Below are 62463 nucleotides of genomic sequence, written 5' to 3' on the forward strand. Positions count from 1 at the left end.
GTTTAGGGCCTCATTATGAATGGTTAAGGTTTGGGATAGAGTTTAAACAGAATGTTTAGGGCCTCAGTATGAATGGTTAAGGTTTGGGTGTAACGGCTTTCTTCCTGGGAAGGAGGACCAAAACACAGCGTGGTTGAAGTTCATGGTTCTTTAATAAGAGACACTTACATGAACAAACTGCAAAACAATAAACGTGGCAAAACCGAAACAGCCCCATCTGGTGCAGTAAACACAAAGACAGGAAACAACCACCCACAAAACCCAACACAAAACAGGCTACCTAAATATGGTTCCCAATCAGAGACAATGACTAACACCTGCATCTGATTGAGAACCATAACATAGAATGCCCACCCAGCTCACGTCCTGACCAATACTAAAACAAGGAAAGCACAAAATAACTATGGTCAGAACGTGACAGCCCCCCCCCCAAGGTGCGGACTCCGACACAAGCCAAACCTATAGGGGAGGGTCTGGGTGGGCATTGTGGGAGAAAGATGTACATATAGGGAGAAACATAATACTGTAACACAAGAGAAAGATGCACTCAGTGTATTTGCCATTCTGGTAAAATGCATTGTCTATTGTATAGGACAGGAGGCAGAGTAAGGCCATGAGAGCATAGGACAGCTGGACAAACCAAGGTCAGAGGGACATACAAAGGAGGGGGTCAGCCAAATGACCAACGGATGGACTATAGACATAGGGCATATATTTTTAGGACATGAACAGAAGAGACACATAGTCTACTAGTCCAAATAAGGACAAGCCAAACATAAGGGCCCATAGGATAAGATGGGCATGTATATTTTTGGGACATGAAGAGGTCCTGTCACCATTATAACTTGACTGAAAGCAGATATGGGCGTTATTGGACATGAACAAGCAGGAAGCACAGATTGGGAGATAATGGTGGCAGATGGACTGGGGAAGTAACTTCATTTGCATGTGAGATGGACTCATATGTTGTATGTGTATAAATCAGAGCCAGTGCTCTGGAAAAGGGTGTGTTCCGCGGACCATCTAGGCTTCTGATATGTTTGTATTAAAAGCCTATATTGAATTCACAAGTTCTTGTAAGTGTTAAATTTTGAAATGATTCTCCACAACATAATTTGGCGAGCTTTTTGCCAGGAGACCAAGGGATCGCAAAGATTGACGTTCCGGGCTGGTGATAGTTCCTTTGGACAATCTTGCAAGCAAATGTGGCCACACAACTATAAAAAGGTAAGCTTGTTCTTACGTAGTTGAAATGTTTGTACAGCTTCAGAGATCCTGTCTCAGCGAGAAGGGCGTCACGTAGGTCTCTCTTTAAAATTTACTAAAAACCCAGTAAATGTTGAAGAACTTTTGAAATCAATGAATTGCATGCATGTGTGATTTTGGGGGTCGTTAAAAATAGATATATAAACATATATGTGCAGGTGTAAGGACTAAGCGACTAGGGGCTGTGAACCTTGCGGGTGTCGGGCGTTTAGCGGAGGGGGCTTGCACTCGTTCTGATCGGTCGGTTCGAACAGACCCACGTGTTTGGGTTGGTTGAGGGGAGTTGTTCCGTCTGATTCTGCTCGACTGTCTCGGGATTTGTTTTGGGATGTGTGTACAACGCAGCCCAATCAACCTGAGCGGGTGACCTGTGTTGGGTGTGTGTGATTCAGACTGCCCCTCTCACCGAGCCATTCATTTGGGGACCTTGTGTGGTTTGACTAGGTGCGGTTGTTTGCGCTCTCTGGCTGAGCTGCCTGGCCTGGTGTGGGGCAGCTGCTGCCTTCTCATAGGGTCATAAATATATAAAAAAATAAGTAGAAAAGTCAACGAATACCACCCTTTAAGAAAAAGATTAGAAAGGGGTTGGGTGGTGTATTCACGGCTACCGCTCCTGTTGAAAAGAGGAGGACTGAACAGGTGAATAAATAGGAAGCAGAATAAATATAAAATAAAATATATCCCATTTAGCAGACGCTTTTGTCCAAAGCGACTTACAAGTCGGCTGGGGCCACTACTTTTACATATGGGTGGCCCCAGCGGGAATCGAACCCACGACGCTTGCCGTTGCAAGCGCCATGCTCTACCGACTGAGCCACACAGGACCATGTGAAGAAGAACTCTGACCCGATTTGGTTCAACTGCAGAATAAATCCTGCGGATAAAAACGCTCCGTCTAGCTAAACGGGGGTCTGTAAATCGGTAGGTCGCCACGATATTGCTCTAATACAAATAGAGGCCAGTATTGGGTGGGTGAAGAATGGTTATGAAGGGTATGGGTATGAAGACAGACTGACCCGGTTAGGCAGTAGTCTCGTCATATTGTGAAATATCCTGTAGGATAAACCCGGCTTATGTAGAGGAAGTGAATTAAGTCAGTAGGTAAGACACTATAGGTCGTTTTAGGTAAAACGAAGGGTATGCGTGAAAATCCTATTGGATAATACCGGCTTATGTAGAGGAAGTGAATCAAGTCAGTAGGTACAAAACTATAGGTAGTTTTAGGTAAAGCGAAGGGTATGCGTGAAAATCCTATTGGATAATACCGGCTTATGTAGAGGAAGTTAATTAAGTCAGTAGGTAAGAAACTATAGGTCGTTCTAGGTAAAACAGAAGGTGTGAAAAATAAACAAATGAATGACAATTCCATGTGAAGAATGAGCAGATTAGAAAAAAGAGGAAGAACAGGCTGTGTGTCTGTGACCAACTGATAGGAAGAGGAATGCGCAGGCCTCTCTGACAGTTAACTGGGTGTAATTTGAGAAAGAGAGTGCATTTAACATATTGGTGTTATCAATATCTGAGGGCAAGATACTGTCAGGCATAGGTAGGTGTATAGGTGGCAGGGAAGTCAGGCGCAGGAGAGTCAAAAGGAGTGTAAAATTGAGTATTTTAATAAAGTCCACGTAGTATGCTCCATCACACTAAAATGTACACATACAAACAAACATGGGTACGAGGACCCGACGCGCACCTATACAACATTAAACTACACTGACAATAGAATAATCTCTGACAAAGACATGAGGGGAAACAGGGGGTTAAATACACAACAGGTAATGAATGGGATTGAAAACAGGTGTGTGGGAAGACAAGACAAAACCAATGGAAAATGGATCAATGATGGCTAGAAGTCCGGTGACGTCGAACGCCGAGCAGCGCCCGAACAAGGAGAGGCAACGACTTCGGCAGAAGTCGTGACAGATACAGATAACCTGGGATCAGGAAGTAACTATGTGTTCTGGGCTAAAGCCTTTATTGCTCAGGAAGAGTAAGGGGATTTTCATTTAGACATTCTATACTGTCATTCTCTGAAACTGTTAAGACGCTTATAGAATAAAATCAATATATATGTAATACTATTGGCTTGCTGATTTAAAAGGTAACATTGTGAATGTTAACGAAATGTACATTTCTTTTCCAGAAAAAAAAAGGGTTACATTTTCTCTGGTCAAAATGTAATTGGAGACCGTGGTACTGAGGAAAGCAGTTAGAGATATTCGGCCACTTTAAAAGTCTTAGTATCTGGATAACTCTATAACTGGAGTTCTGGATAAGTGAGGACAGCTCCTGTGTGTTCTTGGCCTATGATTCACTAGTAACCAATACGCCTTATACCGGGAATGAATATGCGATAGTGGATTACTTTTGGAAGGGTTTTTTCAATTCAGTTTCAAATTGGGTATGCAGAAGGATGGAAATGTTTTTGAAAATGTATTTAAGTTGTTTCTAAAGAAAAGGGAGTGGAAACATTTTAATGGTGTCAAATGCCCTGAACCCTAAGAATTTCCCGTGAAGACTGATCAACTTCACTAGAAATTGTTGGAACAGGTGGGATTTAATTATAAAATGATTGAGAAACACCAGTCTCTATTGTGTAAGTGTACAATCACTTTGAAATTCTATTATTTCCTTGGGAAAATGATGAAGAGTTGTAATCTTAAATTGACTAGTTATTCAAATAGGTTTATTTTTTATTTAACGTGGGTTCATAGGAGAAATTATCAGTTCCCTTGTGTTATGGTCTTTGGGTAAATACACAAATGTGCTTTGTTCATTCTGCATATAAAAGGGAAATATATGTTAACAAGGGATGAGTTACTCCAAATGGTTTATTGGAGTGGGGGTCTCTGCGAGGGTTATGTTGATAACTACATCATCTGTAACTCGTCTGAGAGTAGAATAAGGGAGTTATCATGGAAGGTGACGTCAGAATGCTTTAATGCATGGGGGGGGATTATCACCACAACAAGTGTGTGTGAAACTCAAACCCACCCTACTGGCTGAATAGTGAGGGGTAACTGTGTCTGATGACCTGTGAACTGTATCTAAAATAGACATGCGGGAATGATATGTGCTGGGAGAAGAAAGACTAAAGGGGATTGGGGTAATGACCTTTTATCACCAGGCCACTCATGACAGAAAATCAGAGACAAAAGGGCGTATTGGAAAATAGATATTACTGGTACTAAAAGATTTTAGTATAAATGTTAATTATAAAAGGGATTATGTGTATTGAATTGAGAAGGTCAAATTTGAGTTAAAGTAAGCACTAAGGACTGTTATCCTGAATATTGGGTTGGACAATTTATAAACATTTAGTTCTGATTTAGATATAGGACTGTTTAAATTTACTAGGCCTTGGGAAGCTCTGGAAACTAATCCTGAGACAGGTTGATGGTCAGAATTTACAGAATATTAGATTAAAGGTTTTTGTTTATTTTGTTATACAATGTCATTGTAATTGGAATGATCAATTGGAATGATATAAGTAATTGAATAAAATGTATAGTCTGTTGTGCGATAACACCCAAGGATGAAGAAGAAAGAGACCAACATAACATGGGCATAGAACGAAACGGATGGACGTTTACCCCAGGTTTAATTACATTACAAATAGTGGTAATTTATTACAAATATGCAGTTATTATAATTTACTTTTCTATTTTTTCTTGTTTGGTCATTTTATTTTTGTTTTGAGGAAAATAAGTGTGTACATTGTTCCTGAGGAGGGACTGATATAAATTGACTAAAAATGATTTGAGAATGTTTAAATATGTATCAAACTATGGAAGGAAATTAGGAGTAGTGACTTATGTGTTATGGGTTAGGAAAACTGTAACTACATTGGGGGATCATACATGAAGGTTATGGTAACAAGGGGGGTGTTATTTCTAGAAACAATGTATATTAATAGACAAGATAACTCACAGAAAAGTGAAGGACAGTTGGTCTTGTAAAAATAAAGGGATATAAAATAGGGACAATTCTAAAGTAAATAGAACAATACACATACCTAGATTAAGGTAAAATAAATAAGGCATTTTGAACACTAGAGCAAAAGTTTAAGAAGCTTAGGACTTAGTTTTGTTAGGATTGGATATTCTTCCAACTGGAAGACACTTGACTGATTATATGTTATTCTTACAGCAGTTGCTGTAGGGACAATAATTTTGCTATCATTACAAATGTTTTTGTGGCAGGAGGCCAGGTATTTGAGACAGAATGTTTACATAGTGCTGTTATTTAAAAATTAAGATTTTGTGATTTTGCTATAAGAAGAAAGTCTGTTGTCAGAGAGAGAGAGAGACTAGATTCCACTGTAGACATACTGGGTTGAGTTTGGGGGTTACTTGTTTTATTTCTTAATGCATCATGTGAAAAAGGATAGATGTTTTTGTAGTTGTACTCTAAACAACATGTTGAAGGCTTGATGTGAAAGCAGATACAGTGTTGAATTACTTCAAGTAGAAATAATGTTGATTAAGGTTATGCACATGCTTATCAGTTGAAATAGAGCAGATTGGGAACTAAGTAAAAAATTACATGATTTGGGAACACCTCTCAGAACCTGGGGCCGAAAGGGGAAGACTGGGTGAAAGCACGAGGAAGCTTTTCAGGGCTTTCATTTTTGTGGAGTCCAGCAGAAAAGTATCCTAGAGGCATAGAGTCAGGTGAAGAGAGAGTGGGAATTGTCATGGTCTCAGATTTAAGTATTAATGAATATATTCATGCATAACACATAACATTGTCAATACTGTTATGTTTTGTCCTTTGCTTTCCAATTCTTATGTTTAGGAAACCAGATGGAGAAGGGTTCGCCAGCTTCAGCTGGAATGTCAGTTTGTTGTGTGATGAGTGATGGAAGTAAGAGAATGTATGGTGTAGTCATAGAACAGAGGCCATAAGTCTCTTAGTCTGAATGCCTCACAGAAAGAAGGCAGAAACCTGAACCAGGACGTGAGGTTCCATGTCTGATGATCCAAGGGGACCAGAAGGACCTCTCCCAGTGATACCAGGAGATCTAGACTCTACGAGGAGGCCGCAGCAACAAACACGGCTGTCCAAGTGAAAGGAAGCAAGATGTGGTACCATGGTACCATCTGAAGCACTGTACTTGAGTCCCAACAGAAAGAAGGACACAACCATATAGAGATGAGGATACGGAGGATGCTGATCCACCAGGAAGGAGCCCGGAAGGAGCAGGAACAGCGAAAGCAATCGAGACGCCAGGGAGGAGCCAAGAGAACAGCAGACCAAGTGAAAGCCAAAATACAACAGGTGCATTGCCTAATGCACCCAGAAGAAGACGAAGGAGAGACAACACTGGAGAGAGAACCTGCGAACAACCAGAATTCACAATTGTGGGGCCAGAGAGTCCAGGGATGGGAGGGAGTAACATGCCTGATAGTCCTGATGACATACCTGTTGTGACCTCTTTGACAGAAGCCCTCCACAGTGGGACCCCTACAGAATGGGAACATCTCTTCCCTAAAATTGACACCCTTCCAGATGGAAGCCCAGTCCGGCCTGAGGAGGGAGCCTCATGGGAAGAAAGAGGAGGAGGTGCCTCACAAGGAACAGAAGGAGAGACCCCACAAAGAGGAAAAGTCCAGCAAGCTGAAGAAAATGGGGATTTCCCCACAATTGACTTTTCAGCTCTTGAATGGTCTCCTTAACAGACACTTGAAGTTAGAACCACAGAAGAATAATGACATTGACATAACAGAAGTAACAGTGAACGCTAGTATAGCAACAACAGACTCACGCACAATCAAGATGTGGGGTGGAAACAGGAAGAGAAGAGAGGAACCAGTCAAACAATCTAGAAAGACTGACAAGGTTAGATTCTCTGTTCCACCTCAACACATAACTGAAACAGGAGAACAGAAGACAAAAGGATCAAACCCTTACCGGAGATTGCATTCGGTGGATGGACACATCATCAAATGAAGGGAGAAGTCATTTGGGACTCAAAAGGATGTGACCTGACGTTAACCAAAGAAGTAGACGAGTGGGTGCTCACCATGAATCAGATTGAAAAAGTTGAAGGTGAAGAATTAATAGTTGAAATAATGAGAAGATTGACCGAAGGGAGTAGCACCTCAGTCATTAGAATTGGTCCTACGCCAATACCTAAACAGGAAGAGCCTGTGGTAGCTAGAACAACAACAACAGTGGAAGCTGCTGTGAAGACCACAGTAGCTACCACTAAGATAACATCAACTGCTCTTACCAAGCAGTCCACTGTACCCACAAAGAAACCTGAAGCATCAGAACCAGGAGGGTTCTTTACTGACATTTGGAACTTTTTGACAAACTCTAATGATATACCTCAAGACAAAAACATTGTAAAAGCGACATATATCTCAGAATCAGAACCGCTCAAGGACACCACACAAGAAGAAGTAGTGAAGAATGAGTAGTACGAATTGGTTAAGTATAGAGCAAACACACATAGGATGGACAATTGTATTTTGTGTAGCAGATCACCTTTGTCTGATCTTTTGATAGTACCGGAACTTGCATCATTTGAAGAATGTGTTAAATGTAAAATGTTCAATGTATTCAGAGAAAATACTACATTCCTTTGTGTAACATAGAATATACATATTGTAAAAAGAATAGAAAGGGGGGAAAAAATAAACAATATTTAATGTTTCTACAGCTATGGAGATAATGGGATGGATGTGGGAAACACTATAGTTAATTGGAGATAATGGGATGGATGTGGGAAACACTATAGTTAATTGGAGATAATGGGATGGATGTGGGAAACACTATAGTTAATTGGAGATAATGGGATGGATGTGGGAAATACTATAGTTAATTGAATAAACTATTTGGGTGTTAGAAACTGCAGGAGTTTGTAAATTTGATAAAGTAATGATTGTGAAACACAAAGGTAAAATGTGGTAATATAACTCAAGTAACATTATATCTTGAAATGTTAAAGAATCAGGATTAATAGCTGATAGTTTCTGGATGTGTGGGCAAACTACATGCTCATTGCTTCTTCACAATATAACGATTATAAGTGTTTTATTCTTTACAGACTAGATCTTTTACTCCTCTCTATGTTTGTTTGGAGATGTTTGGTCTGATTGGGTTTTGTAAGTGTTTTATGTTTCAAATAGGATCTGGAGATGTTTGGTCCAGGTGATTTGTAAGCTTTATTTTTGATAATGTTTTTGTCAACTGTTGGTATTGGCCTCCACCCTATATGTCCTTTTAGTGAAGTTTTTGGTGCTAAATTAGTACCAGAGGAGGGATTTGCTGGAGCAAGATGTACATATAGGGAGAAAATTAATACTGTACCACAAGAGGAAGATACACTTAGAGTGCATTTGCCATTCTGGTAAAATGCATTGTCTATTGAATAGGACAGGAAACCAAAGTAAGGCCATGAGAGCATAGGACAGCTGGACATACCAAGGTCAGAGGGACATACAAAGGAGGGGGTCAGCCAAATGACCTATGGGTGGATGATAGACATAGGGCATATATTTCTAGGACATAGTCTACAAGTCCTAATAAGGACAGACATACCAAAGACCACACCAAGCTGAACATAAGGGGCCCATAGGATAAGATGGGCATGTATTATTTTTGGGACATGAAGAGGTCCTGTCACCATTATAACTTGACTGAAAGCAGATATGGGCGTTAATGGGCTGAACAAGCAGGATGCACATATTGGGATATAATGGTGGCAGATGGACTGAGGAAGTAACTTAATTTGCATGTGAGATGGACTCATATGTTGTATGTGTATAAATCAGAGCCAGTGCTCTGGAAAAGGGTGTGTTCCACAGACCATCTAGGCTTCTGATATGTTTGTATTAAAAGCCTATATTGAATTCACAAGTTCTTGGAAGAGTTATATTTTGTAACGATCCTCCACGACAACACACACACACACACACACACTGGACACACACACACAGACTGGACACACACACACACACACACACACTGGACACACACACACTGGACACACACACACACACACACTGGACACACACAAACACACACTGGACACACACACACACACTACACACACACACACACACACTGGACCCTCACACACACACTGGAAACACACACACATTGGAAACACACATACACACACACACACACACACTGGACACACACACACATACTCGACACACACACACACACACACACACACACACACACACACACACTGGACACACACACACTGGACACACACTCAACACACACACACTGGACACACACAAACACACACTGGACACACACACACAGACTGGACACACACACACACACACTGGACACACACACACACACACACACACACACACACACACACACACACACACACACACACACACACACACTGGACAGACACACACACACACACACACTCAACACATCACACACACACACACACACACACACACACACACACACACACTGGACACACACACACACATACACTGGATACACACACACACACACTCAACACACACACACACACACACTGGACACACACACAGACACACACTGGACACACACACACATACACTAGACACACACACACACACACACTGGCCACACACACACACACTGGACACACACACACTGGACACACACACACACACACACACACACACTGTACACACACACACACACTGGACACACACACACACACACACATCACACACAGACACACACACACTGGACACACACACACTGGACACACACACACACACTCAACACATCATCCTCACACACACACACACACTGTACACACACGCACACACACAACACATACTGGAGACACACACATATTGGACACACAGACAAACACACACACACACTGGACACACACACACACGCTGGACATTCAGTCACACACTAGACACACACACACACACACTGGACAGACACTACACAAACACACTCATCACACACACACACACACACTGGAAATCAACACACACACTGGACACACACACTGGAAACACACATACACATGCAGACACACACACACACACACACACACACACACACACACACACACACACACACATCCTCACACACACACACACACACACACACACACACACACACACACACACACACACACACATCCTCATCAACACACACACACACACACACACACACACACACACTCAACACACACACACACACACTGGACACACACACACTGGACACACACACACACACACATCAACACACACTGGACACACACACACACACACACACACACACACACACACACACTGGGGACACACACACACACACACACACACACACACACACTGGACACACACACACACACACACATACTGGAAATTCATACTTCAACACATCATCTTCATCATAACTCAGCACATCATCCTCATCAACACATCATCCTCATCAACACATCATCCTCATCATCACATCATCCTCATCATATCTCAACACATCATCCTCATCAACACATCATCCTCATCAACACATCATCCTCATCATATCTCAACACATCATCCTCATCAACACATCATCCTCATCATATCTCAACACATCATCCTCATCATCACATCATCCTCATCAACACATCATCCTCATCAACACATCATCCTCATCAACACATCATCCTCATCATAACTCAACACATCATCCTCATCAACACATCATCCTCATCAACACATCATCCTCATCAACACATCATCCTCATCATACCTCAACACATAATCCTCATCAACACATCATCCTCATCATAACTCAACACATCATCCTCATCATACCTCAACACATCATCCTCATCATATCTCAACACATCATCCTCATCATCACATCATCCTCATCAACACATCATCCTCATCATACCTCAACACATAATCCTCATCAACACATCATCCTCATCATAACTCAACACATCATCTTCATCATAACTCAACACATCATCCTCATCAACACATCATCCTCATCAACACATCATCCTCATCATCACATCATCCTCATCATATCTCAACACATCATCCTCATCAACACATCATCCTCATCAACACATCATCCTCATCATATCTCAACACATCATCCTCATCAACACATCATCCTCATCATATCTCAACACATCATCCTCATCATCACATCATCCTCATCAACACATCATCCTCATCAACACATCATCCTCATCAACACATCATCCTCATCATAACTCAACACATCATCCTCATCAACACATCATCCTCATCATACCTCAACACATAATCCTCATCAACACATCATCCTCATCATAACTCAACACATCGTCCTCATCATACCTCAACACATCATCCTCATCATATCTCAACACATCATCCTCATCATCACATCATCCTCATCAACACATCATCCTCATCAACACATCATCCTCATCATAACTCAACACATCATCCTCATCCTACCTCAACACATCATCCTCATCCTACCTCAACACATCATCCTCATCATACCTCAACACATCATCCTCATCAACACATCATCCTCATCAACACATCATCCTACCTCAACACATCATCCTCATCATACCTCAACACATCATCCTCATCAACACATCATCCTCATCAACACATCATCCTACCTCAACACATCATCCTCATCATACCTCAACACATCATCCTCATCATACATCAACACATCATCCTCATCAACACATCATCCTCATCAACACATCATCCTCATCAACACATCATCCTCATCATACCTCAACACATCATCCTCATCAACACATCATTCTCATCATACCTCAACACATCATCCTCATCATATCTCAACACATCATCCTCATCAACACATCATCCTCCTCAACACATCATCCTCATCATACCTCAACACATCATCCTCATCATATCTCAACACATCATCCTCCTCAACACATCATCCTCATCATACCTCAACACATCATCCTCATCAACACATCATCCTCATCATACCTCAACACATCATCCTCATCATACCTCAACACATCATCCTCATCAACACATCATCCTCATCATAACTCAACACATCATCCTCATCATATCTCAACACATCATCCTCATCAACACATCATCCTCATCATACCTCAACACATCATCCTCATCAACACATCATCCTCATCATATCTCAACACATCATCCTCATCATAACTCAACACATCATCCTCATCAACACATCATCCTCATCATACCTCAACACATCATCCTCATCAACACATCATCCTCATCATATCTCAACACATCATCCTCATCATATCTCAACACATCATCCTCATCATAACTTAACACATCATCCTCATCAACACATCATCCTCATCATACATCAACACATCATCCTCATCATATCTCAACACATCATCCTCATCAACACATCATCCTCATCATAGATCATCACATCATCTTCATCAAAACTCAACACATCATCTTCATCATATCTCAACACATCATCCTCATCAACACATCATCCTCATCATACCTCAACACATCATCCTCATCATACATCAACACATCAGCCTCATCAACACATCATCCTCATCAACACATCATCCTCATCATCCTCATCAACACATCATCCTCATCATACCTCAACACATCATCCTCATCAACACATCGTCCTCATCAACACATCATCCTCATCATACCTCAACACATCATCCTCATCAACACATCATCCTCATCATCCTCATCAACACATCATCCTCATCATACCTCAACACATCATCCTCATCAACACATCGTCCTCATCATATCTCAACACATCATCCTCATCATACCTCAACACATCATCCTCATCAACACATCATCCTCATCATCCTCATCAACACATCATCCTCATCATACCTCAACACATCATCCTCATCAACACATCGTCCTCATCAACACATCATCCTCATCAACACATCATCCTCATCATACCTAAACACATCATCCTCATCAACACATCATCCTCATCATACCTAAAAACATCATCCTCATCAACACATCATCCTCATCATACCCCAACACATCATCCTCATCAACACATCATCCTCATCATACCTAAAAACGTCATCCTCATCAACACATCATCATCATCATACCTCAACACATCATCCTCATCAACACATCATCCTCATCATAGATCATCACATCATCTTTATCACCAACATCATTGACATCATCATCATTGAATGTATAAACCTGTTCAGATGCAGTAATCAGTATATGATCATCGTCCTCTGACTTATCCTCTTCCTCCTCTTCCTCTTGTTGTAGTGGGTCTGCCATGCTTGGAGGAGTCAAAAATATATATAAAAATAATTGTGTATATAAAAATACATAAATAAATACATTATAATATTATAATTATATATAATTATAAAAATGCATTAATAATAAAAAATATAAATGCTTTTTTTAAACAGTTCATTTATAATATATTAACGTATCAATATATCCTAACTCACTGTTTCTTTTTCTCACTGTTCGGACTTTAGGGAAATGGGTTTCTGTTGCTTGTTGACTAAAACTGTTTTCCTGCAGAGTCATGGAATGCATATTTTCTTCCCCGTTGTCCTCTTCTTGGATAGACTCTGCTTGATCCCTGCAGGCACTGTATGAGTCTGAAACAATTTTATTAAAACATTTAAATTGTTTTTAACATAGTCTTTAAAAGTAATAACTATAATAATACAGGCCTACCGTATCCGTAAAGAGCCCTTCACTCCATTCATGTTGCTTCTTCGTCATCTATTACAATCACTTCTGTTGGGGTGTTGGTTCTTTACCCTCTATTACAATCACTTCTGTTGGGGTGTTGGTTCTTTACCCTCTATAACAATCACTTCTATTGGGATGTTTGTTCTTTATCTATTACAATCACTTCTGTTGGGGTGTTGGTTCTTTATCTATTACAATCACTTCTGTTGGGGTGTTGGTTCTTTACCCTCTATAACAATCACTTCTATTGGGATGTTTGTTCTTTATCTATTACAATCACTTCTGTTGGGGTGTTGGTTCTTTACCCTCTATAACAATCACTTCTATTGGGATGTTTGTTCTTTATCTATTACAATCACTTCTGTTGGGGTGTTGGTTCTTTACCCTCTATAACAATCACTTCTATTGGGATGTTTGTTCTTTATCTATTACAATCACTTCTGTTGGGGTGTTGGTTCTTTACCCTCTATAACAATCACTTCTATTGGGATGTTTGTTCTTTATCTATTACAATCACTTCTGTTGGGGTGTTGGTTCTTTACCCTCTATAACAATCACTTCTGTTGGGGTGTTGGTTCTTTACCCTCTATAACAATCACTTCTGTTGGGGTGTTGGTTCTTTATCCTCTACAACAATCACTTCTGTTGGGGTGTTGGTTCTTTATCTATAACAATCACTTCTGTTGGGGTGTTGTTTCTTTACCCTCTATAACAATCACTTTTGTTGGGGTGTTGGTTCTTTACCCTCTGTAACAATCACTTCTGTTGGGTTGTTGGTTCTTTATCCTCTATAACAATCACTTCTGTTGGGGTATTGGTTCTTTACCCTCTATAACAATCACTTCTGTTGGGGTGTTGATTCTTTATCCTTAACAATCACTTCTGTTGGGATGTTGGTTCTTTATCCTTTATAACAATCACTTCTGTTGGGGTGTTGGTTCTTTATCTATAACAATCACTTATGTTGGGGTGTTGGTTCTTTATCCTCTATAACAATCACTTCTGTTGGGATGTTGGTTCTTTATCCTCTACAACAATCACTTCTGTTGGGGTGTTGATTCTTTATCCTTAACAATCACTTCTGTTGGGGTGTTGGTTCTTTATCCTCTATAACAATCAGTTCTGTTGGGGTGTTGATTCTTTATCCTTAACAATCACTTCTGTTGGGATGTTGGTTTTTTATCCTCTATAACAATCACTTATGTTGGGGTGCTGGTTCTTTACCCTCTATAACAATCACTTCTGTTGGGATGTTGGTTCTTTATCCTCTATAACAATCACTTCTGTTGGGATGTTAGTTCTTTATCCTCTATAACAATCACTTCTGTTGGGGTGTTGGTTCTTTACACTCTATAACAATCACTTTTGTTGGGGTGTTGGTTCTTTACCCTCTGTAACAATCACTTCTGTTGGGGTGTTGGTTCTTTATCCTCTATAACAATCACTTCTGTTGAGACTTTCTTCTCATAGCAGGATCACTAAATCTTAATTTTTAAATAACAACCCTATGTAAACATTCTGTTATGTAAACATTCTGTCTCAAATACCTGGCCTCTTGCCACACAAATATTCATAATGATAGCCAAATTATGGTCCCTACAGCACCTGCTGTACGAATAATCAGCCAAGTGTCTTCCAGTTGGAAGAACATCCAATCCTAACAACTAAGTCCTAAGCTTCTCAAACTTTTGCTCTAGTGTTCAAAATGCCACTACTTATTACTTTTACCATAATCTAGGTGTGTGTAATGTTCTATTTACTTTTAGAATTATCCCTATATTTTTACAAGACCAACTGTCCTTCCTTATCTGTTAAATATCCCGTGGGTCACATCCTATCCTAAAACACCATTTACCCATCCCCCCTTTGTTACCTGGCTCTGCCCAGGTAACAACCTTGCCTACTCTTAAACAATGACTTAGGTAAGATTAGTAAATTATCCTTAAGTCTGACATCATCATGTAGGAGCCCCTTTCATTTTCCACATGTCCAATTCTCCCTTGGGCATCCATTTATGTCAATCCTGTACCAATACTCTGTCAAGTTTCTTATCTACTTTAAGAACTATCTGTGCTACTTATATATTTTCTTAAATATATATTTTTACCGATAACCCTTTTCTCTCATATCTCTCAAATACCACTAAGCTTCTAACTGTTTAACTTTATCTAAAATCATTGATTTTAGGAAAAACATGTCTATGTGTGGCACTCTCTCAAGTCCTTACATAGTGGACCATACAACCTGTATAGATGGTCCATATTATCAGATGTTAAATGAGTTTAACATAGGGGACCATACAACCTGTATAGATGGTATATTATCAGATGTTAAATAAGTTTAACATAGTGGACTATACAACCTGTATAGATGGTATATTATCAGATGTTAAATGAGTTTAACATAGTGGACCATACAACCTGTATAGGTGGTATATTATCAGATGTTAAATGAGTTTAACATAGTGGACCATACAACCTGTATAGATGGTATATTATCAGATGTTAAATGAGTTTAACATAGTGGATTTTAGGAAAAACATGTCTATGTGTGGCACTCTCTCAAGTCCTTACTTAGTAAAGGGTTTGAATACTTATGGAAGTGGGATATCTAAATATTTTTTTCATGTTTTATTTGCACACATAAAATACACCGTTTTTGCTTTGTAATTCTGGTTTATTGTGTGTAGAAGAGGGAATTAAAAAAAAATCAATTTTAGAACAAGGCTGTAATGTGACAATATGTGGAAAAAGTCAAGGGGTCTGAATACTTTCTGAATTTCCGGTTTAACACTTCCATCAAGTGGTGCTTGTCCAAACTGCACCCCTGTTAAGATATATAGTGCCTTGCGAAAGTATTCGGCCCCCTTGAACTTTGCGGCCTTTTGCCACATTTCAGGCTACAAACATAAAGATATAAAACTGTATTTTTTTGTGAAGAATCAACAACAAGTGGGACACAATCATGAAGTGGAACGACATTTATTGGATATTTCAAACTTTTTTAACAAATCAAAAACTGAAATATTGGGCGTGCAAAATTATTCAGCCCCCTTAAGTTAATACTTTGTAGCGCCACCTTTTGCTGCGATTACAGCTGTAAGTCGCTTGGGGTAAGTCGCTTGGGGTATATCAGTTTTGCACATCGAGAGACTGAATTTTTTTCCCATTCCTCCTTGCAAAACAGCTCTAGCTCAGTGAGGTTGGATGGAGAGCATTTGTGAGCAGTTTTCAGTTCTTTCCACAGATTCTCGATTGGATTCAGGTCTGGAGTTTGACTTGGCCATTCTAACACCTGGATATGTTTATTTTTGAACCATTCCATTGTAGATTTTGCGTTATTTTTTGGATCATTGTCTTGTTGGAAGACAAATCTCCGTCCCAGTCTCAGGTCTTTTGCAGACTCCATCAGGTTTTCTTCCAGAATGGTCCTGTATTTGGCTCCATCCATCTTCCCATCAATTTTAACCATCTTCCCTGTCCCTGCTGAAGAAAAGCAGGCCCAAACCATGATGCTGCCACCACCATGTTTGACAGTGGAGATGGTATGTTCAGGGTGATGAGCTGTGTTGCTTTTACGCCAAACATAACGTTGTTGCCAAAAGTTCAATTTTGGTTTCATCTGACCAGAGCACCTTCTTCCACATGTTTGGTGTGTCTCCCAAGTGGCTTGTGGCAAACTTTAAACGACACTTTTTATGGATATCTTTAAGAAATGGCTTTCTTTTTGCCACTCTTCCATAAAGGCCAGATTTGTGCAATATACGACTGATTGTTGTACAATGGACAGAGTCTCCCACCTCAGCTGTAGATCTCTGCAGTTCATCCAGATTGATCATGGGCCTCTTGGCTGTATCTCTAATCAGTCTTCTCCTTGTATGAGCTGAAAGTTTAGAGGGACGGCCAGGTCTTGGTAGATTTGCAGTGGTCTGATACTCCTTCCATTTCAATATTATCGCTTGCACAGTGCTCCTTAGGATGTTTAAAGCTTGGGAAATCTTTTTGTATCCAAATCTGGCTTTAAACTTCTTCACAACAGTATCTCGGACCTGCCTGGTGTGTTCCTTGTTCTTCATGATGCTCTCTGTGCTTTTAACGGACCTCTGAGACTATCACAGTGCAGGTGCATTTATACGGAGACTTGATTACACACAGGTGGATTGTATTTATCATCATTAGTCATTTAGGTAAACATTGGATCATTCAGAGATCCTCACTGAACTTCTGGAGAGAGTTTGCTGCACTGAAAGTAAAGGGGCTGAATAATTTTGAACGGACAATTTTTCAGTTTTTGATTTGTTAAAAAAGTTTGAAATATCCAATAAATGTCGTTCCACTTCATGATTGTGTCCCATTTGTTGTTTTGTTGTTCATTCTTCACAAAAAAATACAGTTTTATATCTTTATGTTTGAAGACTGAAATGTGGCAAAAGGTCGCAAAGTTCAAGGGGGCCAAATACTTTCGCAAGGCACTGTATGTAGCCTGTTTTGTGTTAGGTTTTGTGGGTGGTTGTTTCCTTTCTTTGTGTTTACTGTTTCGGTTTTGCCACGTTTATTGTTTTACAGTTTGTTCATGTTAAGTGTCTCTTATTAAAGAACCATGAACTTCAACCTTCTATGTCACGCTGTGTTTTGGTCCTCCTTCACAGGAAGAAAGCCGTTACACCCAAACCTTAACCATTCATAATGAGGCCCTAAACATTCTGTTATAACTCTATCCCAAACCTTAACCATTCATAATGAGGCCCTAAACATTCTGTTATAACTCTATCCCAAACCTTAACCATTCATAATGAGGCCCTAAACATTCTGTTATAACTCTATCCCAAACCTTAACCATTCATAATGAGGCCCTAATCTTAATGTTATAACTCTATCCCAAACCTTAACCATTCGTAATGAGGCCCTAAACATTCTGTTATAACTCTATCCCAAACCTTAACCATTCATAATGAGGCCCTAATCTTAATGTTATAACTCTATCCCAAACCTTAACCATTCATAATGAGGCCCTAAACTTTCTGTTAAAACTCTATCCCAAACCTTAACCATTCATACTGAGGCCCTAAACATTCTGTTATAACTCTATCCCAAACCTTAACCATTCATAATGAGGCCCTAAACATTCTGTTATAACTCTATCCCAAACCTTAACCATTCATAATGAGGCCCTAAACATTCTGTTATAACTCTATCCCAAACCTTAACCATTCATAATGAGGCCCTAAACATTCTGTTATAACTCTATCCCAAACCTTAACCATTCATAATGAGGCCCTAAACATTCTGTTATAACTCTATCCCAAACCTTAACCATTCATAATGAGGCCCTAAACATTCTGTTATAACTCTATCCCAAACCTTAACCATTCATAATGAGGCCCTAAACATTCTGTTATAACTCTATCCCAAACCTTAACCATTCATAATGAGGCCCTAAACATTCTGTTTAAACTCTATCCCAAACCTTAACCATTCATAATGAGGCCCTAAACATTCTGTTATAACTCTATCCCAAACCTTAACCATTCATAATGAGGCCCTAAACATTCTGTTATAACTCTATCCCAAACCTTAACCATTCATAATGAGGCCCTAAACATTCTGTTATAACTCTATCCCAAACCTTAACCATTCATAATGAGGCCCTAAACATTCTGTTATAACTCTATCCCAAACCTTAACCATTCATAATGAGGCCCTAAACATTCTGTTATAACTCTATCCCAAACCTTAACCATTCATAATGAGGCCATAAACATTCTGTTATAACTCTATCCCAAACCTTAACCATTCATAATGAGGGGCTAAACTTAATGTTTAAACTCTATCCCAAACCTTAACCATTCATACTGAGGGGCTAATCTTAATGTTTAAACTCTATCCCAAACCTTAACCATTCATAATGAGGCCCTAAACATTCTGTTAAAACTCTATCCCAAACCTTAACCATTCATAATGAGGCCCTAAACTTTATATTTTAACTATTTTTCCATCGCTAATGGCCCGTCTCAGCCCTTTAACCTCTTGAAACTCTGGGGGCTCTATTTCATCTTTGGATGAAAAACGTTCCCGTTTTAAACAAGATATTTTGCCACAAAAAGATGCTCGACTATGTATATAATTGATAGCTTTGGAAAGAAAACACTCTGGATTTTCCAGAACTGCAAAGATATTGTCTGTGGGTGCCCTAGAACGGGAGCTACAGGCAAAACCAAGATGAAACGGCAACCAGGAAATCAGCAGGATTTTTGAGGCTCTGTTTTCCTTTGTCTCCTTATATGGCTGTGAATGCGAGAGGAATGAGCTTGCCCTATCTATCGTTTCCCCAAGTTCTCTGCAGCATTGTGACGTATTTGTAGGCATATCATTGGAAGATTGACCATAAGAGACTACATTTTCCAGGTGTCCGCCCGGTGTCCTCCGTCGAAATTGGTGCGTCATTTTCAGCTGCTGGTATTTTTCCATGCGCTTCTGAGGGGAAAGCAGGCTTCCACGAACTGCATATCAATGAAGAGATATGTGAAAAAACACCTTGAGGATTGATTCTAAACAACGTTTGCCATGTTTCGGTCGATATTATGGAGTTAATTCGGAAAAAGTTTGACGTTTTGGTGACTGAATTTTTGGTTCGTTTCGGTAGCCAAATGTGATGTACAAAACGGAGCGATTTCTCCTACACAAAGATTCTTTCAGGAAAAACTGAACATTTGCTATGTAACTGAGAGTCTCCTCTTTGAAAACATCCGAAGCTCTTCAAAGGTAAATTATTTTATTTGGTTGTTTTATTTGGTATTTGGTTATCTGGTTTTTGTGAAAATGTTGCGTGCTAAATGCTACGCAAAATGCTAAGCTAGCTTGCAATAATCTTACACAAATGATTGATTTGCTATGGTTCAAAAGCATATTTTGAAAATCTGAGATGACAGTGTTGTTAAGAAAAGGCTAAGCTTGAGGGCAGGCGCATTATTTTCATTTTATTTGCGATTTTCAGAAATCGTTAACGTTGCGTTATGCTAATGAGCCTGAGGCTTTATTCACGATCCCGGATCCGGGATGGGGAGTATCAAGAGGTTTTAACACATTGTGTTAACACAGGCTGGGCCAACTATCATCACAATACATTGTGTTAACACAGGCTGGGCCAACTATCATCACAATACATTGTGTTAACACAGGCTGGGCCAACTATCATCACAATACATTGTGTTAACACAGGCTGGGCCAACTATCATCACAACACATTGTGTTAACACAGGCTTGGCCAACTATCATCACAACACATTGTGTTAACATAGGCTTGGCCAACTATCATCACAACACATTGTGTTAACACAGGCTTGGCCAACTATCATCACAACACATTGTGTTAACATAGGCTTGGCCAACTATCATCACAACACATTGTGTTAACACAGGCTGGGCCAACTATCATCACAACACATTGTGTTAACACAGGCTTAGCCAACTATCATCACAACACATTGTGTTAACACAGGCATGACCAACTACAGTGGGGCAAAAAAGTATTTAGTCAGCCACCAATAGTGCAAGTTCTCCCACTTAAAAAGATGAGAGAGGCATGTAATTTTCATCATAGGTACACTTCAACTATGACAGACAAAATGAGGGAAAAAAATCCAGAAAATCACATTAATTAATTTATTTGCAAATTATGGTGGAAAATAATAATTTGGTCAATAACAAAAGTTTACACAGCAACTCGTATCTCTCAGAGAGTCACTATTCCACTGAGACCTAATTGAAACACAAAGCAGGAAATGGAATCAGAGCTGTGTGTGTCATCCTTATTGAAAGTCCTGTTAACTCTCTCACAAAAACACACATGTAAAAACGCTTGCACTCACACACACACACACACACACACACACACACACACACACACACACACACACACACACACACACACACACACACCCCTCTAGCTCAATCTAGCCATCTCTGGTCACTGTCAGCATCTAGTTAATGAGAAGGGAACTAAAATCAATATACACCTTGGGAGGAATTCCTGATTACCTAGCCCTCCTGTCTGTCTGTCTGTGTGTCTGTCTGTCTGTCTGTCTGTCTGTCTGTCTGTCTGTCTGTCTGTCTGTCTGTCTGTCTGCCTGCCTGCCTGTCTGTCTGTCTGTCTGTCTGTCTGTCTGTCTGTCTGTCTGTCTGTCTGTCTGTCTGTCTGTCTGTCATTGTGTGTGTGTGTGTGTGTGTCTGTCTGTCTGTCATTGTGTGTGTGTCTGTCATTGTGTGTGTGTCTGTCATTGTGTGTGTGTGTCCATCTTCCTCAGTGGGGAAAGAGAGAAATGAAGAAGTACATTTAAAGACGAACGTCGTCCTGAATCATTTCTGCTGACTAATCTCTCCCTCCTTCTCTCTCTCTCTCCTCTCCTCTCCCTCCACAGCAACAGTAATCTCTCCCTCCCTCTCTCTCTCTTGCTCTCCCTCCACAGCAACAGTAATCTCTCCCTCCCTCTCTCTCTCCTCTCCTCTCCCTCCACAGCAACAGTAATCTCTCCCTCCCTCTCTCTCTCCTCTCCTCTCCCTCCACAGCAACAGTAATCTCTCCCTCCCTCTCTCTCTCCTCTCCTCTCCCTCCACAGCAACAGTAATCTCTCCCTCCCTCTCTCTCTCCTCTCCTCTCCCTCCACAGCAACAGTAATCTCTCAGAGAGTCACTGATGTCACCCAGCCCATCAGGGCTCAAAGGCACCCAATTACCAAACATAAAGCAACTTCCACACATCCTCTCTCTCTTTCCCTCTGTTCTGAGTCTCTCCACTCCCTCTGTTCTGACTCTCTCCCCTCTCTCTCTCTCTTTCTCTCTGTTCTGAGTCTCTCCACTCCCTCTGTTCTGACTCTCCCCCTCTCTCTCTCTCTTTCCCTCTGTTCTGACTCTCTACCCTCCCTCTCTCTCTCTTTCCCTCTGTTCTGACTCTCTACCCTCCCTCTCTCTCTTTCCCTCTGTTCTGACTCTCTCCCCTCCCTCTCTCTCTTTTTCCATCTGTTCTGACTCTCCCCCTCCCTCTGTTCTGACTCTCTCCCCTCCCTCTCTCTCTCTTTCCATCTGTTCTGACTCTCACCCCTCCCTCTGTTCTGACTCTCTACCCTCCCTCTCTCTCTTTCCCTCTGTTCTGACTCTCTCTCTTTCACTCTGTTCTGACTCTCTACCCTCCCTCTCTCTCTCTCTTTCCCTCTGTTCTGACTCTCTACCCTCCTCTACCCTCCCTCTCTCTCTTTCCCTCTGTTCTGACTCTCTACCCTCCCTCTCTCTCTCTTGTCCTCTGTTCTGACTCTCTACTCTCCCTCTGTGATATCTACGTTTTTTTTAAATAAAAATGTTCACACATAAAGTGAACCGTTTTTGCTTTGTAATCGTGGGTTATTGTGTGTAGATTGATGAGGGGAAAAACACATTTAATCAATTTTAGAATAAGGCTGTAAACGTGACAAAATGTGTAAAAAGGGGTCTGAATACTTTCTGAATGTTTCTGCATATCAGTATATTAGAGAGAGAGAGAAGAGAGGGCAGAGAGCATTAGAGAGAGAGAGAGAGAGAGAGGGGGGGAGAGAGGGAGAGAGCGGAGAGCAGGCTGAGAGAGCAGTGAGAAGAGAGAGAGAGCAGAGAGAACAGAGAGAAGAGAGAGAGCAGAGAACAGAGAGAAGAGAGAGCAGAGAAAGCAGAGGGAGAGAGAGAGCAGAGAGAAGAGAGAGAGCAGAGAGCAGAGAGAAAAGAGAGCAGAGAAAGCAGAGGGAGAGAGAGAGAGCAGAGAGAACAGAGAGAAGAGAGAGCAGAGAACAGAGAGCAGAGAAAGCAGAGGGAGAGAGAGAGAGCAGAGAGAACAGAGAGAAGAGAGAGAGCAGAGAACAGAGAGCAGAGAACAGAGAGAGAGCAGACAGAGCAGAGGGAGAGAGAGAGCAGAGGGAGAGAGAGAGCAGAGGGAGAGAGAGAGCAGAGGGAGAGAGAGCAGAGAACAGAGAGAGCAGAGAGAAGAGAGAGACAGCAGATAATGAGAGCAGAAAGAGAGAGAGCAGAGAGAGAGAGCAGGGAAAAGCAAGAGAGCAAATAGAGAGGGCAGAGGGCAGAGGGAGAGAGAAGAGAGCAGAGGGAGAGAGAAGAGACCAGATAGGGAGAGCAGAGAGAGCAGAGTGAGCAGAGAGAGGAGAGAACAGAGATAGAGCAGAGAGAGAGCAAGCAGAGAGCAGGCTGAGAGAGCAGCGAGAGAAGAGAGAGAGCAGAGACAGCAGAGAGAGCGAGCAGAGAGAGAGAGAGAACAGAGAGGGCAGAGAGGGCAGAGAAAGAGAGAGAGCAGAGAGGAAGAGCAGAGAGCAGAGAGAGCAGATAAAATAGAGAGCAGCAGAGCAGAGAGTCAAGAGAGCAGAGGGAGCAGAGGGAGGGAGAGAGAGCAGAGAACAGAGAGATAGCAGAGAGCAGATAGAGCAAATGGAGGAAGAGCAGAGAGAGCAGAGAACAGAGAGAAGAGAGATAGCAGAGGGAGAGAGAGAGCAGAGAACAGAGAGAGCAGAGGCAGAGAGAGCACAGAGAGCAGAGAGAGAAAGAGAGAGAGCATATAGCAGAGAGAGCAGAGGGAGAGAGAGCAGAGAATAGATAGCAGAGAGAGCACAGAGAGCAGAAAGAGAGCAGAGAGCAGGCTGAGAGAACAGAGAGTGCAGAGTGAGCAGAAAGAGAGCATAGAAGAGAGAGCAGAGAGAGAGAGCAGAGAAAAGAGAGAGCAGAGCAGAGCAGAGAGAGCAGAGAACAGAGAGAAAAGAGTGATAGAACAGAGAGGGAGAGAGAGAGAGCTGAGAGCAGAGAGACAGATCAGGGAGAGCAGAGGGAGAGGGAGAAAGCATAGAGAGAGAGCAGAGAGATCAGAGGAAGTGAGAGAGCAGAGAGCGAGAGAGAAAGCAGAGGGAGAGAGCAGAGAGGGCAGAGAGAGAGAACAGAGAGGGCAGAGAGAGAGGGGGCAGAGAGAGAGGGAGATAGCAGAGAGGGCAGAGAGAGAGAACAGAGAGGGCAGAGAGAGAGAACAGAGAGAGCTGAGAGCAGAGAGACAGATCAGGGAGAGCAGAGGGCAGAGAGAGCAGAGAGAGAGCAGAGAGAGAGAGCAGAGAGATCAGAGGAAGTGAGAGAGCAGAGAACATAGAGAAGAGAGAGCAGAGAGAGAGGGAGCAGAGAGCAGGCTGAGAAAGCAAAGAGAGAGAACAGAGAGAGCAGACAGAGACAGAGCAGAGTGCAGAGAAAAGAATGAGAGGAAAGAGACAGAGCAGAGTGCAGATAAAAGAGTGAGAGGACAGAGACAGAGTGTGTGAAAAGAGCAGAGAACAGAGAGAGCAGAGAGAGCAGAGAGATATAGTGACCCTGCATCACAACACTCTGTTGCTATAGTGAACCTGCATCACAACACTCTGTTGCTATAGTGACCCTGCATCACAACACTGTTGCTATAGTGACCCTGCATCACAACACTGTTGCTATAGTGACCCTGCATCACAACACTCTGTTGCTATAGTAACCATGCATCACAACACTCTGTTGTACTAATTGTACAATTTGTTTAATTCTATTCCACATATTTAATTGTTTTGAATTTCATTTCATATTTGTTTCATGTTTCAACCAGTCGCAGGTTAACGTCAACCTGACAGAGGAAACGTAAAATCAATAAACAAACTGTTTTCACAAGTAACAAGCCTTTTCTTGTTTCAAGTATGTTTTATTATGAAAAGTACAATATATCCTTGTACAACTATGGAGCGTATGTCCATATATAATTGTATATAATTTGTCAGGACCCGGTTTCGAACCTGGGTCTCCGGAGTGAGAAACAGTCACTTAACCAACTGAGCCACGAATAGTCAGCAGAACCCAGAAGATGAGGCAGACACAGCAGTACTTAAGACGGTGTATTTAATAAAGAAAAATCCTTAAATACAAAAAATGGCAAATCCAAAAGGTGGTAGGAAAAGCACAAAAAGGCCTCAAAAGAAACTCACAAAAAATAAACAAAAACAAAAAACAGAATACCACAAGAGCGTCACCCGGAATCGACAAGAGTACACAGAACACTAGGGCAGGGTGCTAACATACAAACACAGAGCACAGAACTGAGGGAAACTAAGGGTTTAAATACAATTAGAGGAAACGAGGCACAGGTGCAAATAATTAATGGGGATCAAGGGAAAAACATAAGGACAAAAAGCACAATGGGGGCATCTAGTGACCAAAACCCGGAACAACCCTGGCCAAATCCTGACATAATTGTACAATTTGTTATTCAACATAAAATACATGTTATTGTAAGAGGTCCTGGGTCAAGGTCACAATTTTAGGAAGAAGAGTGTGTGTGTTTGTCCAGTGTGTGTGTGTGTGTGTGTGTGTTTTTGTCCAGTATGTGTGTGTGTGTTTGTGAGTCCAGTGTGTGTGTTTGTCCAGCATGTGTGTGTTTGTCCAGTGTGTGTGTGTGTGTGTGTTCAGTGTGTGTGTGTGTGTTCAGTGTGTGTGTGTGTGTGTGTGTGTGTGTGTGTGTGTGTGTGTGTGTTCAGTGTGTGTGTGTGTTCAGTGTGTGTGTGTGTTCAGTGTGTGTGTGTGTGTCTAGTGTGTGTGTGTGTGTGTTCAGTGTGTGTGTGTGTCTAGTGTGTGTGTGTGTGTTCAGTGTGTGTGTGTGTGTGTGTGTTCTGTGTGTGTGTCCAGTGTCTGTGTGTGTTCAGTGTGTGTGTGTGTGTCTAATGTGTGTGTGTGTCTAGTGTGTGTGTGTGTGTGTGTGTGTTCAGTGTGTGTGTGTGTGTGTGTCCAATTGTGTGTGTGTGTGTCGTTGCCCAGTGTGTGTGTGTGTGTGTGTGTGTGTGTTCAGTGTGTGTGTGTTTGTGTCCAGTGTGTGTGTGTGTGTGTGTTCAGTGTGTGTGTGTGTTTGTGTCCAGTGTGTGTGTGTGTGTCTAGCGTGTGTGTGTGTTCAGTGTTTGTGTGTCTGTGTTTGTGTGCTTGTCCAGTGTGTGTGTGTGTGTGTGTGTGTGTGTGTGTCTAGCATGTGTCTTTGCCCAGTGTGTGTATGTTCAGTGTGTGTGTTTGTGTCCAGTGTGTGTGTGTGTGTCCAATTGTGTGTGTGTGTGTCGTTGCCCAGTGTGTGTGTGTTCAGTGTGTGTGTGTGTTTGTGTCCAGTGTGTGTGTGTGTGTGTTCAGTGTGTGTGTGTGTTTGTGTCCAGTGTGTGTGTGTATGTGTCTAGCGTGTGTGTGTGTTCAGTGTGTGTGTGTCTGTGTTTGTGTGCTTGTCCAGTGTGTGTGTGTGTGTGTGTCTAGCATGTGTGTCTTTGCCCAGTGTGTGTGTGTTCAGTGTGTGTGTGTTTGTCCAGTGTGTGTGTGTGTTCAGTGTGTGTTTGTCCAGTGTGTGTGTGTGTCCAATTGTGTGTGTGTGTGTGTGTGTGTGTGTGTGTGTGTCTTTGCCCAGTGTGTGTGTGTTCAGTGTGTATGTGTCTGTCCAGTGTGTGTGTGTGTGTCTGTCCAGTGTGTGTGTGTGTGTGTGTCTGTCCAGTGTGTTTGTGTGTCTGTCCAGTGTGTTTGTGTGTGTCTAGTGTGTGTGTTTGTGTGTTTGTCCAGTGTGTGTGTGTGTGTGTGTTTGTCCAGTGTGTGTGTGTGTGTGTCCAATTGTGTGTGTGTGTGTCTTTGCCCATTGTGTGTGTGTTCAGTGTGTGTGTGTTCAGTGTGTGTGTGTCCAGTGTGTGTGTCTGTCCAGTGTGTGTGTGTTTGTCCAGCGTGTGTGTGTGAAATGTGAGTGTGCGTCCAGTGTGTGTGTGTTTCCAGTGTGTGTTTATGTGAGCGTGTCCAGTGTGTGTGTGTGTTCAGGGTGTGTGTGTCGGTCCAGTGTGTGTGTGTGTGTGTGTGTGTGTGTGTGTGTGTGTGTGTGTGTGAGTGAGTCCAGTGTGTGTTCAGGGTGTGTGTGTGTGTGAGTGAGTCCAGTGTGTGTGTGTGTGTGTGTGAGTCCAGTGTGTGTGTGTGAGTGCAGTGTGTGTGTGTGAGTCCAGTGTGTGTGTGTGTGTGTGTGTGTGTGTGTGTATGTGTGAGTCCAGTGTGTGTGTGTGAGTCCAGTGTGTGTTTGTGTGTGTGTGTGTGTGTGTGTGTGTCTGTGTGAGTCCAGTGTGTGTTCAGTGTGTGTGTGTCCAGTGTGTGTGTGTGTGTGTGTCTTTGCCCAGTGTGTGTGTGTGTGTGTCTTTGCCCAGTGTGTGTGTTTGTCCAGTGTGTGTGTGTGCAATGTGAGTGTGCGTCCAGTGTGTGTGTGTTTCCAGTGTGTGTTTATGTGTGTGTGTTCAGGGTGTGTGTGTCGGTCCAGTGTGTGTGTGTGTGTGAGTCCAGTGTGTGTTCAGGGTGTGTGTGAGTCCAGTGTGTGTGTGTGAGTGTGTGTGTGTGTGTGAGTCCAGTGTGTGTGTGTGTGTGAGTCCAGTGTGTGTGGGTGTGTGTGAGTCCAGTGTGTGTGTGTGTGTGTGTGAGTCCAGTGTGTGTGTGTGTGTTCGTGAGTCCAGTGTGTGTGTGTGTGTGTGTGTGTGTCAGGTTATTATTTCAGGGACACTGAGTCGCCTTCCCAACAAACCCAAAACCCTGGATAGAGGGGCTCAGTGAAAGTGGAGGTGAATGTGATCAGGTGGGTCAGTGTGTCAGAGGAGGCTCTATAGAAGGACAGAGTGCCGGCTGGCCAGTCCAGATACACTCCTACTCTGTGGGGGCTGGAGGGGGGGACGTCTATGGTAGTGGGATTACTATTGTGATAGGCAATGTATCTGTTGTTAGAGCAGAACAGACTCCAGGACTTGTTATTGTATCCAAGACAACATTCATCAACCCCTCCTTTCCTGCTGATTCCTTTATATGTCACTCCAATAACAGCCCCCCCACTCCACTCTACCTCCCAGTAACAGCGCCCAGTCAGACCCTCTCTACACAGCACCTGTCCCCAGCCCTCAAATCTCTCTGGGTGATCAGGATACGGCTGCTCCTCTCTCCTACATGTCACCTTTCTGTTCTCCTCAGACAGAGAGAGGTGTCTGTCTACTGTGTTTGGGTCCAGTGTGAGATCACAGACATCTGATGGATGAAACCAGACACAATATTCGAAATCATCATCATTCACATTAGAATGTTAACTCACTTTTCACTAATTAATTTAATGTAGATGTTTCTAGGTATCTAAAGGAGAAGTTAAGGTAACTTGAGACTTGTTGAATGATCATATGTTATACTGTATGGTAATATAAAACACACTTATTCCTATTAAACACACATGCAACTCTTTGTAAACGTTGGTGTCCCTGATTTCTGCTTCTGTAGAACTACAGCTGATATTTAATATGACCAAGTCAGTAATGATGGTGGTCTTTGACTTAACTTGAATTAAGACTTATTCTTAGTCATATTCTTCACAGCAGTCAACACTCACATTTTCTAAGTCCAGGTTTCATTCTGTTCTCTCCACCATGTTCCACACTGTAGCGGTAAGCAGAAGAACAGACAGTCATTGAGGGATACACCTGAACACACACACACACACACACACACACACACACACACACACACACACACACACACACACACACACACACACACACACCTGATAAGTTTAAGGACACTATTGGCTGTTCTGCTGTTTGGCTTCTGTTACAGTTGTTCTATAAGAGTTAAGAGGAAAGAGGAAGAGACCCTGATTCAGGCGTTTAAAAGGGAAAGTTGAGTGTTTACATTTCAACATGGTTCAGTTCTGATATGAACATTGACATAGTTTAGGGGTGTTTTTGGTTAGTTAGTTAGTTAGCTGTATAGTAGCAGGCTAGTCTAGTTTAGGGGTGTTTTTGGTTAGTTAGTTAGCTGTATAGTAGTAGGCTAGTCTAGTTTAGGGGTGTTTTTGGTTAGTTAGTTAGCTGTATAGTAGTAGGCTAGTCTAGTTTAGGGGTGTTTTTGGTTAGTTAGTTAGTTAGCTGTATAGTAGCAGGCTAGTCTAGTTTAAGGGTGTTTTTGGTAAATTAGTTAGCTGTATAGTAGTAGGCTAGTCTAGTTTAGGGGTGTTTTTGGTTAGTTAGTTAGCTGTATAGTAGTAGGTTAGCTGTATAGTAGTAGGCTAGTCTAGTTTAGGGGTGTTTTTGGTTAGTTAGTTAGCTGTATAGTAGTAGGCTAGTCTAGTTTAGGGGTGTTTTTGGTTAGTTAGTTAGCTGTATAGTAGTAGGCTAGTCTAGTTTAGGGGTGTTTTTGGTAAGTTAGTTAGCTGTATAGTAGTAGGCTAGCTGTATAGTAGTAGGCTAGTCTAGTTTAGGGGTGTTTTTGGTTAGTTAGCTGTATAGTAGTAGACTAGTCTAGTTTAGGGGTGTTTTTGGTAAGTTAGTTAGCTGTATAGTAGTAGGTTAGCTGTATTGTAGTAGGCTAGTCTAGTTTAGGGGTGTTTTTGGTTAGTTAGCTGTATACTAGTAGACTAGTCTAGTTTAGGGGTGTTTTTGGTTAGTTAGCTGTATAGTAGCAGGCTAGTCTAGTTTAGGGGTGTTTTTGGTTAGTTCGTTAGCTGTATAGTAGTAGGCTAGTCTAGTTTAGGGGTGTTTTTGGTTAGTTAGTTAGCGGTATAGTAGTAGGCTAGTCTAGTTTAGGGGTGTATTTGGTTAGTTAGTTAGCTGTATAGTAGTAGGCTAGTCTAGTTTAGGGGTGTTTTTGGTTAGTTAGTTAGCTGTATAGTAGTAGACTAGTCTAGTTTAGGGGTGTTTTTGGTTAGCTAGTTAGCTGTATAGTAGCAGGCTAGTCTAGTTTAGGGGTGTTTTTGGTTAGTTAGTTAGCGGTATAGTAGTAGGCTAGTCTAGTTTAGGGGTGTTTTTGGTTAGTTAGTTAGCTGTATAGTAGTAGGCTAGTCTAGTTTAGGGGTGTTTTTGGTTAGCTAGTTAGCTGTATAGTAGCAGGCTAGTCTAGTTTAGGGGTGTTTTTGGTTAGTTAGTTAGCTGTATAGTAGTAGACTAGTCTAGTTTAGTGGTGTTGTGGGATATTTGTTTCTTTCCCAGCTCAGCCCCTTTACCGTGTGATTAAAATAAACCCTGAGTGTTTGACGGTAATTTAGTTGTCTGTGGTTTTTCGTTCTCATTGTTACTTTTTCACTATTATGATTTGCATACGTTATGTTACACACACACAGGACACACACACACACACACACACACACACACAGTCAGTAACTTTGTCCAAGTGTTGGTCAGAATGTTTGTCTTAACCAGCCTGATAAGTCCAACATGTCTGATATGAACATTGACATAAACCCTCTACATACTTGAGTTTCTCCAGTCTGCAGTGTGGATCCTCCAGTCCAGCAGAGAGCAGTCTGACTCCTGAGTCTCCTGGGTGATTGTAGCTCAGGTCCAGCTCTCTCAGGTGTGAGGGGTTTGACCTCAGAGCTGAGACCAGAGAAGCACAGCCTTCCTCTGTGACTAGACAGCCTGACAGCCTGCAAAGAGTCAAATCATATTAAAATCACACTGATATTCTTTGGTGGTTAAAATAGTGGCAGTATATTTTTTCAACATATTCAGATACATCAGTGTCCTGAAACCTGCCATATCTATTCATAAATTAATGTATCATCATTAAAAATTTCATTATTATAAATTATCATAATATTACTTGTAGAGAGACAAATGTATAGTACAAATATTATAGTAGACTGTCCAGACCAGTTTAAAAAGCAGTATCAGTCAGAAGACAGACAGTGAGGAATCAGATTTAGATTGTATTGAGTATACAGTCCTCACCATATCTATTTAGACAGTGAGGTATCAGATTTAGATTGTATTGAGTATACAGTCCACACCATATCTATTTAGACAGTGAGGTATCAGATTTAGATTGTATTGAGTATACAGTCCACACCATATCTATTTAGACAGTGAGGAATCAGATTTAGATTGTATTGAGCATACAGTCCACACCATATCTATTTAGACAGTGAGGAATCAGATTTAGATTGTATTGAGTATACAGTCCACAATATATATTATACTGACCTCAGAGTCTCCAGTTTACAGTGGGGATTCCCCAGTCCAGCAGAGAGCAGCTTCACTCCTGAATCCTTCAGGTCGTTGTTACTCAGATCCAGCTCTCTCAGGTGTGAGGGGTTTGAACTGAGAACTGAGGCCAACACTTCACAGGATGTGTCTGTGAGTTTACAGCCAATGAGTCTGCCAACACAGAAGAAATACTATGACAGACAGGTTATATTAAAATATTTTGCTTAGCTTTCCCTGCTTAAACTGTTAGCACTGCTCAAATAATGTGTATATTGTGCAGATCAGTTTGTAATATAGTTAGAGAGTTTTCAGCTGATAGAAAGTTTATTCAGCCAATATAACTGTTGGTCCATACAGTAAAGTTTGGTCTGAGGGATAGTCACATGAATACTTACAGAGCTTTCCTGCAGCCTCTCACAGCTGGGACCAGTCTCCTACGACCCTCCTCTGATGTCTTATATTCCTTCAGGTCAAACACATCCAGAACCTCCTCTGATATCTGCAGCATGTAGGCCAGCGCTGAACACTGAGCAAGGGAGAGGTTTTTGGATCTGTTCTCTGACCTCAAGTACACTTCGATTACTTTCTGTACTGACTGGTCTTTCATCTCTATCAGACAGTGGAAGAGATTGATGCACCTCTCAGGGGAGATGTTCTTCCTCTGCATCACCTTCAGGGATCGGATTGTTTTCTTGACGCTCTCTGGACTGCTTTCTGTCTGTGTCACCAGACCTCGTAGGAGTTTCTGATTGGCTGCCAGTGACATGCCATGAAGGAAGCGGACAAAAAGGTCCAGGTGTCCATTCTTACTCTCCAAGGCTTTATCCACGGCACTCTTCAGCAGCTCATCCAAGGTTAGCTCTTCAGACGCACCTCTAGACTTTCTCTTGAGGAAGGGCTTCAGTGCATCCATGTTCCTGGTTGTGTAACAATGGTACATGTAGACAGCTGAGAGAAACTCCTGAATGCTCAGATGAACAAAGCAGTACACCACTCTCTGAAATAACACAGACTCTTCTTTAAAGATTTGTGTGCACACTCCTGAGTACACTGAAGCTTCTTTGACATCAAGGCCAGCCTCTTTCAGGTCTTCTTCATAGAACATCAGATTACCCTTCTCCAGATTTTTAAACGCCAGCTTCCCCAGCTTCAGAAGAATTTCCTTATCTGACTCCATGAGCTCCTCTTGATCCATCTCATCTCTTCCATGATACTTCTGGTTCTTCAGGCTGGTCTGAATGAGCAGGAAGTGTATGGACATCTCAGTCAGAGTCTTGGGCATCTCTCTCCTCTTGTCTGTACTCAACATGTGTTCAAGGACTGTTGCAGAAATCCAACAGAAGACTGGAATGTGGCACATGATGTGGAGGCTCCTTGATGTCTTTATGTGTGAGATGATTCTGCTGGCCAGGTCCTCATCACTGAATCTCTTCCTGAAGTACTCCTCCTTCTGTGGGTCATTGAACCCCCGTACCTCTGTTACCTGGTCAACACACTGAGGGGGGATCTGATTGGTTGCTGCTGGTCGGGAGGTTATCCATAGGAGAGCAGAGGGAAGCAGATTCCCCTTGATGAGATTTGTCAGCAGAACATCAAGAGACGATGTCTGGGTGACATCAGACACCTTTTCATTGTGCTGGAAATCCAATGGAAATCTGCTTTCATCCAAACCATCCAAGATGAACATAGTTTTACAGGCAGTGAGTTTCTCTGCATTGCCTTTGTCTAGTTCTGTGTGGAAGTCATTTAAAAGTCTGAGAAGACTGTACTGGCGATCTTTGATCAAGTTCAGCTCCCGGAAAGGAAGCACAAATATGATCTCCACATCTTGATTAGCCTTCCCTTCAGCCCAGTCTAGGATGAACTTCTGCACAGAGACTGTTTTTCCGATGCCAGCGATGCCCTTCGTCAGCACAGTTCTGATGCGTCTCTCTTGGCCAGCTAAGGGTTTAAAGATGTCATTGCAGTGGATTGCTGTGTCATGTGAGGTTGGTGTCCTGGATGCTGTCTCTAGCTGCCACACCTCATGTTCATTGTTAACCGCTTCACTCTCTCCTTCTGTGATGTAGAGCTCTGTGTAAATCCTGTTAAGGGGAGTTTGAGTCCCTGCTGTTTCGATGCCTTCTATCACACATTCATACCTCCTCATCAGACTGTCTTTATGGTTTACTACAGCTCTCTGCAGACTGTCTTCATGGTTCACTACAGCTCTCTGCAGACTGTCTTCATGGTTTACTACAGCTCTCTGCAGACTGTCTTCATGGTTTACTACAGCTCTCTGCAGACTGTCTTCATGGTTTACTACAGCTCTCTGCAGACTGTCTTCATGGTTTACTACAGCTCTCTGCAGACTGTCTTCATGGTTTACTACAGCTCTCTGCAGACTGTCTTCATGGTTTACTACAGCTCTCTGCAGACTGTCTTCATGGTTTACTACAGCTCTCTGCAGACTGTCTTCATGGTTTACTACAGCTCTCTGCAGACTGTCTTCATGGTTTACTACAGCTCTCTGCAGACTGTCTTCATGGTTTACTACAGCTCTCTGCAGACTGTCTTCATGGTTTACTACAGCTCTCTGCAGACTGTCTTCATGGTTTACTACAGCTCTCTGCAGACTGTCTTCATGGTTTACTACAGCTCTCTGCAGACTGTCTTCATGGTTTACTACAGCTCTCTGCAGACTGTCTTCATGGTTTACTACAGCTCTCTGCAGACTGTCTTCATGGTTTACTACAGCTCTCTGCAGGCTGTCTTCATGGTTTACTACAGCTCTCTGCAGGCTGTCTTCATGGTTTACTACAGCTCTCTGCAGGCTGTCTTCATGGTTTACTACAGCTCTCTGCAGACTGTCTTCATGGTTTACTACAGCTCTCTGCAGACTGTCTTCATGGTTTACTACAGCTCTCTGCAGACTGTCTTCATGGTTTACTACAGCTCTCTGCAGACTGTCTTCATGGTTTACTACAGCTCTCTGCAGACTGTCTTCATGGTTTACTACAGCTCTCTGCAGACTGTCTTCATGGTTTACTACAGCTCTCTGCAGACTGTCTTCATGGTTTACTACAGCTCTCTGCAGACTGTATTTATGGTTTACTACAGCTCTCTGCAGGCTGTCATCCACTACAAGGAAGAGGAAAAGGATGTGTATCAGACACATTCGTTAACAGGATGAAGTGGGTCTTCACATCTACAGTAACTTATATTATCTCATATGATTGTAGTTAACTCTTAATCATATTGAGGCATTGACTTAGCACAGGTCTGCAAGTGTCCTTACTGTTTTCAGAGCCTCTTGCATCATTGGGTTCACTCAGGTGCTGTAGTACAGGACGTGTCCTGGATCTCTTTCTACACCGAGGACAGGCATAGTCTCCTGAAGGAGCAGGTTTCTCCCAGTATCTGGTGATGCACTGTCTGCAGAACCTGTGTCCACAGGTGATAGAGACTGGATCCCTCAGCACCTGCTGACACACTGCACACCTGGACTGATCCTCTGGCAGAGTAGACCATCCACTACAGAGATAAAGAAGAGAGAGATACTGATCCTCTAACAGAGTAGACCATCCACTACAGAGATAAAGGACAGAGAGATACTGATCCTCTAACAGAGTAGACCATCCACTACAGAGATAAAGGAGAGAGAGATACTGATCCTCTAACAGAGTAGACCATCCACTACAGAGATAAAGGAGAGAGAGATACTGATCCTCTAACAGAGTAGACCATCCACTACAGAGATAAAGGAGAGAGAGATACTGATCCTCTAACAGAGTAGACCATCCACTACAGAGATAAAGGAGAGAGAGATACTGATCCTCTAACAGAGTAGACCATCCACTACAGAGATAAAGGAGAGAGAGATACTGATCCTCTAACAGAGTAGACCATCCACTACAGAGATAAAGAGAGAGAGATACTGATCCTCTAACAGAGTAGACCATCCACTACAGAGATAAAGGAGAGAGAGATACTGATCCTCTAACAGAGTAGACCATCCACTACAGAGAAAAAGGAGAGAGATACTGATCCTCTAACAGAGTAGACCATCCACTACAGAGATAAAGGACAGAGAGATACTGATCCTCTAACAGAGTAGACCATCCACTACAGAGAAAAAGGAGAGAGATATTGATCCTCTAACAGAGTAGACCATCCACTACAGAGATAAAGGAGAGAGATACTGATCCTCTAACAGAGTAGACCATCCACTACAGAGATAAAGGAGAGAGATACTGATCCTCTAACAGAGTAGACCATCCAATACAGAGATAAAGGAGAGAGAGAGAGATATTGATCCTCTAACAGAGTAGACCATCCACTACAGAGATAAAGGAGAGAGAGAGATATTGATCCTCTAACAGAGTAGACCATCCACTACAGAGATAAAGGAGAGAGATACTGATCCTCTAACAGAGTAGACCATCCACTACAGAGATAAAGGAGAGAGAGAGATACTGATCCTCTAACAGAGTAGACCATCCACTACAGAGATAAAGGAGAGAGATATTGATCCTCTAACAGAGTAGACCATCCACTACAGAGATAACGGAGAGAGAGATACTGATCCTCTAACAGAGTAGACCATCCACTACAGAGATAAAGGACAGAGATACTGATACTCTAACAGAGTAGACCATCCACTACAGAGATAAAGAAGAGAGAGATACTGATTCTCTAACAGAGTAGACCATCCACTACAGAGATAAAGGAGAGAGATACTGATCCTCTAACAGAGTAGACCATCCACTACAGAGATAAAGGAGAGAGATACTGATCCTCTAACAGAGTAGACCATCCACTACAGAGATAAAGGACAGAGAGAGAGAGAGATACTGATACTCTAACATAGTAGACCATCCACTACAGAGATAAAGGAGAGAGAGCGATATTGATCCTCTAACAGAGTAGACCATCCACTACAGAGATAAAGGAGAGAGAGATACTGATCCTCTAACAGAGTAGACCATCCACTACAGAGATAAAGGACAGAGAGATACTGATCCTCTAACAGAGTAGACCATCCACTACAGAGATAAAGGAGAGAGAGATACTGATCCTCTAACAGAGTAGACCATCCACTACAGAGATAAAGGAGAGAGATACTGATCCTCTAACAGAGTAGACCATCCACTACAGAGATAAAGGAGAGAGAGAGAGAGATATTGATCCTCTAACAGAGTAGACCATCCACTACAGAGATAAAGGAGAGAGAGAGATATTGATCCTCTAACAGAGTAGACCATCCACTACAGAGATAAAGGACAGAGATACTGATACTCTAACAGAGTAGACCATCCACTACAGAGATAAGGAGAGAGAGAGATATTGATCCTCTAACAGAGTAGACCATCCACTACAGAGATAAAGGAGAGAGATACTGATCCTCTAACAGAGTAGACCATCCACTACAGAGATAAAGGAGAGATACTGATCCTCTAACAGAGTAGACCATCCACTACAGAGATAAAGGAGAGAGAGAGATATTGATCCTCTAACAGAGTAGACCATCCACTACAGAGATAAAGGAGAGAGAGAGAGATATTGATCCTCTAACAGAGTAGACCATCCACTACAGAGATAAAGGAGAGAGAGAGAGATATTGATCCTCTAACAGAGTAGACCATCCACTACAGAGATAAAGGAGAGAGAGAGATACTGATCCTCTAACAGAGTAGACCATCCACTACAGAGATAAAGGACAGAGATACTGATCCTCTAACAGAGTAGACCATCCACTACAGAGATAAAGGAGAGAGATACTGATCCTCTAACAGAGTAGACCAACTACTACAGAGATAAAGGAGAGAGATACTGATCCTCTAACAGAGTAGACCATCCACTACAGAGATAAAGGAGAGAGAGAGATACTGATCCTCTAACATAGTAGACCATCCACTACAGAGATAAAGGAGAGAGATATTGATCCTCTAACAGAGTAGACCATCCACTACAGAGATAAAGGAGAGAGAGAGATACTGATCCTCTAACAGAGTAGGCCATCCACTACAGAGATAAAGGAGAGAGAGATATTGATCCTCTAACAGAGTAGACCATCCACTACAGAGATAAAGGAGAGAGATACTGATCCTCTAACAGAGTAGACCATCCACTACAGAGATAAAGGAGAGAGATACTGATCCTCTAACAGAGTAGACCATCCACTACAGAGATAAAGGAGAGAGATACTGATCCTCTAACAGAGTAGACCATCCACTACAGAGATAAAGGAGAGAGAGAGAGATATTGATCCTCTAACAGAGTAGACCATCCACTACAGAGATAAAGGAGAGAGAGAGATACTGATCCTCTAACAGAGTAGACCATCCACTACAGAGATAAAGGAGAGAGATATTGATCCTCTAACAGAGTAGACCATCCACTACAGAGATAAAGGACAGAGATACTGATACTCTAACAGAGTAGACCATCCACTACAGAGATAAAGGAGAGAGAGAGAGATATTGATCCTCTAACAGAGTAGACCATCCACTACAGAGATAAAGGAGAGAGAGAGATACTGATCCTCTAACAGAGTAGACCATCCACTACAGAGATAAAGGAGAGAGAGAGATATTGATCCTCTAACAGAGTAGACCATCCACTACAGAGATAAAGAAGAGAGAGATACTGATCCTCTAACAGAGTAGACCATCCACTACAGAGATAAAGGAGAGAGATACTGATCCTCTAACAGAGTAGACCATCCACTACAGAGATAAAGGAGAGATACTGATCCTCTAACAGAGTAGACCATCCACTACAGAGATAAAGGAGAGAGATACTGATCCTCTAACAGAGTAGACCATCCACTACAGAGATAAAGAAGAGAGAGATACTGATCCTCTAACAGAGTAGACCATCCACTACAGAGATAAAGGAGACAGAGACATCTTGAACATTCATAGACAGACAGCTGGGAACAGTATACTCTGTTCATAGACAGACAGACAGATGGGAACAGTATACTCTGTTCATAGACAGACAGATGGGAATAGTATACTCTGTTCATAGACAGACAGATGGGAACAGTATACTCTGTTCATAGACAGACAGATGGGAACAGTATACTCTGTTCATAGACAGGGGAACAGTATACTCTGTTCATAGACAGACAGATGGGAACAGTATACTCTGTTCATAGACAGACAGCTGGGAACAGTATACTCTGTTCATAGACAGACAGACAGACAGATGGGAACAGTATACTCTGTTCATAGACAGACAGACAGACAGATGGGAACAGTATAATGTGTTCATAGACAGACAGACAGATGGGAACAGTATACTCTGTTCATAGACAGACAGGTGGGAACAGTATACTCTGTTCATAGACAGGGGAACAGTATACTCTGTTCATAGACAGACAGATGGGAACAGTATACTCTGTTCATAGACAGACAGCTGGGAACAGTATACTCTGTTCATAGACAGACAGACAGACAGATGGGAACAGTATACTCTGTTCATAGACAGACAGACAGACAGATGGGAACAGTATACTCTGTTCATAGACAGACAGCTGGGAACAGTATACTCTGTTCATAGACAGACAGATGGGAACAGTATACTCTGTTCATAGACAGACAGACAGATGGGAACAGTATACTCTGTTCATAGACAGACAGACAGATGGGAACAGTATACTCTGTTCATAGACAGACAGCTGGGAACAGTATACTCTGTTCATAGACAGACAGATGGGAACAGTATACTCTGTTCATAGACAGACAGATGGGAACAGTATACTCTGTTCATAGACAGACAGATGGGAACAGTATACTCTGTTCATAGACAGATGGGAACAGTATACTCTGTTCATAGACAGACAGATGGGAACAGTATACTCTGTTCATAGACAGATGGGAACAGTATACTCTGTTCATAGACAGACAGATGGGAACAGTATACTCTGTTCATAGACAGACAGATGGGAACAGTATACTCTGTTCATAGACAGACAGACAGATGGGAACAGTATACTCTGTTCATAGACAGACAGATGGGAACAGTATACTCTGTTCATAGACAGACAGCTGGGAACAGTATACTCTGTTCATAGACAGACAGATGGGAACAGTATACTCTGTTCATAGACAGACAGATGGGAACAGTATACTCTGTTTATAGACAGATGGGAACAGTATACTCTGTTCATAGACAGACAGCTTGGAACAGTATACTCTGTTTATAGACAGATGGGAACAGTATACTCTGTTCATAGACAGACAGCTGGGAACAGTATACTCTGTTCATAGACAGACAGCTGGGAACAGTATACTCTGTTCATAGACAGACAGATGGGAACAGTATACTCTGTTCATAGACAGACAGCTGGGAACAGTATAATCTGTTCATAGACAGATGGGAACAGTATACTCTGTTCATAGACAGATGGGAACAGTATACTCTGTTCATAGACAGACAGATGGGAACAGTATACTCTGTTCATAGACAGATGGGAACAGTATACTCTGTTCATAGACAGACAGATGGGAACAGTATACTCTGTTCATAGACAGACAGATGGGAACAGTATACTCTGTTCATAGACAGACAGATGGGAACAGTATACTCTGTTCATAGACAGACAGATGGGAACAGTATACTCTGTTCATAGACAGACAGATGGGAACAGTATACTCTGTTCATAGACAGACAGATGGGAACAGTATACTCTGTTCATAGACAGACAGATGGGAACAGTATACTCTGTTTATAGACAGATGGGAACAGTATACTCTGTTCATAGACAGACAGCTTGGAACAGTATACTCTGTTCATAGACAGACAGATGGGAACAGTATACTCTGTTCATAGACAGATGGGAACAGTATACTCTGTTCATAGACAGACAGCTGGCAACAGTATACTCTGTTCATAGACAGACAGATGGGAACAGTATACTCTGTTCATAGACAGACAGATGGGAACAGTATACTCTGTTCATAGACAGATGGGAACAGTATACTCTGTTCATAGACAGACAGCTGGGAACAGTATACTCTGTTCATAGACAGACAGATGGGAACAGTATACTCTGTTCATAGACAGACAGATGGGAACAGTATACTCTGTTCATAGACAGACAGATGGGAACAGTATACTCTGTTCATAGACAGATGGGAACAGTATACTCTGTTCATAGACAGACAGCTGGGAACAGTATACTCTGTTCATAGACAGACAGATGGGAACAGTATACTCTGTTCATAGACAGATGGGAACAGTATAATGTGTTCATAGACAGACAGACAGATGGGAACAGTATACTCTGTTCATAGACAGACAGCTGGGAACAGTATACTCTGTTCATAGACAGACAGATGGGAACAGTATACTCTGTTCATAGACAGGGGAACAGTATACTCTGTTCATAGACAGACAGATGGGAACAGTATACTCTGTTCATAGACAGACAGCTGGGAACAGTATACTCTGTTCATAGACAGACAGACAGGCAGATGGGAACAGTATACTCTGTTCATAGACAGACAGCTGGGAACAGTATACTCTGTTCATAGACAGACAGATGGGAACAGTATACTCTGTTCATAGACAGACAGCTGGGAACAGTATACTCTGTTCATAGACAGATGGGAACAGTATACTCTGTTCATAGACAGACAACTGGGAACAGCATACTCTGTTCATAGACAGACAGACAGATGGGAACAGTATACTCTGTTCATAGACAGACAGACAGATGGGAACAGTATACTCTGTTCATAGACAGACAGATGGGAACAGTATACTCTGTTCATAGACAGACAGCTGGGAACAGTATACTCTGTTCATAGACAGACAGATGGGAACAGTATACTCTGTTCATAGACAGACAGATGGGAACAGTATACTCTGTTTATAGACAGATGGGAACAGTATACTCTGTTCATAGACAGACAGCTTGGAACAGTATACTCTGTTTATAGACAGATGGGAACAGTATACTCTGTTCATAGACAGACAGCTGGGAACAGTATACTCTGTTCATAGACAGACAGCTGGGAACAGTATACTCTGTTCATAGACAGACAGATGGGAACAGTATACTCTGTTCATAGACAGACAGCTGGGAACAGTATACTCTGTTCATAGACAGATGGGAACAGTATACTCTGTTCATAGACAGACAGATGGGAACAGTATACTCTGTTCATAGACAGACAGATGGGAACAGTATACTCTGTTTATAGACAGATGGGAACAGTATACTCTGTTCATAGACAGACAGCTTGGAACAGTATACTCTGTTCATAGACAGACAGATGGGAACAGTATACTCTGTTCATAGACAGATGGGAACAGTATACTCTGTTCATAGACAGACAGCTGGCAACAGTATACTCTGTTCATAGACAGACAGATGGGAACAGTATACTCTGTTCATAGACAGACAGATGGGAACAGTATACTCTGTTCATAGACAGATGGGAACAGTATACTCTGTTCATAGACAGACAGCTGGGAACAGTATACTGTGTTCATAGACAGACAGATGGGAACAGTATACTCTGTTCATAGACAGACAGACAGATGGAAACAGTATACTCTGTTCATAGACAGACAGATGGGAACAGTATACTATGTTCATAGACAGATGGGAACAGTATACTCTGTTCATAGACAGATGGGAACAGTATACTATGTTCATAGACAGGGGAACAGTATACTCTGTTCATAGACAGACAGATGGGAACAGTATACTATGTTCATAGACAGATGGGAACAGTATACTCTGTTCATAGACAGACAGATGGGAACAGTATACTCTGTTCATAGACAGACAGATGGGAACAGTATACTCTGTTCATAGACAGACAGCTGGGAACAGTATACTCTGTTCATAGACAGACAGATGGGAACAGTATACTCTGTTCATAGACAGGGGAACAGTATACTCTGTTCATAGACAGACAGATGGGAACAGTATACTCTGTTCATAGACAGACAGACAGATGGAAACAGTATACTCTGTTCATAGACAGACAGATGGGAACAGTATACTATGTTCATAGACAGATGGGAACAGTATACTCTGTTCACAGACAGACAGATGGGGACAGTATACTCTGTTCATAGACAGACAGATGGGAACAGTATACTCTGTTCATAGACAGACAGATGGGAACAGTATACTCTGTTCATAGACAGGGGAACAGTATACTCTGTTTATAGACAGACAGGTGGGAACAGTATACTCTGTTCATAGACAGGGGAACAGTATAATCTGTTCATAGACAGACAGACAGATGGGAACAGTATACTCTGTTCATAGACAGATGGGAACAGTATACTCTGTTCACAGACAGATGGGAACAGTATACTCTGTTCATAGACAGATGGGAACAGTATACTCTGTTCACAGACAGATGGGAACAGTATACTCTGTTCACAGACAGACAGCTGGGAACAGTATACTCTGTTCATAGACAGATGGGAACAGTATACTCTGTTCATAGACAGACAGATGGGAACAGTATACTCTGTTCATAGACAGGGGAACAGTATACTCTGTTTATAGACAGACAGGTGGGAACAGTATACTCTGTTCATAGACAGACAGCTGGGAACAGTATACTCTGTTCATAGACAGATGGGAACAGTATACTCTGTTCACAGACAGATGGGAACAGTATACTCTGTTCACAGACAGACAGCTGGGAACAGTATACTCTGTTCATAGACAGATGGGAACAGTATACTCTGTTCATAGACAGACAGATGGGAACAGTATACTCTGTTCATAGACAGGGGAACAGTATACTCTGTTTATAGACAGACAGGTGGGAACAGTATACTCTGTTCATAGACAGACAGATGGGAACAGTATACTCTGTTCATAGACAGGGGAACAGTATACTCTGTTTATAGACAGACAGATGGGAACAGTATACTCTGTTCATAGACAGACAGCTGGGAACAGTATACTCTGTTCATAGACAGACAACTGGGAACAGTATACTCTGTTCATAGACAGACAGATGGGAACAGTATACTCTGTTCATAGACAGACAGCTGGGAACAGTATACTCTGTTCATAGACAGACAGATGGGAACAGTATACTCTGTTTATAGACAGACAGATGGGAACAGTATACTCTGTTCATAGACAGACAGCTGGGAACAGTATACTCTGTTCATAGACAGACAGATGGGAACAGTATACTCTGTTCATAGACAGATGGGAACAGTATACTCTGTTCATAGACAGATGGGAACAGTATACTCTGTTCATAGACAGGGGAACAGTATACTCTGTTCATAGACAGCTGGGAACAGTATACTCTGTTCATAGACAGATGGGAACAGTATACTCTGTTCATAGACAGACAGCTGGGAACAGTATACTCTGTTCATAGACAGATGGGAACAGTATACTCTGTTCATAGACAGACAGCTGGGAACAGTATACTCTGTTCATAGACAGACAGATGGGAACAGTATACTCTGTTCCTAGACAGACAGCTGGGAACAGTATACTCTGTTCATAGACAGACAGCTGGGAACAGTATACTCTGTTTATAGACAGACAGATGGGAACAGTATACTCTGTTCATAGACAGACAGATGGGAACAGTATACTCTGTTCATAGACAGACAGATGGGAACAGTATACTCTGTTTATAGACAGACAGGTGGGAACAGTATACTCTGTTCATAGACAGGGGAACAGTATACTCTGTTTATAGACAGACAGGTGGGAACAGTATAATCTGTTCATAGACAGACAGACAGATGGGAACAGTATACTCTGTTCATAGACAGATGGGAACAGTATAATCTGTTCATAGACAGACAGACAGATGGGAACAGTATACTCTGTTCATAGACAGATGGGAACAGTATACTCTGTTCATAGACAGGGGAACAGTATACTCTGTTCATAGACAGACAACTGGGAACAGTATACTCTGTTCATAGACAGACAGATGGGAACAGTATACTCTGTTCATAGACAGACAGATGGGAACAGTATACTCTGTTCATAGACAGACAGCTGGGAACAGTATACTCTGTTCATAGACAGGGGAACAGTATACTCTGTTCATAGACAGACAGCTGGGAACAGTATACTCTGTTCATAGACAGACAGATGGGAACAGTATACTCTGTTCATAGACAGACAGCTGGGAACAGTATACTCTGTTCATAGACAGACAGATGGGAACAGTATACTCTGTTCATAGACAGACAGATGGGAACAGTATACTCTGTTCATAGACAGGGGAACAGTATACTCTGTTCATAGACAGATGGGAACAGTATACTCTGTTCATAGACAGATGGGAACAGTATACTCTGTTCATAGACAGACAGACAGATGGGAACAGTATACTCTGTTCATAGACAGACAGATGGGAACAGTATACTCTGTTCATAGACAGACAGGTGGGAACAGTATACTCTGTTCATAGACAGGGGAACAGTATACTCTGTTCATAGACAGACAGCTGGGAACAGTATACTCTGTTCATAGACAGACAGACAGATGGGAACAGTATACTCTGTTCATAGACAGCTGGGAACAGTATACTCTGTTCATAGACAGATGGGAACAGTATACTCTGTTCATAGACAGACAGACAGATGGGAACAGTATACTCTGTTCATAGACAGACAGATGGGAACAGTATACTCTGTTCATAGACAGACAGGTGGGAACAGTATACTCTGTTCATAGACAGACAGCTGGGAACAGTATACTCTGTTCATAGACAGACAGATGGGAACAATATACTCTGTTTATAGACAGACAGATGGGAACAGTATACTCTGTTCATAGACAGATGGGAACAGTATACTCTGTTCATAGACAGACAGATGGGAACAGTATACTCTGTTCATAGACAGACCGACAGATGGGAACAGTATACTCTGTTCATAGACAGACAGACAGATGGGAACAGTATACTCTGTTCATAGACAGGGGAACAGTATACTCTGTTCATAGACAGACAGCTGGGAACAGTACACTCTGTTCATAGACAGGGGAACAGTATACTCTGTTTATAGACAGACAGATGGGAACAGTATACTCTGTTCATAGACAGACAGCTGGGAACAGTATACTCTGTTCATATACAGGGGAACAGTATACTCTGTTCATAGACAGACAGATGGGAACAGTATACTCTGTTCATAGACAGACAGATGGGAACAGTATACTCTGTTCATAGACAGACAGCTGGGAACAGTATACTCTGTTCATATACAGGGGAACAGTATACTCTGTTCATAGACAGACAGATGGGAACAGTATACTCTGTTCATAGACAGACAGATGGGAACAGTATACTATGTTCATAGACAGACAGCTGGGAACAGTATACTCTGTTCATAGACAGATGGGAACAGTATACTCTGTTCATAGACAGATGGGAACAGTATACTCTGTTCATAGACAGATGGGAACAGTATACTCTGTTCATAGACAGACAGATGGGAACAGTATACTCTGTTCATAGACAGACAGATGGGAACAGTATACTCTGTTCATAGACAGACAGCTGGGAACAGTATACTCTGTTCATAGACAGATGGGAACAGTATACTCTGTTCATAGACAGATGGGAACAGTATACTCTGTTCATAGACAGATGGGAACAGTATACTCTGTTCATAGACAGACAGATGGGAACAGTATACTCTGTTCATAGACAGACAGATGGGAACAGTATACTCTGTTCATAGACAGATGGGAACAGTATACTCTGTTCATAGACAGACAGCTGGGAACAGTATACTCTGTTCATAGACAGACAGATGGGAACAGTATACTCTGTTCATAGACAGACAGCTGGGAACAGTATACTCTGTTCACAGACAGACAGATGGGAACAGTATACTCTGTTCATAGACAGACAGATGGGAACAGTATACTCTGTCCATAGACAGATGGGAACAGTATACTCTGTTCATAGACAGACAGATGGGAACAGTATACTCTGTTCATAGACAGACAGATGGGAACAGTATACTCTGTTCATAGACAGACAGCTGGGAACAGTATACTCTGTTCATAGACAGACAGACAGATGGGAACAGTATACTCTGTTCATAGACAGGGGAACAGTATACTCTGTTCATAGACAGACAGACAGATGGGAACAGTATACTCTGTTCATAGACAGCTGGGAACAGTATACTCTGTTCATAGACAGACAGACAGATGGGAACAGTATACTCTGTTCATAGACAGACAGACAGCTGGGAACAGTATACTCTGTTCATAGACAGACAGCTGGGAACAGTATACTCTGTTCATAGACAGATAGACAGCTGGGAACAGTATACTCTGTTCATAGACAGCTGGGAACAGTATACTCTGTTCATAGACAGACAGCTGGGAACAGTATACTCTGTTCATAGACAGACAGATGGGAACAGTATACTCTGTTCATAGACAGACAGATGGGAACAGTATACTCTGTTTATAGACAGACAGATGGGAACAGTATACTCTGTTCATAGACAGACAGCTGGGAACAGTATACTCTGTTCATAGACAGACAGCTGGGAACAGTATACTCTGTTCATAGACAGACAGATGGGAACAGTATACTCTGTTCATAGACAGACAGCTGGGAACAGTATACTCTGTTCATAGACAGATGGGAACAGTATACTCTGTTCATAGACAGATGGGAACAGTATACTCTGTTCATAGACAGACAGATGGGAACAGTATACTCTGTTCATAGACAGACAGATGGGAACAGTATACTCTGTTCATAGACAGACAGCTGGGAACAGTATACTCTGTTCATAGACAGATGGGAACAGTATACTCTGTTCATAGACAGATGGGAACAGTATACTCTGTTCATAGACAGATGGGAACAGTATACTCTGTTCATAGACAGACAGATGGGAACAGTATACTCTGTTCATAGACAGACAGATGGGAACAGTATACTCTGTTCATAGACAGATGGGAACAGTATACTCTGTTCATAGACAGACAGCTGGGAACAGTATACTCTGTTCATAGACAGACAGATGGGAACAGTATACTCTGTTCATAGACAGACAGCTGGGAACAGTATACTCTGTTCACAGACAGACAGATGGGAACAGTATACTCTGTTCATAGACAGACAGATGGGAACAGTATACTCTGTCCATAGACAGATGGGAACAGTATACTCTGTTCATAGACAGACAGATGGGAACAGTATACTCTGTTCATAGACAGACAGATGGGAACAGTATACTCTGTTCATAGACAGACAGCTGGGAACAGTATACTCTGTTCATAGACAGACAGACAGATGGGAACAGTATACTCTGTTCATAGACAGGGGAACAGTATACTCTGTTCATAGACAGACAGACAGATGGGAACAGTATACTCTGTTCATAGACAGCTGGGAACAGTATACTCTGTTCATAGACAGACAGACAGATGGGAACAGTATACTCTGTTCATAGACAGACAGACAGCTGGGAACAGTATACTCTGTTCATAGACAGACAGCTGGGAACAGTATACTCTGTTCATAGACAGACAGACAGCTGGGAACAGTATACTCTGTTCATAGACAGCTGGGAACAGTATACTCTGTTCATAGACAGACAGCTGGGAACAGTATACTCTGTTCATAGACAGACAGATGGGAACAGTATACTCTGTTCATAGACAGACAGATGGGAACAGTATACTCTGTTTATAGACAGACAGATGGGAACAGTATACTCTGTTCATAGACAGACAGCTGGGAACAGTATACTCTGTTCATAGACAGACAGCTGGGAACAGTATACTCTGTTCATAGACAGACAGATGGGAACAGTATACTCTGTTCATAGACAGACAGCTGGGAACAGTATACTCTGTTCATAGACAGACAGCTGGGAACAGTATACTCTGTTCATAGACAGACAGCTGGGAACAGTATACTCTGTTCATAGACAGACAGCTGGGAACAGTATACTCTGTTCACAGACAGACAGCTGGGAACAGTATACTCTGTTCATAGACAGACAGCTGGGAACAGTATACTCTGTTCATAGACAGACAGCTGGGAACAGTATACTCTGTTCATAGACAGACAGATGGGAACAGTATACTCTGTTCATAGACAGACAGCTGGGAACAGTATACTCTGTTCATAGACAGACAGCTGGGAACAGTATACTCTGTTCATAGACAGACAGATGGGAACAGTATACTCTGTTCATAGACAGACAGCTGGGAACAGTATACTCTGTTCATAGACAGACAGATGGGAACAGTATACTCTGTTCATAGACAGACAGATGGGAACAGTATACTCTGTTCATAGACAGACAGATGGGAACAGTATACTCTGTTCATAGACAGACAGATGGGAACAGTATACTCTGTTCATTGACAGCTGGGAACAGTATACTCTGTTATTAGACAGACAGATGGGAACAGTATACTCTGTCCATAGACAGCTGGGAACAGTATACTCTGTTCTTAGACAGGGGAACAGTATACTCTGTTCTTAGACAGACAGATGGGAACAGTATACTCTGTTCATAGACAGACAGATGGGAACAGTATACTCTGTTTATAGACAGACAGATGGGAACAGTATACTCTGTTCATAGACAGACAGATGGGAACAGTATACTCTGTTCATAGACAGACAGATGGGAACAGTATACTCTGTTCATAGACAGACAGATGGGAACAGTATACTCTGTTCATAGACAGACAGATGGGAACAGTATACTCTGTTCATAGACAGACAGATGGGAACAGTATACTCTGTTCATAGACAGACAGCTGGGAACAGTATACTCTGTTCATAGACAGACAGATGGGAACAGTATACTCTGTTCACAGACAGACAGATGGGAACAGTATACTCTGTTCATAGACAGACAGATGGGAACAGTATACTCTGTTCATAGACAGATGGGAACAGTATACTCTGTTCATAGACAGACAGATGGGAACAGTATACTCTGTTCATAGACAGACAGATGGGAACAGTATACTCTGTTCATAGACAGGGGAACAGTATACTATGTTCATAGACAGACAGACAGATGGGAACAGTATACTCTGTTCATAGACAGACAGACAGATGGGAACAGTATACTCTGTTCATAGACAGACAGATGGGAACAGTATACTGTGCTGTCTGAGGGTAGAAGCCTCTGGAATGAATAACATGTCCGCTAGAGTTTTAGATTCTTCACAAACCGGTGTGCCTCAGACCAACTACCATACCCCGTTCAAAGGCACTTAAATATGTTGATTTGCTCATTCACCCTCTGAATGACACACACACAGTCCATGTCTCAACTGTCTCAAGGCTTGATGCTAATTATTTAACCCGTCTCCTCCCCTTCATCTGCACTGATAGAAGTGGACTTAACAAGTGACATCAACTAGGGATCATATCATTCACCTGGATTCACCAGGTCAGTCTGTCGTGGAAAAAGCAGGTGTTCAAAATGTTTTGTTCACTCAGTGTCTTCAAATATAAACATAAACAACTAATGATAAGCAGATGCTTTACAGTAAATACTCAGATACACAAATACATCTGGGGTCAAAGGTCCCTGATCCATCACTAAACAGTAAATACTCAGATACACAAATACATCTGGGGTCAAAGGTCCCTGATCCATCACTAAACAGTAAATACTCAGATACACAAATACATCTGGGGTCAAAGGTCCATGATCCATCACTAAACAGTAAATACTCAGAAACACAAATACATCTGGGGTCAAAGGTCCCTGATCCATCACTAAAATGTATAGGACATTCCATAGAGAAGTCACTGTTCATGGACAGATGACTGGGAACTGGAGAGACTGAGTTTGGTTGGAGATTCTGGAAAACATAATGCATCACCTTGAAACTTCATTATAAAATATATCAAAATTATATATCAATAGATTACATACATTATATATTACATTTACATTACATTTAAGTCATTTAGCAGACGCTCTTATCCAGAGCGACTTACAAATTGGTGAATTCACCTTCTGACATATATAAAGCATTAAAATATATCAACATTATATATCAATAGATTACATACATTATATATAAAGCATTAAAATATATCAACATTATATATCAATAGATTATATACATTACATAAAGCATTAAAATATATCAAATCAAATTTTATTTGTCACATACACATGGTTAGCAGATGTTAATGCGAGTGTAGCGAAATGCTTGTGCTTCCAGTTCCGACAATGCAGTAATAACCAACAAGTAATCTAACTAACATTTCCAAAACTAATTTCTTATACACAGTGTAAGGGGATAAAGAATATGTACATAAAGATATGAATGAGTGATGGTGCAGAGCAGCATAGGCAAGATACAGTAGATGGTATCGAGTACAGTATATACATGTGAGATGAGTATGTAAACAAAGTGGCATAGTTAAAGTGGCTAGTGATACATGTATTACATAAGGATGCAGTCGATGATATAGAGTACAGTATATACGTATACATATGAGATGAATAATGTAGGGTATGTAAACATTATATTAGGTAGCATTGTTTAAAGTGGCTAGTGGTATATTTTACATACTTTTCCATCAATTCCCATTATTGAAGTGGCTGGAGTTGAGTCAGTGTGTTGGCAGCAGCCACTCAATGTTAGTGGTTGCTGTTTAACAGTCTGATGGCCTTGAGATAGAAGCTGTTTTTCAGTCTCTCGGTCCGAGCTTTGATGCACCTGTACTGACCTCGCCTTCTGGATGATAGCGGGGTGAACAGGCAGTGGCTCGGGTGGGTGTTGTCCTTGATGATCTTTGTGGCCTTCCTGTAACATCGGGTGGTGTAGGTGTCCTGGAGGGCAGGTAGTTTGCCCCCGGTGATAGTTTGTGCAGACCTCACTACCCTCTGGAGAGCCTTACGGTTGTGGGCGGAGCAGTTGCCGTACCAGGCGGTGATACAGCCCGCCAGGATGCTCTCGATTGTGCATCTGTAGAAGTTTGTGAGGGCTTTTGGTGACAAGCCAAATTTCTTCAGCCTCCTGAGGTTGAAGAGGCGCTGCTGCGCCTTCTTCACGATGCTGTCTGTGTGAGTGGACCAATTCAGTTTGTCTGTGATGTGTATGCCGAGGAACTTAAAACTTACTACCCTCTCCACTACTGTTCCATCGGTGTGGATAGGGGGGTGTTCCCTCTGCTGTTTCCTGAAGTCCACAATCATCTCCTTAGTTTTGTTGACGTTGAGTGTGAGGTTATTGTCCTGACACCACACTCCGAGGGCCCTCACCTCCTCCCTGTAGGCCATCTCGTCGTTGTTGGTAATCAAGCCTACCACTGTTGTGTCGTCCGCAAACTTGATGATTGAGTTGGAGGCGTGCGTTGCCGCGCAGTCGTGGGTGAACAGGGAGTACAGGAGAGGGCTCAGAACGCACCCTTGTGGGGCCCCAGTGTTGAGGATCAGCGGGGTGGAGATGTTGTTGCCTACCCTCACCACCTGGGGGCCGCCCATCAGGAAGTCCAGTACCCAGATGCACAGGGCGGGGTAGAGACCCAGGGTCTCGAGCTTGATGACGAGCTTGGAGGGTACTATGGTGTTAAATGCCGAGCTGTAGTCGATGAACAGCATTCTCACATAGGTATTCCTCTTGTCCAGATGGGTTAGGGCAGTGTGCATTGTGGTTGAGATTGCGTCGTCTGTGGACCTATTTGGGCGGTAAGCAAATTGGAGTGGGTCTAGGGTGTCAGGTAGGGTGGAGGTGATATGGTCCTTGACTAGTCTCTCAAAGCACTTCATGATGACGGAAGTGAGTAGTCGTTTAGCTCAGTTACCTTAGCTTTCTTGGGAACAGGAACAATGGTGGCCCTCTTGAAGCATGTGGGAACAGCAGACTGGTATAGGGATTGATTGAATATGTCCGTAAACACACCAGCCAGCTGGTCTGCGCATGCTCTGAGGGCGCGGCTGGGGATGCCGTCTGGGCCTGCAGCCTTGCGAGGGAACGAAGCGAGGCGGCCATCTCTGTCGGCGCCATTATATATCAATAGATGATATACATTACATAAAGCATTCAAATAAACACCATTACATGAAGCAACAAACAAACACTAAAAACATGAAGAACACCCTCATCACTTCATCCTAATACTGAGTCATTTACTGATTCACTTCATCCTAATACTGAGTCACTTACTGATTCACTTTATCCTAATACTGAGTCACTTACTGATTCACTTCATCCTAATACTGAGTCACTTACTGATTCACTTTATCCTAATACTGAGTCACTTACTGATTCACTTCATCCTAATACTGAGTCACTTACTGATTCACTTCATCCTAATACTGAGTCACTTACAGATTCACTTCATCCTAATACTGAGTCACTTACTGACTCACTTCATCCTAATACTGAGTCACTTACTGATTCACTTCATCCTAATACTGAGTCACTTACTGATTCACTTCATCCTAATACTGAGTCACTTACTGATTCACTTCATCCTAATACTGAGTCACTTACTGATTCACTTTATCCTAATACTGAGTCACTTACTGATTCACTTCATCCTAATACTGAGTCACTTACTGATTCACTTCATCCTAATACTGAGTCACTTACTGATTCACTTCATCCTAATACTGAGTCACTTACTGATTCACTTTATCCTAATACTGAGTCACTTACTGATTCACTTCATCCTAATACTGAGTCACTTACTGATTCACTTTATCCTAATACTGAGTCACTTACTGATTCACTTCATCCTAATACTGAGTCACTTACTGATTCACTTCATCCTAATACTGAGTCACTTAGTGATTCACTTCATCCTAATACTGAGTCACTTAGTGATTCACTTCATCCTAATACTGAGTCACTTAGTGATTCACTTCATCCTAATACTGAGTCACTTACTGATTCACTTCATCCTAATAGAATCACTTACTGATTCACTTCATCCTAATAGAATCACTTACTGATTCACTTCATCCTAATATTGAGTTGTCACATACAGATACTGATTCACTTCATCTCAGTTCCACTTTAATCCTATTGAGTCACATACTTCACAATATGTCCATATATACAGTACCAGTCAAACAGTGACACAATAAAATAACAATAATGAGACTATAAGGAGAACCAGTACTGAGTCAATGTGCAGGGTACCAGGTAGTTGAGGTAATAATGAGACTATAAGGACTACCAGTACTGAGTCAATGTGCAGAGAACCAGGTAGTTGAGGTAATAATGAGACTATAAGGAGTACCAGTACTGAGTCAATGTGCAGGGTACCAGGTAGTTGAGGTAATAATGAGACTATAAGGAGTACCAGTACTGAGTCAATGTGCAGGGTACCAGGTAGTTGAGGTAATATGTACATGTAGGTAAAGGTAAAAGTGACTAGAAAATCAGGATAGAGATTACCACTCCTCATCCAGGGAGTGCACACACACACACACACACACACACGCACACACACACACACACACACACACACACACACACACACACACACACACACACACACACACACACACGGAGGGAATGTTGTGTTTGTTTAATATTGTTTTAGGACTATGAAAATGGACAAAATTATTAGCCTATGGATTATGAAAACAACAACAATAAATGTGAAAATGGGAGAGGAGAAATGACTAGAGACAGTGTTGTTTAACTCACTGACCAGGACCCATGAGTTCTTCTTACCTTTGTTCAGTAGAAAAGTCTCCCTCTCTAAAGTTTATAGGAGGTTCCATAGACCAGTCACTCTTCATGGACACACAGCTGGGAACAGGGGAGGCTGGTCTCTCCTGCTGGATTGGTCTTCAACACAACAGAGACAAACATTACATCTCTCATCGACTCTGAGCTCAGATGGGGAAACATAAGAAGAGTTTCACAAATAGAACTGACTTCCAGACGTTAGTTAACGTGCGCGAGCAGTGTGTCATTATTAATGACGAAATTCATTTAGCATCGCGAGCGTTGTCGTCAGTCTGTCAGCCCGCTAAAAGGCCGGTGTCACACTGTAACAAACTCCATCGTTATTCCCCAAGATCATCTCAGTCCACTCTGCGCGTAACCGGCTTGGCGCCACACCGAACGTGGACGCGGACAGTTCTGTACGGGGACGCGGACAGTTCTGTACGGGGACGCGGACAGTTCTGTACGTGGACGCGGACAGTTCTGTACGGGGACGCGGACAGTTCCAGAACACAGACATGAGCAGTGCAACACAATCAACTGAACCCAGTCTTGACAGTGGGTAACATTGGTAATATTAATTTTTTATCATTATGTAAAACAAACATTCTACGTTTTTTTGTAACAATATGTTGAGATCTGGGTCCACATCCACAAAGTGTCTCAGAGTAGAACATTGGTCGTATAAGTGCTGAGAATAAAGACAGTTTACACTTTATGGGTATAAATTAAAGCTATGCATGAAGTCTCTAGTCCCACCTAGTCAGCAGATATTTAGGACACCTCGTGAGCTGTCCTAAGTAGTTAAGAGTTAACAGCAGGTGTCTTGATAATACTATAGAATAATGCAGTGAGTCAGTGGTTCCTGTGCCTCATGTAATTGCATTGCAGTAGTTAAAAATAATGTTTTTATATTTCTGTATGATCAATCCATTAATAATATAGACCTACATGCAACAGCAAGTCTTGTGCTTTTGGCGCTGAGTTATGTATAATAATTATGTATAACTGCATAGCATTTTGTCTTCATTTTGGCAGATTAACTCATGCTTATTTCTGAAGATTAACTCAGGTTGGAGTTGGAGCTGTGACCGAAAGGTGGCTGGTTCGAATCCCGGGTCGGGTGCTGGAAAAAACAGGTGGAATTGATCTGACCACTGGAGGGCTGCTGGGTTCACATCCTCAAAACATGAACCTTTTGTTGATCAGAACTCTAGAGGTTCTTCTTCACTGAACCCCAAAATATATATAACTTTTATTGATTTCATATTTTAAGGAAGTGATAGAAGCCTTTTTGGCTCTATAAGGAACCTTGTTTTCTAAACACGTTTTTCTTTTGATGATTTAATTATCTACATCATGTTATTTGAGAGTGTATAATAATAAACATGTTTACATCATGTTATTTCAAGTTCTCCCTTTGAAGCACAACATCACATTGTTAAATAATAGTCCTAAATTGGGCATGGCTATAAATTGGGCATTTGAAGGCATCTAGGGTGTAATATGAGTTTGATGAAAATTAACATTGTTGCAACGTTGTAGGCAACATTATTGGCAAGTGACTTGATACCTACTATGCCAAAGATATTTAGAGTTCTTAAACGGGTGTGAAGAGTTGTACATTGCAATGAGTACAGTCAGGGTGCCGTGGAACCCCTGCAGTACCTCCACAGACCCCGGATTGAGAACCCCTGCAGTAGATCCACAGACCCCGGATTGAGAACCCCTGCAGTACCTCCACAGACCCCGGATTGAGAACCCCTGCAGTACCTCCACAGACCCCGGATTGAGAACCCCTGCAGTACCTCCACAGACCCCGGATTGAGAACCCCTACAGTACCTCCACAGACCCCGGATTGAGAACCCCTGATTTAGCAGATGCTCTTATCCAGAGTGATAAACAGTAAGTGCATTCATCTTAAGATATCTAGGTGAGACAACCACATATCACAGTCAAATATACAGGATACCAACATTCCTGTTAAATAATGGATATATAGATGTCTAGGTGAGACAACCACATATCACAGTCTAATATACAGGATACCAACATCCCTGTTAAATAATGGATATATAGATATCTAGGTGAGACAACCACATATCACAGTCTAATATACAGGATACCAACATTCCCGTTAAATAATGGATATATAGATATCTAGGTGAGACAACCACATATCACAGTCTAATATACAGGATACCAACATCCCTGTTAAATAATGGATATATAGATATCTAGGTGAGACAACCACATATCACAGTCTAATATACAGGATACCAACATCCCTGTTAAATAATGGATATATAGATATCTGGGTGAGACAACCACATATCACAGTCTAATATACAGGATACCAACATTACATTCCTGATTAACAATGGATATATCGTGTTTCATCTTCAGATAGCTATTTATTTTTTATGAACTCGATAAATTCTTTATAAATGGTCATCTTACCTCTTATCTTTGGTGTCATGTCCCCCAGAGAGATGCATTTTAGAGGCAGGGCCCCCCCTCCTCTCTCTCCCCAGAAAGACTCATTTTAGAGCACTGACCCCTAAACAGAGATCCAACATGTTGGTTGTGGTTAATATGGTGACAACTAATTACTGAATGTCAATTGTTCACATTTATCCATTATCTCTTTTGAGAAATAAAACATTTACTAACAGACATATAGAAACAATCAGGTGATTTAATGCAATCACATGAATATGTAGTTGTGACATTTCATCTCCATGGCAACTGTCTGTAATAATAATAAGTCACTGTTTGTTAAGGTAGTTATAGACAGTACAGCAACAACAATAATAATAATAAGTCACTGTTTGTTAAGGTAGTTATAGACAGTACAGCAACAATAATAACAATAATAATAATAATAATAAGTCACTGTTTGTTAAGGTAGTTATAGACAGTACAGCAACAATAATAATAAGTCACTGTTTGTTAAGGTAGTTATAGACAGTACAGTAACAATAATAATAAGTCACTGTTTGTTGAGGTAGTTCTAGACAGTACAGCAATAATAATAATAATAATAATAATAATAATAAGTCACTGTTTGTTAAGGTAGTTATAGACAGTACAGCAACAATAATAACAATAATAATAATAATAATAAGTCACTGTTTGTTAAGGTAGTTATAGACAGTACAGCAACAATAATAATAAGTCACTGTTTGTTAAGGTAGTTCTAGACAGTACAGCAACAATAATAATAATAATAATAATAATAAGTCACTGTTTGTTAAGGTAGTTCTAGACAGTACAGCAATAATAATAATAATAATAATAATAATAATAAGTCACTGTTTGTTAAGGTAGTTCTAGACAGTACAGCAATAATAATAATAATAATAATAATAATAATAAGTCACTGTTTGTTAAGGTAGTTATAGACAGTACAGCAACAATAATAACAATAATAATAATAATAATAAGTCACTGTTTGTTAAGGTAGTTATAGACAGTACAGCAACAATAATAATAAGTCACTGTTTGTTAAGGTAGTTCTAGACAGTACAGCAACAATAATAATAATAATAATAATAAGTCACTGTTTGTTAAGGTAGTTATAGACAGTACAGTAACAACAATAATAATAAGTCACTGTTTGTTAAGGTAGTTATAGACAGTACAGCAACAATAACAACAATAATAATAAGTCACTGTTTGTTAAGGTAGTTATAGACAGTACAGAAACAATAATAATAATAATAATAATAATAATAATAAGTCACTGTTTGTTAAGGTAGTTATAGACAGTACAGCAACAATAATAATAATAATAATAATAATAAGTCGCTGTTTGTTAAGGTAGTTATAGACAGTACAGCAACAACAATAATAATAATAATAAAGTAGACTAGGTTATAATGTATAGTAGTGGGTTGTTAGTGATATGTAAATGTTATACAGTAAAGCAGACAGGGTTATAATGTATAGTAATATATGTAGATGTTATATTATGTAAAGTAGGCTAGGTTATAATGTATAGTAGTGGGTTGTTAGTGATATGTAAATGTTATATTATGTAAAGTAGACAGTTATAATGTATAGTAGTGGGTTGTTATTGATATAGATGTTATATTATGTAAAGTAGGCTAGGTTATAATGTATAGTAGTGGGTTGTTAGTGATATGTTATATTATATAAAGTAGACTAGGTTAATGTATAGTAGTGGGTTGTTAGTGATATGTTATATTATGTAAAGTAGACTAGGTTATAAAGTAGTGGGTTGTTAGTGATATGTTATATTATGTAAAGTAGACTAGGTTATAATGTATAGTAGTGGGTTGTTAGTGATATGTAAATGTTATTTATGAGAGACTAGGTAATGTATAGTAGTGGGTTGTTATTGATATGTAGATGTTATATTATGTAAAGTAGACTAGGTTATAATGTATAGTAGTGGGTTGTTAGTGATATGTAAATGTTATATTATATAAAGTAGACTAGGTTATAATGTATAGTAGTGGGTTGTTAGTGATATGTAGATGTTACCCATTAGACTAGGTTATAATGTATAGTAGTGGGTTGTTAGTGCATGTTATATTATGTAAAGTAGACCATGTTATAATGTATAGTAGTGGGTTGTTAGTGATATGTAGATGTTATATTATGTAAAGTAGACTAGGTTATAATGTATTAGCAGTTTGTTAGTATATGTATGTAAAGTAGACTGGGTTGTTAGTGATATGTTATATTATGTAAAGTAGACTAGGTTATAATGTATAGTAGTGGGTTGTTAGTGATATGTTATATTATGTAAAGTAGACCATATTATAAATATAGTAGTGGGTTGGTAGTGATATGTAGATGTTAAATTATGTAAAGTAGACTAGGTTATAATGTATAGTAGTGGGTTGTTAGTGATATGTAAATGTTATATTATGTAAAGTAGACTAGGTTATAATGTATAGTAGTGGGTTGTTATTGATATGTAGATGTTATATTATGTAAAGTAGACTAGGTTATAATGTATAGTAGTGGGTTGTTAGTGATATGTAAATGTTATATTATATAAAGTAGACTAGGTTATAATGTATAGTAGTGGGTTGTTAGTGATATGTTATATTATGTAAAGTAGACTAGGTTATAATGTATAGTAGTGGGTTGTTAGTGATATGTAGATGTTATATTATGTAAAGTAGACTAGGTTATAATGTATAGTAGTGGGTTGTTAGTGATATGTTATATTATGTAAAGTAGACTAGGTTATAATGTATAGTAGTGGGTTGTTAGTGATATGTAAATGTTATATTATATAAAGTAGACTAGGTTATAATGTATAGTAGTGGGTTGTTAGTGATATGTTATATTATGTAAAGTAGGCTAGGTTATAATGTATAGTAGTGGTTTGTTAGTGATATGTAGATGTTATATTATGTAAAGTAGACTAGGTTATAATGTATAGTAGTGGTTTGTTAGTGATATGTAGATGTTATATTATGTAAAGTAGACTAGGTTATAATGTATAGTAGTGGGTTGTTAGTGATATGTTATATTATGTAAAGTAGACTAGGTTATAATGTATAGTAGTGGGTTGTTAGTGATATGTTATATTATGTAAAGTAGACCATATTATAAATATAGTAGTGGGTTGGTAGTGATATGTAGATGTTAAATTATGTAAAGTAGACTAGGTTATAATGTATAGTAGTGGGTTGTTAGTGATATGTTATATTATGTAAAGTAGACTAGGTTATAATGTATAGTAGTGGGTTGTTAGTGATATGTAGATGTTATATTATGTAAAGTAGACTAGGTTATAATGTATAGTAGTGGGTTGTTAGTGATATGCAGATCAAGGTCTATACCTCGGCTATAGCCTACATATCATAGATGACCAGCCTAAACCTGTTCAGATCAGTTCACATTATGTTATAGTCCTACCAGTAGCAGGACAGAGAATGTACTGTATATAACCTACATATCATAGATGACCAGTCTAAACCTGTTCAGATCAGTTCACATAATGTTATAGTCCTACCAGTAGCAGGACAGAGAATGTACTGTATATAACCTACATATCATAGATGACCAGCCTAAACCTGTTCAGATCAGTTCACATAATGTTATAGTCCTTCCAGTAGCAGGACAGAGAATGTGTCCACTATATATAAAAAAGTATGTGGACACCCTTCAAATTAGTGGATTCGGCTATTTCAGTCACACCCATTGCGGAAAGGTGTATAAAATGGGGGGACCGCCATGCAATCTACATCTACAACGGCTCAACTGTGAAGAAATAGGATGTGAAGTGAAGTGGAAACATCTAGGAGCACAATAACTGCTCAACCGTGAAGTAGTAGGCCACACAAGTTCACAGAACGGGACCGCATAAAAACGGTCTGTCCTCGCTGCAACACTCAATACCAAGTTCCAAAACTGCAAACGTCAGCAAAATAACCGTCGGAAGCTTCATGAAATGGTTTCCATAACAGCAGCCGCATATAGAGATAACCATGTGCAAGGCCAAGCATCGGCTTGATTGGTGTAAGGATCGCCGCCATTCGACTGTGGAAACGTGTTCTTTGGAGTGATGAATCACACTTCACCATCTGGCAGCCCGACAGACTTAATCTGGGTTTGGCGGATGCCTCGAAAACGCTACCTGCCCGAATGCATAGTGCCAACTGTAAAGATTTGGTGGAGGAGTAATAATGGTCTGGGGCTGTTTTCCTTTTTTGTTCTAGTGAAGATAAATCTTTAAAAAAATACATTCTAGACAATTCTGTGCTTTCAACTTGGTGGCAACAGTTTGGGAAGGCACTTTCCAGTTTCAGCACACAATGTCTGCGTGCACAAAGCGAGATCCATACAGAAATGGCTTGTCGAGATCGGGTGTGGAAGAACTTGGACTGGCCTGCACAGAGCCCTGACCTCAACCCCCATCGAACACCTTTGGGATGAATTGGAACGATGACTTGGAGCCAGGCATAATCACCCAACATCAGCGCCCGACCTCCCTCCATGCTCTTGTGGCTGAACGGAAGCAAGTCCCAGCAATGTTCCAACATCTAGTGGAAAGCCTTCCCAGAAGAGTGGAGGCTGTTGGCAGTAGCAAAGGGGGGACCAACTCCCACAGGAATGCCTATGATTTTGGAATGAGATGTTCGACTAGCAGGTGTCACATACTTTTGGTCATGTTGTGTATATATAACCTAATCTAAATAAAATCAAATAATATAGTGTAATCTAAATCAAGTCAAATGTTATTGGTCACAATGTCTGAGCAGCATAGACTAAGACACAGCAGAACAGTATAGAATACAGTATATACATGTTGATGAGTAATACAAAGACAAAGATACAGTAGAATAGTATAGAATACAGTATGTACATATGAGATGAGTAATACATAGACTAAGATACAGTAGAATAGTATAGAATACAGTATATACATATGAATGAGTAATGCATAGACTAAGATACAGGAGAATAGTATAGAATACAGTACATACATAGACTAAGATACAGTAGAATAGTATAGAATACAGTATATCCATATGAGATGAGTAATGCATAGACTAAGATACAGCAAAATAGCATAGAATACAGTATATACATATGAGATGAGTAATACATAGACAAAGATACAGTAGAATAGTATAGAATACAGTATCTACATATGAGATGAGTAATGCATAGACTAAGCTACAGTAGAATAGTATAGAATACAGTATATACATATGAGATGAGTAATGCATAGACTAAGATACAGGAGAATAGTATAGAATACAGTACATACATAGACTAAGATACAGTAGAATAGTATAGAATACAGTATATCCATATG

The 62463-nt window shown here is 41.0% G+C and overlaps 1 protein-coding gene across 1 annotated transcript; it reads right to left on the reverse strand.

Moving 5' to 3' along the window:
* Positions 1-25678: 25678 nt before the first annotated feature.
* LOC135533551 (NLR family CARD domain-containing protein 3-like) lies at positions 25679-57154 on the reverse strand. Its single transcript, XM_064960835.1, has 10 exons — positions 57117-57154; positions 55052-55138; positions 54659-54775; positions 35279-35514; positions 34955-35121; positions 32397-34336; positions 32001-32172; positions 31269-31429; positions 29412-29458; positions 25679-29059 (listed from the first exon to the last, which is right to left on the reverse strand). Exons 1-10 carry the CDS (start codon positions 57152-57154, stop codon positions 28533-28535), a joined length of 3492 nt encoding a protein of 1163 aa, XP_064816907.1. The 3' UTR covers positions 25679-28532.
* Positions 57155-62463: the final 5309 nt, after the last annotated feature.

The sequence above is a fragment of the Oncorhynchus masou genome, unplaced genomic scaffold (genome assembly GCF_036934945.1).
Source record: "Oncorhynchus masou masou isolate Uvic2021 unplaced genomic scaffold, UVic_Omas_1.1 unplaced_scaffold_2442, whole genome shotgun sequence".
Lineage (NCBI taxonomy): Eukaryota > Metazoa > Chordata > Actinopteri > Salmoniformes > Salmonidae > Oncorhynchus > Oncorhynchus masou.

What these genes read in the sequence shown, in the direction of transcription:
- LOC135533551 (XM_064960835.1), bottom strand. Translation starts at nt 57,154, where the DNA reads ATGCATCTCTCTGGGGGACATGACACCAAAGATAAGAG. An exon ending in TGCAAGAGGCTCTGAAAACA is followed by an intron (nt 35,122 to 35,278) that starts GTAAGGACACTT and finishes TCTTCCTTGTAG; the next exon opens with TGGATGACAGCCTGCAGAGA. An exon ending in GAAACCTGGACTTAGAAAAT is followed by an intron (nt 29,060 to 29,411) that starts GTGAGTGTTGAC and finishes TTCATCCATCAG; the next exon opens with ATGTCTGTGATCTCACACTG.